Genomic DNA, 72,089 nt, shown 5'->3' with positions numbered 1-72,089 from the left:
CCCACTAGCAGGACATGAGCTGGTAAACATGCGAACTCATGCTGGGAAGTGTCCTTGAGCCCAATTCTGGCTCAGGAAGCCAAGCTGTGAGCAACACACACACAGCTGCAGGGGGCTGAGCCTGCCAGCCCCCTGGGGTGGACACCGCAGGTTGTTTTGACACAGGGCAACCTATCTGCACCTTACACTTAACTCTGAGCCAATTTGTACTGTCCACTTGTGCCAGCCTCAAACTGATTGTGCACACCTCTTCTAAAGGAGTATATAAGCACTTGCACTGGCTTAATAAAACATACTGCATTGCTAGATGCTTAGTCGACTGGTCAGTACCCCGATCTCACCTCTCACCAGCCTCCCGTGGACTGCATCATCTCCTGGCTTTCCCTACCCTGCACTGCTGCACTGGAATTACCTTGCTGGAGGTGGGCATCTGTTCCTGATCGCAGAAATATGCACCCATTCAGATGATGCAGAGATGACATCCTTTACCAGTTTGGAGGTGGAGGTTTTAAGATCCTCCCTCTATTATTTCATGCTATCTTTAATCTCTGTGGTCATAGTTTTTATAGCACAGACTGGGACAGAATGTGACAAGCTATCCTCTGTCTGCCTGAGCTGGTCACTGAATTCACCAACAGTGAGAGACCTTCCATTGTCATTCCTTGATAGAAACCTGCTAGCCAAGATGTTAGCATAGGATGAAGGAGCAAGCTTAATAAGCTTCTTCATGAGATCTGTTCCAAGAGGAATATCATCAGGCTCATGGGTGTCATCATCTCCATGGAGCACTTTCCTCACAGCAAACTCCTTCAAAAGCTTAATTCCTGCTCAGTGGTGTTCCACTTCTTGGCTGCCCATGGCAGATCATGTCAGGAAGAATATCTCATAGCCACAGCCAACAGGAGGTGTGTCCTTACCAAGAGGACTTGCTAGCTATTTGTCCACTCCACTCTCCTTGGTGAGTGGTCCTAGCTGCTTGGCAGACTTGTCTCCTACCTGCTGGGCATTGACACCAATAGTATGGCATCTCACCAGACAGTTTAGGATTGACTCTCCTGATTCCCTGGAATATTGCTTTCTAACTTCCCTGACATCTCTGAAGGGATCATTGGAGTCCTGGATGACATCCTTCTCCTCTTCCTCTTGTTGTTCTAGTTGCCTCAGGCCTAGAAACAGAGCTTTCCAAAGAGCACTCTTAAACTCCTCGGAACCATCCTTTTTCTTGGCAGCCAACCTCACAGCACTCCTTTTGTCAGTGTACTGTGATCGAAGCATGTTTGCCAAATCTCAAAGACTATACATCTCCTCTTCCTCCTGTTGTGCACCAGAGGTCCCCTCCCCTAAGTCCTCTCTGGCATCGCTATTTGTGAAATGTTTCGTCTTTGCCCAGGCTTTGGCTGGAGCCAGGAAAGATTTGGCTTATGTGTCTTCTAGCGGGTTTGAATTATTGGGGTCCGACCTGAGGCTTGTGAGTTTGAATCTGGCTTAGGGTTAGAGGTTTCTGCTGCCTGAGGAGTCAAATTAGCTGAAGGAACATCTGCAGCCTGAGCAGTTATCTCTGTTCCTTGGCTGTATGCCATGTTATTGATGTTTTTGTCAACAATTGAGACTTTGGCAGAATGCCCAGAATCTATGGGAGGAGGTGCAATGATGGCTCCCTGCCTTGCTCTCCCTCTGAGCTAGAATTGTTTACATTTTTTGAGCTGCTTATCTGGGACACTGTGTTGCAGAGGGGAAAAAAAATAATATATATGTATATTTATATACATATATATAAAATATATATAAGTTATTAATTTCAATACTCTGAACTCTCACCACCCCCAACCACTGAATTTTAATATTAATATTTGTTCTTACATGGTTATGGAAGACATTCTAGGAATAACATCAAACAGGAACTTGTCATTAACTAGCAAATATTCAAGCTACAAACAGAGAGAGGAATTTCCCCACGGCCAATTGCCACTTGGGGTCAATACGCTGGTTGTCCAGTACATGGGCCCAAGCTCTTTCTGCTCAATGGCAGAAGGCAGTAGAAAATTACAGAGGCATTAAAGCTTTTATTCACAAGTTCTTATTACTTATCAATCACTCTCCAGGGCTATGGCACAGTCTATATAAACGTCCAATCTTCAGGGGACTCTGCCTATGGACTTTGAGGCTATGAAACCCCCCGAGCTTCAGCAGGAAAGAACAGTCTCTGACCTTGTTCTCCTGGCTTCTTCTGGCAGGACCTTCAGGTGCAGAGGCAGCATGGCGTCATGCTGAACACACAGGCCAATCACATGCAGACAGTCCAGGGTCTGTTCCTGGTAACTCGTGGCAGTGGAGCTTACCATTACCAGGCAGGGATAAGGCAGTGCAATAGGGTGCATGGCTGCACAGGAGACTGAGCTCCGTAGAGGCAGGCAATACAGTATCTAGTCCTGGTAACTCACCGCAGTTATGTGCAGGTGTGCACAGCTGGCTAGGAGTCCATGGGAGATTCTGTCTCCATAGAGAAAAGTAGATAGCACAGGAAAATAGCAGTAAAGCAAGCAAGCAGGCAGGCAGGCAAGCAGGCATAAGCAAAAGCAAAAGTAAGTTGTTTACCTTTGTACTTCCATTTATCAAATGTGGGCTAAGATTTACGGCCCCTTGGCCACCAGAATGATCAATCAGCTTGGCAATTAACCGAAGCATACCATAATAGGCAAAATTCACAAACCTGGACCTCTCAAATATGGGGATAACATTTGCCTACCACCCTGTAAGCATGAGCTGGGTGTGTGGGGTTTATGAGGCCACGTTGCACAACTGTGTTATACAACCTTTCCCCTGAAGCTGGATCTCTTCTTTGTCTTCTAAAAAGCACCACATCCAAATTTCTCATATATAATGCCAAATTTTTTATAAAACTAAAAATTATAAGACCTAAGATTGCACACAACAGAAATGCTGCAGTCTCACGTGAATAAAATTCAGTGCAAGGATTAGGTAACCAGGTCTTAGGCAAAATCACTCTCATTAAAGCTGAAAAATGTAATATTAAATCTGACATATCCAAGAATGTAATCTCTAAAGTCCCATAACATTGCCTTAATCTTTTTTCCAAATTAGATTACACAAATGTAGCCAATTTAATCTGCCAGCCAATGGTAAAAGAAAAAGCAAAAAAGTGGCCACATAACAGCCACCATTAAGTGAAATAGTTTCATTGGCTTCATTTGCATTCCCGGAGTTAAATAACAACCAATGAAATTTAATTTGACCCACGTTGGACACCAAAGTAAAAGATTTGATGATTTGGGTGTTACCTGCCCCCCCCACTCTTTGGAAAATCACTCAAACTAGACTAAATGGCTCTGGAAAAGGAATTAAATTCTTTATTTACAGCTTAGCACAATATACGAACAGATATTTACAATATGTACAGTTATTACAAGAATATACAAGTTAAAAAAATACTACAGAAGCACAACACTCCTCCCATAAACCTGAGTCCCCAGGAGGGGCTCACAACCACCCTTCCACCTTCCTCCCACCCCTCTCTACCTTACCCCAGATGTTGTCTTGTGTCCAAGGAAGAATGGAGGTTCAGCCAGAGGGTTAGGAAGCAGGTGGATTTAGTCACAGAGATGGCTGGTTAGGTTAGAGAGCTGCAGCCCACAACCCAGACAGAGAGAATCTCTGTTATCTATGTTTGTGTTCTTGTTCTTATACACCTCAGCAAGCCAATGAGTGAAGTAGACCTTACCATTGTGTCTCTTTCACACCCTGTAATCTAATTCATCTCACCAAAACATTATAGCCAGCTTCAAACTAGCACACCTTCCTTCCTCTTTGTTGTTATACTTTGCTTCTGGACACAAAGAAGATGATCATTGAACAATGACCAATTGTTCTGGGCCCCTTTACTTTCTAGGGCTCTGACCCACAGTACTTTGGCCAGTAGATTCCTGAAGTGAGCAAAGTCAGTATGCCTAAATTCGAGGGTTTTAAGTTTGGAATAAATTCTCCTTGTTGCCCTGAGGAACTTAAGTTCTGTCATTTCATGGTCACTGCAGCCAAAGTTGTCTCTGAGCCTCAAACTCTTCACCAGCCCTTCCCTATTGGTGAGAACAAGATCCAGCATAGAATCTTTTTTTGTTGGTTCCTCTACCATTTGGAGGAGGAAGTGGTCATCTACATTTTTCAGGAACATCCTGGATTGTTAGTGCCTTGTTGCATTGTCCCTCATGCAGGGGACAGAGTGGTTGAAATCTACCTATTAGTCACAGGCCAGGATGAGATTATTAAGACCTTCTCCCTTCAGATCTGTGTTAGTTTGAAGCTATCTAGAAAGTTTTGGTGAGAAGAAGCAGATTATAGGCTGTGGAAAGAAAACAATGGTGATGTCTACTTTGCTCACAGTCTTGCTAAGGAGTATGGGAACAAGAAATGAAAACATTAGATAACACTCTTGTCATTTTTCTCTAACTCTCGCTTGGGCTGCTGGCTGAGCAACATCTTATCCTCTAACCTCACCCTTCATTTGGACTAATCCATCTTTGCTTTCTTAACCTGTGGCCGAACCTCAATTCTTCCTTGGGACTGAGATAAGGTTGAGAGGGGCAGGGGGAATGTGAAGGGGTGGTTGAGAAGCCCCTCCTGGGGACTCAGGTTTCTGGGAGGGGAGTTGTGTTTCTGTATTACCTTTTATCTTGTATATTTCTGTATATAACTGTATATACTGTAAATATCTGATAGTATTTTGTGCTAGCTGTAAATATAAGCTTCATTCATATTTCCAGAGCCAGCTGAGTCTAGTCTGAGTGATTTCTAAAGTGGAAGGGGGGAAGGCGGGGAACACCCAGACCGTCACAAGAATTATTTTAAATTCCTATTAATGAGCCCTGCCAACTCCTGCTCCAGAATCCTTTTCCCAATCTGGGACAGGTGCAACTCATTAGTTGCTCACAGATCTGGTGTCATGTAAACTCAGCTGTGGTCATAAAATGATCCTTGAGTCATGAATTAACCTGTTGATTACTTCTATATATTCCCTTGTACATCACTGAAGTCAGAGGGATGGAGGAGAACACAAGCGTTATGAGGAGAGGCTGAGGGAGCTGGGGTTGTTTAGGCAGGAGAAGAGGAGGCTCAGGGGTGATCTCATTGCTGTCTACAACTACCCGAAGGGAGGTTGTAGCCAGGTGGGGGTTGGTCTCTTCTGCCAGGCAATCAGCAATACAACAAAGAGACACAGTCTCAAGTTGTGCCAGGGGAGGTACAGTCTGGATGTTAGGAGGAAGTTCTTCCCAGAGGGAGTGATTTGCCATTGGAATGGGCTGCCCGGGGAGGTGGTGGAGGCACCGTCCCTGAGGGTCTTCAAGAAAAGCCTGGATGAGGCACTTAGTTCCATGGTCTAGCCGATTGGCTAGGGCTGGGGAATAGGTTGGACTGGATGATCTTGGAGGTCTCTTCCAACCTGGATGACACCTATTCTATTCTATTCTATTCTATTCTATTCTATTCTATTCTATTCTATTCTATTCTATTCTATTCTATTCTATGACTTGAGCTCCTGATCCCTTTGCCAGTTGCCCCAATGTCCTGAAATATTTTTTAATTGATTATGAGACTCTCTTTGATGCATCCTCACTGCTCATCTGAAAGAAGAGATGTCCTGGAGTCCTGTACACCCAAAAATCCCTCCCCCTCTGTGGTTTGAATGGGAGAGGAAAAGGTGCGAAAAGACCTGTTTTCCCTGTCCTGCAGGTGTGAATGGGGGGGGGAACAAGGGGCCCTTCCAGCACGAGAGGTGCCCCATGCAGATGCCTGCACTGGAATCGGGCTGGGGATTGGCTGTGGTCTTTGCACCTAGGATATGATAACTCAGCTCTTTGCCTAGCAAGAGTATAAATACTGGGGGACTTGCTGCCTTGGGGCTCCCACCTTAGAGTTCTCCCCCGCCCCGGCCTGGATAGATTCTGCAAGAAAGGGTCTCCTGGCGCTCCGAAGGACAAGCTCCTGAGGGACAGGGCCGTCTCTGCTCTGGATGGTTTTCACCATTAACATCCTTCATTCAGGCTCAATAGTCCTTAACGGTCCTCGGATGACTTCTGAAAGAGAGCGAAGGACAAGCAACTGGACCGCCCTACTTTTCAGCCAGCCCGACTCACCTTTGAGTAAACATTAATGTCTCAGCCTGATTAATAGTGGGAGATACTATATTTAATAGCTTAGCCTTTTCCAACTTCTGACTTCCAAAATAGTCAAATCTACCTATGGTATCCTTGTAGATCTCCTCAATCAACTGAATCTGCTAATTAAAACTAAATTAATTTCTGTATATGGCTTTGGGGGTGGGTTTTCAGGAAAATAAAATAACTCTATTTTTCTATAAAATTCCTGCCTCGGCCGTGTTGATTTCCTGCCTCCACAACACCCCTGTACTCAACACTGGTCAGGTCACAGCTTGGGTACTGTGTCCAGTTTTGGGCTCCTCAATGCAAGAGAGATGTTGAAATATTGGAAGGCATCCACAGATGGGGAACGAAGCTGATGAGGGGGCAGGAATTTGTCTCCTGGGCTGGAATTGCCTTGCAGGAGGTGGGTGTCTGTTCCTGATGTCAGAAACATACACCTACTCAGAAGATGAAGGGATGGTATCCTTTTACAAATTGGATATGGAGGTTTTAATTTCCTTCTTCAGTTCTTTCATGCTATCTTTTGTCTCTATACTCAGAGCTTTATGGTGGAGACTAGGGTAGAATGCAACAAGCTGTTCTTTATCTGCCTCCATTGATCATTGAATTCACCATCAGTGAGAGGCCTTCCATTATCACTCCTTTATAGAAACCTGATAGCCCAGATTTTAGCTTAAGATGAAGGAGCAAGCTTAATAATCTTCTTTGTGAGGCCTATTCCAAGAGAAACGTCATCAGGCTCATGTGTACCATGATCTCTATAAAGAACTTACAAAACAAGAAGTGCCGGGCTTTGAGCAGAATTGAGTATGAAATAAAGGAGAGTAGGCAGGAGTAGATAGGGAACCTGGCATCTGGTGACCAATGTCATGACTTCTCAGAACACGGATGGCCAAACACTGATCAATCAGAGAATGCAAGAGGACTTGCCCACCGGTGAAGGTAGCCGGGCCTACAGAGAGGTAGGGTACAGCGCATCTATATATCATTTAGGGGTGAGCATGGGGGTGGCTGCTTCTACAGTAGAAAGAGATGCCATAAAAGTATTAATGCAGCTTGTGGATAAGAGGAACATTCCCCTGAAGGAGGGGGACTTAGTTAAGTTGCTTCTATGGAGTCAAAAAAGGGGATATTTAAACGATTTAAGCCAATTATTTTCTGACTAGATCTGGAGGAAGATAGGTGATGATTTATGGGACACTGTGACTGTTGGAAGTAAAGAGGCTAAAGAGCTTGCCCTGATTTGGAAAACTGTTAAAACTACACTGGAGGATGAGAAGGGGGAGGAATGAACGGTGGTGAAAAGCTTCTCCAAAACTTTCCTCTCTGTGAGAGACGTACAGTGAAACTTAAAAAAAACTATTTTTGTTGTGCAAAAGCAACGATTGTTGCTGGGAATCCAGGGCTCCAACGGGGCCATAAATCTGCTTCTAAGAAGAAGACAGGGGAAAGAAATGGGAAGCCGGCTACAGAAGCTGGCAAAAGTATTTCAGGAATTTTGCCCTGACCAGAGGATCCTGCTAGCAGTTGCAGATAAACTGAAATACCATAGAAGTGCTAAGTGATTAATTACCATCTCCTAAAGCATCTGCAACTCAAATTCATCTGAGCAGAGAGCTAAACTTTTTGGTTGCAAAGACAGAGGGAAAAGTCTGTGGGACGGTCAAAAAGCCGAGGGAGGAACTGACTCAGTGGTGGAAGCCATGGGAGCCATCGGACCCATGGGAGAGGCATCTTCCACAGGATTCACTCACAGCACCTGCTGGAGTAGCGGGGGCCCCCCTCTCCCTTTCCCTCCCTTCATTTTTTTCCTTATAGTTTCTGTAGAGAAGAAGCGCTTTATTCTTAAAGAGACAGAGTGCATTTGTGATAGCTTTTTGCAAACTAAAATCTTGATAATGTTTTTAGCTTTTGATTGTAATAGATCATAGAGTTCAAGAGTTTACTGAACACTTCCAAAAAAATACTTCCCAGGAGACTGGAAAATGGCCAACGTGGTCCTCATCCACAAGAAGGGTTGGATGGAGGAACCTGGAAACTACAGACCCGTCAGCCTGACCTCAGTGCCAGGGAAACTGATGGAGCAGGTTATCTTGGGGGTGATAAGAGTGCACCTAAGGGATGGCAAAGGGCTCAGGTCCAGCCAGCATGGGTTTAGGAAGGGCAGATCCTGCCTTTCTAACCTGATCTCCTTCTATGATCAGGTGACCCGCTTGGTGGATGTGGGGAGGCCTGTGGATGTGGTCTATCTGGACTTCAGCAAGGCCTTTGACACTGTCCCCCACAGCAAACTGCTGGCTAAGCTGTCAGCCCATGGCTTGGATGGTAACACTCTGTGCTGGGTTAGGAACTGGCTGGAGGGCCGGACCCAGAGAGTGGTGGTGAATGGCGCCACATCCAGCTGGCGGCCAGTCACTAGTGGTGTCCCTCAGGGATCTGTGCTGGGCCCCATCCTCTTTAACATCTTCATAGATGATCTGGATGAGGGCATCGAGTCAGTCATCAGCAAGTTTGCAGATGACACAAAGCTGGGGGCAGATGTGACTGAGTTGGAAGGCAGAAGGGCTCTGCAGCGGGACCTTGACCACCTGGATAGATGGGCAGAGTCCAATGGGATGGGGTTCAATAGCTCCAAGTGCAGGGTGCTGCACTTTGGCTACAACAACCCCATGGAGAGATACAGGCTAAGGTCAGAGTGGCTGGAGAGCAGCCAGACAGAGAGGGATCTGGGGGGTACTGATTTATACCCACCTGAACATGAGCCAGCAGTGTGCCCAGGTGGCCAAGAGAGCCAGTGGCATCCTGGCCTGTATCAGGAATGGTGTGGTCAGCAGGAGCAGGGAGGTCATTCTGCCCCTGTACTCTGCACTGGTTAGACCACACCTTGAGTACTGTGTTCAGTTCTGGGCTCCCCAGTTTAAAAGGGACGTTGAGATGCTTGAGCATGTACAGAGAAGGGCAACGAGGGTGGTGAGAGGCCTTGAGCACAAGCCCTATGAGGAGTGGCTGAGGGAGCTGGGATTGTTTACTCTGGAGAAGAGGAGGCTCAGGGGTGACCTTATTGCTGTCTACAACTACCTGAGGGGTGGTTATGTCCAGGAGGAGGTTGCTCTCTTCTCTCAGGTGGCCAGCACCAGAACAAGAGGACACAGCCCCAGGCTGCGCCAGGGGAGATTTAGGCTTGAGGTGAGGAGAAAGTTCTTCACTGAGAGAGTCATTGGACACTGGAATGGGCTGCCCGGGGAGGTGGTGGAGTCGCCGTCCCTGGGGCACTTCAAGGTAAGGTTGGACGTAGCACTTGATGCCATGGTCTAGCCTTGAGCTCTGTGGTAAAGGGTTGGACTCGATGATCTGTGAGGTCTTTTCCAACCCTGATGATACTGTGATACTCTGAATAAGATGTTGAGTAGTTGCTAATTGTAACAGGATAAGTTTTGGAGTCATTTTAGCAGGGTAATCATAATAAGATTTAGGTAATTAAAATAGAGTATGTTAGGTAATTGATAGCTTACATAGTTACATGAACCTGTCTGATAATTCACAATTGATACACGCCAGTATCCAGCATGTGAAAGATGGTGTATCAAGGCTCAAAGAAGAAGATAGATGAGATTGACTTGACAAGATCTTTGGAGAATGGGGACTAACAGGATGGCTTAGAAGCCTGGTTGATATGATTGTATATGCACTGGTTGTTTTCTTGATGATCACTGTATTTTTACCATGTGTAGCTCAATGTGTACGAGGTATGATCAGTAGTGTAACACTTAAAAAGAAAGGAGGAGATGTTGGGGTTTGAGCAGAATTGAGGCTCAGAGGTGACCTCATTGCTGTCAACAACTACCTGAAGGGACATTGTAGCCAGATGCGGGGTGGCCTTTTCTCCCAGGCAACCAGCAACTGAACAAGGGGACACAGTCTCAAGTTGTGCCGGGGAAAGTATAGACTGGATGTTGGGAGGAAGTTCTTCACAGAGAGAATGATTTGTCATTGGAATGGGCTGCCCGGGGAGGTGGTGGAGGCACCGTCCCGGGAGGTGTTCAAGAAAAGCCTGGATGAGGCACTTGGTGCCGTGGTCTAGTTGACTGATAGGGCTGTGTGATAGGTTGGACTGGATGATCTTGGAGGTCTCTTCCAACCTGGTTGATTCTATGATTCTATGATTCTAATTGAGCAGTCTGAAGTAAAGGAGAGTAGGAAGGGTAACGTTAGGTCATTCTGATAAGGAGGCACAACTACAGGGAGAAATGGCCTTGAAGGGGGCCAGCAGAGAGAAGCTGGCTACATGAGGGGGACTAAGGGTGGTAGTTTGTCAGCTCTGCCTCTACGTGTGTGAACAGCCCATGTTTCTGTTGTATGACCTATCAGAATTATACATGTTGTATTAGGCCACTATATAAGCATCACTTTTTGCTTCAATAAATGTAATTGACCCTAAGTATCATGTTGATATGAGCTTGTGTCATTCCGGTCTCCTGCAGACTTTGTGTAACCAGGCAAAGAGGGAATTAGGAATAAAATGAGGAAAAAAAAAAAAAAGAGAGAGAGAGATAAGAAAGAAAGATATCACCATCCTTCAATCCAGTGGCATCTCACAGGATTAGTCCAAGTTAGTGGTGGGTGTACATCTAGTGAAGGCTTCTGTGGTAGATTGAACACATGGACCCAAAAGATTGTTGCCTTTTTATACCTTTTGGGTTTTATACCTTTTTATACCTTTTTATACCTTTTGTCCTCCCGCATTCACAAAGACCATGCTGATTTACAGGAGTTCCCTCCAATGTAATGCCTATTATAGGCCTTTCAATGGCACAGTTGCAGTGGTTTAGAGCAAGAAAGAGAGAATCCCACCAGTGCAGGACTTTCCATTGTTAAAACATCTGACAAAACAAGTCTGACCAAAAAGAGGTTGTGCCTCAGTGTTTCATATTTGGCATGCAAATATGTGGTCAGCTCAATTGATTTATTAATAGTAAATTCCAGAAGTTAACATTAAGCTATTATGTCTGGTTTAGCATTTCATTTACCCAGCAATATTGCGGATATTTCATAAATATATTCTGTCAAATCTTTGTCAGAAAATTGGCTGATATTTGATAAAAATTATACAGAACAGAGTGAAATCTGTGTTTGCAAAGCTTCATAATTACTGTCTTGATGAGCCGTAATTGTAATGTTTATAAGAATACTACTGTGTTTTGTATGATGTAATGGAATTGATTCTCCCTGTGAGTGTGGGAGATTTTTGGAACATCTGGACTACCATGTTTTAGAAAGTAGTATCCTTCTATGCCTTTTGTGTTTAAATCTGGTCTTTGTAATTGTAATGATAGGGCTGATCATAGTTTTGTACATGGAAAAATTACATAATGCCACTTTAAGGAGACATTCTTGAAGTTGGCACAGATGATGGAGAAGTAGAACTTCTGAGATATAAGATTACTCAGCAACCAAGGTCAGGAGCAGTAACAGGCAGTTTCTAAGAGCAGTTGCAGAACCCCTGCAGAGAGGGCAACAAGTCATGCACAGGAGGAAATCAGTTGTTAAAGAGGTACAGCTGTGTGAGTTAGCCATTACTAGTGAGGCATAGACACATCTGCCCATGGCTGCTGGAATGGAAGCAAGTCCAGCAGAAGCAGAGAAGTCTGCCAAGAGCTCATTTCCTCCTGATAAGGTGGCAGACTCCAAGTACTGTCTAGCTCTACTGATCCAGTTGTGGTTATGACTAAAGCTGATGCTACCCCAGTCACTGCTACTGCTAAAACTGCTCCTATTCCACCTCCCAGGAAAGCACAACAGAAAACAGGTAATCTTGTGTTAGATAATTCCCTAGAGAGTACTTCTAAAATCACAGCTTTCCTAGCTCCAGTAAAGGTAAAGGCAAACGGTAAGACTTAGAGAGACAGGGATTCTAAGGAGGAAGAGGATGCAGGAGAAGGTCCATCTGGCAGACAAGATGAGACAGAGTAGGAGGATGAGAAAGTTAGCCTTAAGGACATTGCTAAGATATTAAAGCCACAATACAGTGATGAGAACAAGGGGAAAGGTTATTGGAAAATACATATTACAAGAAAGATAGAGTTTCAGAGGTTCTGAGATGTTTAAGAATGTCCTTAAAAGACTTAATTTCAAACCAAAGACAATGGACACAGATGATGAGGATGCTATCCGGAGTTCTAAAGAGCCCAGGAAAGAGATCAGGCAGGTGAGAAAAGAATATGAGAAAATTACAGAACCAATTCTGAGCTGGTTAGGAATATGCTGTGATACAGGTAACAGTGTTTTGGAGGTAAGAGACAAGTCTGTGAAACAAATAGAGCCGCTCAAAAAACCAAAGTGGAATTGACAAATTCAGGTGGCCAAGAGACCCAGTGGCATCCTGGCCTGCATCAGGAACAGTGTGGCCAGTAGGACAAGGGAGGTTATTCTTTCCCTGTACTCAGCACTGGTCAGGACACACCTTGAGTACTGTGTCCAGTTCTGGGTCCCTCAATTCAAGAAGGATGTTGAGGTGCTGGAACATGTCCAGAGAAGGGCAACAAAGCTGGTGAGGGGTCTGGAGCACAGATCCTATGAGGAGAGGTTGAGGGAACTGGGCCTGTTTAGCCTGGAGAAGAGGAGGCTCAGGGGGGACCTGATTGATGTCTACAACTACCTGAAGGGGCATTGTAGCCAGGTGGGGGGTGGCCTCTTCTCCCAGGTAACCAGCAATAGAACAAGGGGACACAGTGTCAAGTTGTGCCAGGGTAGGTATAGGCTGGATATTAGGAGAAAGTTCTTCACAGAGAGAGTAATTTCCCATTGGAATGGGCTGCCCGGGGAGGTGGTGGAGGCACCGTCCCTGGGGGTCTTCAAGAAAAGCCTGGATGAGGCACTTAGTGCCATGGTCTAGTTGATTGGATAGGGCAGGGTGATGGGTTGGACTGGGTGATCTTGGAGGTCTCTTCCAACCTGGTTGATTCTATGATTCTATGATTCTATGATAGCAAGCCCTCTTGGTAAAGCTACCCTGTGGACCCACCTCTTGTTGGCTGTGCTACTGAGGTACTCTTCCAGAGAGAAGTTGCCATGGGCCTCTAGCAAGTAGGCCACAACTGAGCAGGGAATTAAGCTTCTGACAGAGTTTTATGGGAAGAAAATGCTTTATAGAGAGTATGGTACACAGAATCCTGATGAAATTTATGTTGGAAGAGGTCTTTCAAAGAAGATAATTAAACTGAACCTGACCCTAGGTGATCTTGACCCCTCCCCAGGGGTAGGTCTGAACACCACCAATGATAGTTAGCCCACTCCCCCTTCCTGTTCAAAGATCCATAAATCAGGGGGACTTGCTGTCTCTCTCTGCACCTCTCTGCATTCTCTGCTTCCTGCATACCAGCATTACCATCTGTTCCAGTTTTTTCTTTGTTTTGCCACGTGACCATCACCCATGAGGTGGACAAAGCTATCACCATCACAATTGGGTTGTATTTACACCTTCTGTATTTGCTTTCCCTTCCCTATACCATTTATAACTTCCCTACCTCAGATACCTTTTTTTGTTAAAGTTTTGGTTTTTTTTTTTTTTTTAAACTTCCAAATCGAATGAGATTCATTTATTTGGGTGTGCTTACCTTTCTTCTCTCCACATCTAATTCCTCTCTTTTGGCAAACAAAGGGGAAGAGGGAATGGCACTTTATAAAATTGTTATTGGTTCTGTCAAATTTATCTGAGTCTCTGGAAATTTAAATTAGAATCTTCCTATGATTGGTGAACTTACAGACCAAATGAGACAGCTAGAGCACAGTCTATCCCACACTTCTATAGTTTCTGCCATAAAAACTATAGCCATAAAGGTAAAAGACAGCATGAAAGACCTGAAGGATGAACTTAAAACCTTCATATCAACCTCAATATCCAATCCGGTGAAGGAAAAAGACACCATTTGCCGGGGTTGCCTAGATCATACAGGGACCAGAACAACGCTGAGATATAAATGTGATTATTGCAGCTAAAAGAAATGCTTATATAGAGAACCAATGCAACACACATAATTCTAATAGGTTACATAACAGAATATGGGCTGCCCACACACCCTACAAGCAAATTTGACTGGCCGCCCCCCTGTTCCTCTTGCTCAGCTAACTTTGCAGCTTCTCTGCCAATCTCTTCAAGGTTGTTTTCCCTGAAGCTGCACTCATCTCACATCCTTCTCCGTGCCCTAGTATTACTCCTGTTGCTCTCTTATTTCAAACCACTAAGCACTGCCCAAACCCCAACAACCATTCTTTCACCTTCTGAATGGATAAATATTTCTGCCATAAACAGACATTCTCTTCCCAGAAGGCCATTTCAGCCTAGGAAATAAATTCCACCTAGACATCAGCAATCACATGGGTCTGTTTGAATATTCCTGCATGGCCAATTTTGTGATAACATGAATAAGTGGGATGGTTAACCTACTTCGGTTCTTTTGAAAAGCGTGAGTGAACTGCAGAGTGGCAGAACCAGAAGTAACAATGACAGAAATGTAGCTGTCACTACCTCAGTTTCCCAGAACAACGGCAATTATTCCGACAACTGAGGCTATTCATACCATAACACTAAGCACTGTGCACCCTACATGCTATGCTTAGCATTAGAGAGGCCCTGCTTCCACACAGAAGCATGTAAAGCCATAGCAGTGGCAAAGAGGTAGCTAACAAAACAAAAGCAGCAGCAGGCAGCGAGCAAGCAGAGGTGAGCATCTTGTTTACCTGTGTTATCCTATTTATCAGATGTGGGCTGGGATTAATGGTCCTTTGGCCAGGATGTCATCCAATTGGCTTTTGGCAGTTGGCCAAAACATACCAAATTAGGAAGGGTACACAGGCCTGGCTCACCCAAATACGGGAAGAGCACAGGCCTTGCACCCAACAAGCCATAAGCAAGGTGTGTGGGCTTACACAACAGTGTTACACAACCTGGGTCCTGGGCAGGCCAGACTTTATGATGCCAGGTCTATTGTGTCTCTTTGTGTCCATTTGATAGATAAATATGTATAAGCCTATTTTGGGCCTATGGGCCCTCCATGACATGCTAAGAGATTTGATTCCATCCAATTGTTTGTGTCAACATGGAAGAGGATAAAATACATATTAAGGGTGGGGTTGGATTATGATAGTCTTCCTGGATAAGGTGATAAGAAAGCTGACTTTTCTTTGCAATTTTCAATTTATTGTTAATTACTATGGTGTTTTGCTCTAGTAAATTGTTTTCACACTCAGAATCTTCAAATAGATGTACAATTATCCTACAATAATTCATCAGAAAATACATAGAACTGCTGCATGGAGTGAAATGATCAAACTGTTCAGAAAATATTTATTGTACTTCTTTTGTTGTAGCATCTATAACTTAAGATCATTAGTAGTTTGCATTCCTGCTCCTACACCTGACCATACATGTGGGCAGATTTAGCAGTGGACATTTAATAAGGAAGGATTGCAGACCATAAAAATTTGTAAAAGGCATTTTGAATGAAAAAAAAATATATATAACAATGTCGTCAATAGCAATGAAGTGTTGGTGTTTGGTGTTCTTGCTTAGGATTCTGCCATGTTTTCCCCAGAAAACAAAAAATAACAAAAAAAACCCCAAAACTTAAAGTACAGAACTGGAAATTTTAGAAAGAAAGGGTGAAGTTGTGATAAAAATTTTAGGATTATATGAAGAAGAAATCGATGAATCTTCTGTAAAGAAAATTTACCACAGCTTTCTGAACTTTACAGGCAAAAATGTTACATGAGACAGACCCATATTGCTGTGGGATCTGAAAGCATGTTAAAATCCTGGTGACTATTCCTCACTTAATGTTTATTTCTGTGCCTGATCTTCATATGTTTGCTATTTTCTGTGCCCCAGAAATGAAATCTTTGCTTCTTACAAGCACTTATTTTAAACTCCTTTAAAGCTGTTTCACCCTAGCTGGAGTTCAGTTGTGTCCAGTCTCTGTCACTTCAAAGACAATTGACTATAACTGAGTCAAAACAGAGTTTTATAAAGAGCAGTTGTATGAAACTATTTTATACTGATATCAATAGCAAATCATATATTTAATTCAGTGGAAACAGAGTTAAACCACTTATCAAACCCTTATCCTAGAAGCATACATTATTTAGCCAACATCATCTACTACCAAGTACTTCGTTTAGCATGTTGGCTGAGCTGCAGAAAGTACACTAATGAAAGCATTGTCATTTGAGAAATGGCCCACTCTCTGGAATATTGCCCTGATGATTGTCATGGAGAGTAGCAAAAGCCCCTCTAAAGTCTCCATGTCATGCAGATTTTTAATGCCTCACATTAAAAGCCAAAAGCATCGAAAAACCAAAACAATCTTTCAGTCCCATGGGAAGATTTCTCCCTAGGGTAAGTGAAAGGTAAACACTGGCCCTGCTTCCCTTTCACTTGGCCTTGGTTCTCAGACAAACAGGCTATTGTTTTGGTTAGTAAAACCGGCTTTCTCAAGCCTACTCAGCACCTGCAGGTGGGCTGGCTTGAGGAGTGGTCTTAGTATTGTTTAGGCAATATTACCCAATTGTATAAGTTGCTTACTGTTTTGTGCCAATCTATGTGAATAACGTAAGAGTGGTCCGAACTGGTGGGCAAGTCCTATTTGAACATTATAAAAATGGTGGGCAGGCCAGGATAGGTGCCTTGCCTTTTCGCTCTTTTCGCCCTCTTTTCACCCTTTTGGGTTTTCTTGCTCCATCTTGGACCTTGCTCTTGCCTGCTCCAGCCTCGCCTCGGGCGGACACGCCGAGCCGCAGAGGCTGGAAGCCTGCACATGCCTGGACCCTCACTGGGAGAGAGAGACTCCCTACAAAGCTACAGACTGTGAGTAGCCGATGAACTGTTAAATCAAACCACAAAGACTCGAAAGAACTCTCTTAAACATCATAGACTCTTTAATTTGCCATTTTCGGAAATGTTACTTTGACCTCAATCAAAAGTATTCACACGGGTGGCGTAGTTTTGGGAAGAGGGAATTCTCATTTTTGCAATAAATCACTGATAAAATAGTCAACGCCTCGCGTATTTTCCCCATAAACTCTGCCTCGTAACTGCGTTTCTTGACAATGATCTGACCTGAATCCAACATAAATTGGATTTTTTTTTTAATTGAAACATATCATAATGCAAACATGTTAACTAATATTATCTTCATTAAAAACAAAACAAAACAAAAACAAAAACAAGTTATGCTAAGATATTCTAGGCTGTGCAAGAATTTAAGTCTGTTGAAAAAGCAACTATTTTTGGCCCTTTTACCTGACATTATAGTAGTAATGACAATCCCAGTTTCTCAGTTGAGAGTTGAAGTGTAGCCTTCGTGCCCAGCAAGATTTAAGCCTTTATATTATGTGGTTTTGCTTCACCATATGTTTAGAATATCACAAAAACCAGAATCACCTTGGCAACATGGTTTTACTGCTCTAGTGAGATAGTAGTTTTATATAGCTGTTATAAAAATAATATAAAAATTTAAGCTGTTTTTTCTATAATACATGTCTATTCCTGAGTGTCGTGGAACGCAGTTTCATGAGAAATTCATGGGGAAAACGCGTGAGGTTGGCTTGCAGAGACCAAGTGATTTATTGCTAAATGTGAAGATCCCCTTCCCGAGAACCGAGTTACCCACATGAATTATTTTTGATTAGGCTAGAGTAACATTTCAGAAAATGGTAAATAAAAGAGAGTCTATGATTCTTTAAAGAGTTCTTTGAGTCTTTGAAGTTGCTCAGTTTCGATTTAAGAGTTCATCAGTCTACTCACAGTCAGCAGCTTAGCAGGGTTTTGGTGCACCACTAGGGCGTTGTCCCCTTTTCCCCGGCCAGGATCGGGTCCATGCAGGCCCTCGGTCTCTGGGAGTCGGGTGTCAGCAGTCTTATGCTGGGCTGAAACCGAAGCAGGCAGGCAGACCAAAGCAGGCAAGCATGCTGGAGCAGGCTGATAAGTTGGAACGGGCCACAGGCAGGTTGGTAGCATATGAACCGAGCCAGCCTATCCGAACAGTCCGAACGATCCGAATGGTCCGAACAGTCCGTACAGTCTGAACAATCCGAGTTATCTGAACAATCCAAACGATCCAAACGATCTGAACATCGATCCAGACAGTCACACCATTTTTATAATGTTCAAAAGAGGTGTGTTCACCAGTTCTGACAATTTTTACGATATTACTACAGATTGGTACAAAGTTATAATTAACCTGTATAATTGGACAGTTCTTACCAAAAACAACCTGTAGGACCACCCAAGGCTCGGCCCATCAGCAGGTGGTCAGTGTGCATGAGAACCAAGGCCGAAAGTTGGAAAACGAGGCCAATGTTTACCTTTTATCTTCCCTAGGGAGGAAACTTCTCATGGGACTAGAAGATTGTTTTGGTTTTACGATGCTTCTGGCTTAAAATGTGAGACACTGTAACCTTCATGACATGGGGACCTTTCAGGGGCTTTGCCACCCTCCATAACACTGAGGTAAAATGAAAATAATTCAGGAAATCATATCAAATATAATCTTAACATTTGAACCCAAACCTCACATTGTAATTTAACGCCTCATATTCTGTAGCAATACTACAAATGTCATTAAGTAATTCAGAAATGTATTAATGTTGCTTTGAAAAAAGAAAAAGAAAAAATCACAAAGTTCCGAAAGCTATAGTTTTTCTCTTAGTACTTAACATGTTAATAACTTGCTCTCAGGGGGAACATCATGAAATAGAGAAGACCATGTCTAGTCTGTTGAGGAAGTGCACCTGTCTTTCTGGAAATGGTACAAGTTTCTGATAATTTTTTGCTATCCTTACTGTTGGAGCATATTCTACCCATCCTGTTGAAGGTTTTTCCAAATAACTAAAAGAAAGATTTTAGAAGAGAACAGGGGGCTCCCAAAGACAGGGAGACCAAGAGAGAAAGAAAGGAGGTGGATCTCACTGTCTCTCATGAGCCTGTCTGTGAGAGTGACAGGCTGGGAGCATCACCAGGGGAGTAGTGGGAGATTTAAACCCAGCAAAACTGGTAGAGGCTTCCATCTTGTGAACAGCGAGGCAGCAGGATCAGCATCCACTAGCTTGCTAGCTTGCTTGCTTGCTTGTTGGAATGCAGTGAGCAGGGTGTGTGAGGAAAGAGGAGTGGTCAGACAGCTGGGAACACATTGCCATTGGTACAGGCAGGCAGGATCCAATCTGTTAAATTTGTGTTGGGAGGTTGATATCATGGCTGTGATGGCTTGGGTGTTTGCCACCCCTCCACAATTTAGAAATCACCCAGGCTAGACTCAGCCGGCTCTGGAAATATGAATGAAGCTTATATTTACAGCAGCACAATATACAAGCAGATATTTACAGTATATACAGTTATATACAGAAATAGACAAGGTAAAAAGTAATACAGAAAAACAACTCCCCTCCCAGAGGCCTGAGTCCCCAGGAGGGGCTCTCAACCACTTCTTCACCTTCCCCCTGGCCCTCTCAACCTTACCACAGTCCCAAGGAAGAATTGAGGTTTGGCCAGAGGTTAAGAAGCAAAGTGTGTTAGCCCAAAATGGAGGGTGGTGCTCAGTCAGACGCCCAAGCGAGAGTGATGATGAGAGTGTTATCTAATGTTTTTTTTCTTGTTCCCATACATCTCAGCAAGACTGTGAGGGAAGTAGACATCACCATTGTTTTCTTTTTACAGCCTGTAACCCACTTCTTCTCACCAAAACATTCTAGCCTGCTTCAAACTAGCACAATGGCCAAAAAAATTGAAAAGGGACTTCTTCCAAATTGGCTCAGTAGTTTGCATGGGCATGTGGGTAGGACATGAGATGCTGCAGTTTACTGAAGAAGTGATAGTGGCTACTTGGAAGAGGAAGGTTGTACTCCCAGCACCTGCCAAAATAGATACTGGTATCCAGGCCACAGGCTGTGATAAATGCCACAGCCTTTCACCAGCAACAGGACAAAACTGACTATGGTTGCATGCATTATGAACAGGTATTTGACCTGTTCAATTGGGTGGCATAGCTCCAGTAGGAAGTAACGGAGCTCAGGGAAGAGGTGAGTAGGTTGAGAAGCATCAGGGATAGTAAGAGGAAAACTGATTATCTCCATCAATTGATTTCTTCAAAAACAGAATGGGAGTTAACTCCCAGTGAAGCAGAGGATTTGATATTCTTTCACCAGCAAGCCCCCCAGCCTTCATGTAGTATCTCACAGGAGCAGGATCAATGTGAACTGGTCTCCACCCAATGGAATAATCACTACAAATCAAGCAAGCATGCTCCTCTAAGAAGCACAGCATTGTCTTGGAAATAAATAATTGGTTATGAACAATGAATATTAATTCCTGTATAAATATTAGTTTTATTAATAATATTTAAAAATTTGGGTTTAAAATAGGGTTTTCAGCTCTTTGGTTTAATTGGGGCATTCATAGGACAAGCATAAAGTCCCTTGTCATGAATAGCTTGGATGCAAGTCAGCTGTCTGTCTGCTGTGGAAAGTTCATCAGAGTCTTTCACCCAAACTATGGTGGGTTCCCCTCTCTCAGCTGTTTCTCTCTGTCCATCCCAGTAAGCATCCCTTACATTTAGGGGCTCATCAGGCCCAGAATGTAAGAACACATCGGGCCCCCAGTACGCATCAGCTTCCTCAGCACTGAGGAAGACACAATCACCCCCAGAGGTCGATACTCTGGATATAGAGTCCATGGGGGATTTGCTGTGTCTGCGGGAAAAAGTTTCCTGGAAGTTGCTCAGCTGCTGGTCTGTGTATGGGTGAATCTTTTTCAGTGTAGTCCTTTAACCATGACTACTGGCAGTAGTCTCCTGTTGTATCACAGGACACAGGATGGACTGTCCTCTGAGGGAAGAAATCTCATCATCGCTGCTGTGCTAGTTCCAGCTGAATACACGTGGTGGCCTTGATTCCCAGTTAATGCATCGCAAATGAGGAAAGCCAGGAAGGCTGAATGCAGAAAGGCAGGAAAGCATAAAGGTTTCTGAATGGTTTCTAAATCACCAACCTTTGGTTTCTAAATCACCCTCCTTTAAATACTTCATTTTGAAAATCAAAATGGCCAATAGGCACTAACATCATTGTTCTGGTCAAAGAATTCAAAGCTTCATGCCTCATTTGCCCACACAGGAATGTTGAAGGACACTACAAGACACCTGACACATGTTGATAAGGCTCTAGCCCTCAGAGCTTTGCTCATCTGACTCAACTTTCTGGACCCACAACAGGAGGAGGAGAGCAAGGGCTGAATCAGCCTGGCAAGATTTATACCCTACCGGAACAACTGCCTACAATGACTTTGCAGAGCAAGTATGAGGCTCTGCAGGAGGAACTGGATGTGAGCAAGGATGAGGGCTCATGAAGGCCAGAAGTGCCACCAAGGCTGACGCATCTCAGGCTGACCATCAAAGCTGACCCTGAAAGGAAAAATTGAGGGGTCACTGTTGTAGGTGACTCCCTGATGAGGGTAACACAGGGACTGATATGCAGACCAAATCCACTTCATAGAGAGGTCTACTGTCTCTCTGTTTTCCATGTGAATGATACCATAGGTAAACTTCTCAACCTTATGAGTCTTTCAGATTATTCTCTTGTTGTGAAGGCAGGGAATTAATGTGTCCGAGTCAGGAATTTTATAGAAAAATAGAGTTATTTTATTTTCCTGAAAACCCACCCCCAAAGCCATATACAGAAATTAATTTAGTTTTCACTAGCAGATTCAGTTGATTGAGGAGAGTGCATGGAGGACAGCTTCATGTCCCAGCTGTTAAGTGAGCCTACTAGGGGTCAAGCTCAGCTTGACCTGCTGCTGTCTAACAGAGAAGGGCTGGTAAGAGATGTGGCAGTGGGAGGCTGCCTGGGGTGTAGTGATCACGAGTTAGTGGAATTTTCAATATACAGGGAGGTAGGGAGGCACTGCAACAAAACCTACACCTTGGACTTTCAGAGGGCAAACTTCAATTTGCTTAGGAAACTTATTTCCGAAGTCCCCTGGGCAGCAGTCCTCGAGAACAAAAGGGTCCAGGATGGTTGGACCTACTATAAACAGGAGCTCTTGAAGGCACAGGAGCTGGCAGTTCCCATGTTCCGAAAGATGAGCCGGTAGGGAAGGCGACCAGCCTGGATGAACAAACAGCTCCTGAAGGAATTGGGGGAAAAAAAGAGGGTGTATTACCTCTGGAAGGAGGGGAAGGCTTCTCCTGACATGTTTAAGGAGGTAGCCAGATTATGCAGGAGAAAAATTAGAGAGGCTAAGGCCCAGCTAGAACTTAGGCTGACCACTTCCGTGAAGGATAACAAAAAACACTTTTATAAATTTATCAATGCTAAAAGGAAGGGCAAGAGGAGCCTCCACTGCTTACTGGACCAGGAGGGGAATACTATAACTGATGATGTAGAAAAGGCTGAGGTCCTGAATGCCTTCTTCGCCTCAGTTTTCAACAGTAAGGAAGGAGGAGGAGAAGAATGGCCTCTTGAACTGGGGGATGGGGTCAGGGAGCAGTGTGTTCCCCTGGAAATTCATGAAGAATTAGTTCAGGACCTGCTGAGCCATCTAGACACCCACAAGTCCACGGGACCAGATGGGATCCATCCCAGGGTGCTGAGAGAGCTGGCAGATGAACTGGCCAAGCCACTCTCCATCATTTTCCAGCAGTCCTGGCTTACCGGAGAGGTCCCAGGAGACTGGAAAATGGCCAACGTGGTCCCAATCCACAAGAAGGGTCGGATGGAGGAACCTGGAAACTATAGACCCGTCAGCCTGACCTCAGTGCCAGGGAAACTGATGGAGCAGGTTATCTTGGGGGTGATAAGAGCGCACCTAAGGGATGGCAAAGGGCTCAGGTCCAGCCAGCATGGGTTTAGGAAGGGCAGATCCTGCCTTTCTAACCTGATCTCCTTCTATGATCAGGTGACCCGCTTGGTGGATGTGGGGAGGCCTGTGGATGTGGTCTATCTGGACTTCAGCAAGGCCTTTGACGCTGTCCCCCACAGCAAATTCCTGGCTAAGCTATCAGCCCATGGCTTGGATGGTAACACTCTGTGCTGGGTTAGGAACTGGCTGGAGGGCCGGACCCAGAGAGTAGTAGTGAATGGTGCCACATCCAGCTGGCGGCCAGTCACTAGTGGAGTCCCTCAGGGATCTGTGCTGGGCCCCATCCTCTTTAACATCTTCATAGATGATCTGGATGAGGGCATCGAGTCAGTCATCAGCAAGTTTGCAGATGACACAAAGCTGGGGGCAGATGTGACTGAGTTGGAAGGCAGAAGGGCTCTGCAGCGGGACCTTGACCGCCTTCACAGATGGGCAGAGTCCAATGGGATGGGGTTCAATAGCTCCAAGTGCAGGGTGCTGCACTTTGGCTACAACAACCCCATGGAGAGATACAGGCTAGGGTCGGAGTGGCTGGAGAGCAGCCAAACAGAGAGGGATCTGGGGGTACTGATTTATACCCACCTGAACATGAGCCAGCAGTGTGCCCAGGTGGCCAAGAGAGCAAGTGGCATCCTGGCCTGCATCAGGAATGGTGTGGTCAGCAGGAGCAGGGAGGTCATTCTGCCCCTGTACTCTGCACTGGTTAGACCACACCTTGAGTACTGTGTTCAGTTCTGGGCTCCCCAGTTTAAAAGGGACGTTGAGATGCTTGAGCGTGTCCAGAGAAGGGCAACGAGGGTGGTGAGAGGCCTTGAGCACAAGCCCTATGAGGAGAGGCTGAGGGAGCTGGGATTGTTTAGTCTGGAGAAGAGGAGGCTCAGGGGTGACCTTATTGTTGTCTTCAACTACCTGAGGGGTGGTTGTGGCCAGGGGGAGGTTGCTCTCTTCTCTCAGGTGGCCAGCACCAGAACAAGAGGACACAGCCTTAGGCTGCACCAGGGGAGGTTTAGGCTCGAGGTGAGGAGAAAGTTCTTCACTGAGAGAGTCATTGGACACTGGAATGGGCTGCCCGGGGAGGTGGTGGAGTCGCCGTCCCTGGGGCACTTTAAGGCAGGTTGGACGTGGCACTTGGTGCCATGGTCTAGCCTTGAGCTCTGTGGTAAAGGGTTGGACTCGATGATCTGTGAGGTCTCTTCCAACCCTGATGATACTATGATACTATGATACTATGAGATCTACAAGGATACCATAGGTAGATTTGACTATTTTGGAAGTCAGAAGTTGGAAAAGGCTAAGCTATTAAATATAGTATCTCCCACTATTAATCAGGCTGAGACATTAATGTTTACTCAAAGGTGAGTCGGGCTGGCTGAAAAGTAGGGTGGTCCAGTTGCTTGTACTTCACTCTCTTTCAGAAGCCATCCGAGGACCGTTAAGGACTATTGAGCCTGAATGAAGGATGTTAATGGTGAAAACCATCCAGAGCAGAGACGGCCCTGTCCCTCAGGAGCTTGTCCTTCGGAGCGCCAGGAGACCCTTTCTTGCAGAATCTATCCAGGCCGGGGCGGGGGAGAACTCTAAGGTGGGAGCCCCAAGGCAGCAAGTCCCCCAGTATTTATACTCTTGCTAGGCAAAGAGCTGAGTTATCATATCCTAGGTGCAAAGACCACAGCCAATCCCCAGCCCGATTCCAGTGCAGGCATCTGCATGGGGCACCTCTCGTGCTGGAAGGGCCCCTTGTTTCCGCCCCCCCATTCACACTTGCAGGGCAGGGTGGGGAAAACAGGTCTTTTCGCACCTTTTCCTCTCCCATTCAAACCACAGAGGGGGAGGGATTTTTGGGTATACAGGACTCCAGGACAAGGGGAAGAATAACCTCCATGGTCTGCCAGTGTTGCACCCTCAGAGTAACAATTGTAACACCAATGTGGTTAGATAATTGTTCTCCAGATCTCTTTATTTTCGTGATACAGTGACTTGTATGCCTACTTGGAAGAGGTGTGCATAGCTAGCTTAGTTAAGATTGGTACATGTGAAGGTACAGATTGGCTTGATGTTATGTGTGAGGTACAGACAGGTTAAACTTATATAAACAACTTGTGGGGTCAACCTCCTGCAGTCAGCAGATCCTGCCTCCTGCAGCTGCATGTGGGGGGCTGTTTTCACCGCCTTAGTTCTTGCCTCTGGGATGGACTCAAGGACACTTTGCAGCGTGGATTGCTCATGCTTATCAATTCATGTCCTCTGTTACTAAGAAATCCATCCACATTTGTCCTACTGGCCACATTGTTCCTGATAGAGGCCAGGATGCCATTGGCTCTCTTGGCCACTTGGGCACACTGCTGGCTCATCTTCAGCCTGCTATCCACCAGTACCTCCAGGTCCCTTTCCTCCTGGCTGCTCTCCAATCACTCTGTCCCCAGCCTGTAGTGCTGCTTGGGGTTGTTCTGGCCAAAGTGCAGAACCCTGCACTTGGCCTTGTTAAATCTCATCCCATTGGCCTCTGCCCACCCATCCAGCCTGTCCTACCTTCCAACAGATCAACACCTGCTCCTAGCTTGGTATCATCTGCAAACTTACTGAGGCTGGACTCAATCCCCTCATCCAGATCATGAATAAAGATATTGAACAGGACTGGGCCCAGCACTGATCCGTGAGCAACGTGACTAGTGACTGGCTGCCAACTGGATGTGGCACCATTTAACACTACTTTCTGGGCCTAGTCCTCCAGTCAATTCTTGACCCATATCAAAGTGAATCACCACCTGTTTTGGTTTTTAAGAGATAATCAACAGAAATTAAACTCTCAAATTAAATTGGAGGTAAAAAACCAGAATTATATTTGGAGACACATACAGAGAAGACATTACAAATTACTGCATCCCTGGAAAGCCCCCTTGAATTTTCCCCAACCCAAAAAATAAATCTATTCTCCCCAGTGCTCCAATGCTCCCCCCTTCAATGCCTCCACCATGCAAAAGGCCTACACAAGCCTTTGGAGGCCCCACAAGAGGCCTACTGCTTACATTTTTTCCCCAATAAATTGGCTCCCACCAACCATAGGGCAGGAGGAGGTGTTGCAGAAGGGGATTTCTCTATGCCTCCCTTATTAGGGGGAGGTGAGAGATTAATTTGAGGCGGTATTAATTTTTTATAAAATTATTTATTAAAATTAATATTTACAAATTCGTTCCACCCCCAACTACTGAATAGTTCTAGTGCATGGTTATGAAAACAGTTAGGATATGATATATTTATGTGCAGGGATTTGAATCAAATTATCAACTATAGACAGAGAGAGATATCCCTCAGGCTTAATGTCTCTTAACAACTATACTGTCTGCCCAGCAGGGGCTGAAAGCTGTCTGCTCTAAGGTAGAGATAACTTATATTACAAAGGAATCAAAGATTATTTAAATGTGTTGCCCTTAATTATTAATCACCCTCTCGGGATTGTGTCACAGCATGTGCCCTGTTCGGGTCTTGGTGAAGCTGGAATCTTCCCGGATTGTGAGGGGAGTGATAAGTGTTCCCAGTCTCTGGGGTGAACAGGGTTTCTCTAACCTTCTCTCCTGGTGTGAAGTGATCTCTGCCTCCGATGCTGCTGCTTCTTCTGGGTGCTGTGTGTCTAGGGATGATCAGCTGGCAGGATTCCAGGTGCAGGAGAAGGATTTGTCTGTGCAGCTTCTAGCACGGTCTTCTGTACAGCTAGCAGTCTGTGTTTGTGGGTTTGCAGACAATCTAGAAGGTCTACTGGTCTGATTCTCCAGACTAAAGCAGAGGGCATGCAGTGTGTGCCAGGCTGCAGGGAGACTGATCTCTGTGGATAATTTGAGATAAGTGGCCGGTATGCACGACTATCTCTAGGCAGGGAGCTATCGGCTCCCCATATGTATCAAGTGCAGGCGTGAATGTGCTCTGCTTCCAAAGATTCGCAGACAGGTTAACTGCGAGTTGAGATCAATGCAAGAGAGCTGAGTCTCAGTGAGTATGCAAGTAAGGGCCAAATCCTATGTCTAGGCCTTGCATGCAGGTCAGAGCTGTTATGTGGATCAGAGAGCTGAGTCTGAACAGCTAAGTCTGAACCTCTGCACATGTAGTGCTCCTTTGCACTCCTTTTTATAGACTGTGGGCTGAGATTCGTGGCCCCTTTTGGCCATCTAAAGTGGCCTATCAGGTTGACAGTAAGCCAAACCGTACCTTAATAGGCAGGAGCTGTTTGCCTGGACCCTCCCAAATATGGGGATCACCTGGGCGGACCCCAGGGATACACAGACTGGGGGTGTGTGTGTTACACAACCTGTTTACTACCATGGGTCCTGATAGAAAAACATGTCCAGGCATGCAGAGGCATAAGGGAGACCTCTGTTTTGGGACTGCAGCCCCTCCACCACAGAAGGAAACAAGAATGAGCTGGTCTTGTTGTGAGTTTATAAAGAGATAGCAGAATGATGGAATTAAATAACAATCTTCTAGTCCCCAGATGATTTTTTAACTCTATAGTCTCAGACTGAGACATCTCTCTTTCCCTGCTGACCACTGTTCTCTTGGTGCACCTAAGGACACAGTTTGCTATCTGGTCTGCACATGCACACTGTTGACTCATGTTGAGACTTTCATCAATGAAGACCCCCAGGTCCTTTTCCTCAAGACTGCTTTCCAGCCTTTTGCTACGCAGCCTGTATCTGTGCTCAAGATTGTGCGGGCCCTGGTGCAGGACCTTAGACTTGGCCTCATTGAATTTCATGAGGTTGCCCTGTACCCACCTCTCCAGCTAGTCCAGGTCCCTCTGGATGAGATCCCTCTCCTCTCACAAGTCTACTGTTGTCATGGAGGGGTTTCTCTTATTCCTCCTCTGTTAGGGGGAGGTGAGAAATTAATTTGAGGCTGTATTAATTTTTAAATAAAATTATTTATTAAAATTAATATTTACAAATTTGTACCACCCCCAACCACTATGAAATCTAGGCTCATTTGCAAAGTTGTGAAAACAGCTTGGGATATATTTACAGAGATTGATTATTAAATGGAAATATCAAATTATCAACAACTATAGACAGAGAGAAAGATTCCCTTAGGCTTAATGCCTCTTACACAACTATACTCTTTGCCTAGTAGGGGCTGAAACTGTGTGTACCCTAAAGGTAGAGGTAACTTATATTACAAAGGAATTAAAGCTTGCTTAGATGTGATGCTCTTAAGTATTAATTATTAATCACCCTCCCGGGATTGTGTCACAGCGTGTGCCCAGTATTCAGGTCTTGGTGATGCTGGAGTCTGTCCTGGCTTGCAGGGGAAATGATAAGGTGTTGCCAGCCTCTGGGGTTAACTGGATTTCTCTAACCTCTCCTGGAGTGAAGTGGTCTCTGCCTTGATGCTGCCTCTTCTTCTGGATGCCGGTGTCCAGGGATGATCAGCTGGCAGGATTTGCAGGTGCAGGAGAAGGATTCGTCCGTGCAGCTTTTAGCACAGTAAGTCTCACAGCTAGCAGGCTGTGTTTGTAGGTTAGCAGACAGTCTGAAGGTCTGCTGGGCCTAGATCTTTCCTGACTTACAGAACAGCTGATAAGCAGTATATGCCAGGCAAGCAGGGTCTGCCGGGCCGCAGGGAGACTTGAGCTCCATAGATAAATGCAGGATATCAAGCCAGTATGTATGGCTGCTCTTGAGCTTAAGCAGGGGGCTCTCGGCTCCCCATATATGTATAAAATGCAGGCGCACATGTACTCTGCCCCTCAAAGGGTTCGCAGACAGCTTAACTGCACCTTGAGATCAATGCAAGAGGTCTGAGCCTCATAAGTATGCAAGAGAGTAAGGGCCTGACTCTGTGTCTAGGCCATGCAAGCAGGTCTGTGCTGCTATTTGAATCAGAGAGCTGAGCTTGGTCCTCTGAGTCTGGATGCTCCCGATGCTCTGAATGCTCTGAACTGCTGAACAGTCTGAACAGTCTGCACACGCGGCGCTGCTATGCACCCCTCTTTATAGACTCTGAGCTGAGATTCGTGGCTCATTTGGACATCTAAAGTGACCAATGAGGTTGGCAGTAAGCCAAAACTTACTTTAATAGGCAGAAGCTGTTTGCCTGGACTTCCCAATAAGGAATCACCCGGGTGGACCCCAGGGATACACAGACTGGGGGGGTGTGTGTTACACAACCTTTTTACTGCCATAAGTCCTGGCAGAAAGACATGTCCAGGCATGTAGAGGCATAGAGAGGCCTCAGTTTTGGGGCTGCTGCCCCTTCACAACAACTGTGCCACACAGCTTTGTGTCATCTGCAACCTTGATCAGGATGCACTTGATTCCTCTGCCATATCACTGATAGAAATGTTAAACTGTACTGGTCCCAACACTGACTCCTGAGGGACACTGCTTGCCACTTTTCTCCAGATGGACATTATTCTATTGATCACCACTCTTTGTACACAATCATCCAGCCAATTCCTTATCCACCAAGTGTTCCAACCACCAAGCCTGTGTTTTTCCAGTTTGGTGTCCAGGATGTGGGACAGAGTTAAATGCCTTACTCAGGTCCAGGTAGACGATGTCAGTTGCCCTTCCCTTGTCCACTCCTGCTGTGGCTTCATCATAAAAATGCACTAAATTTGTCAGGCATGATTTTTCGTTGGTGAAACCATGCTGATTACCACCAATCACCTCTACTTTGTTTCCTTTTGCCTTAGCAGAGCCTTCAGGAGGATCTGCTTCATGATCTTGCCAGGAAGAGAGGTGAGACTTACTGGCCTGTAGCTCCTAGGGTCATCCTTTTTTCCCTGCTTAAAGATGGGCATTATGTTTGCCCTTTTCCAGTAGCAGGAACTTCACCAGTCTGCCATGACCTTTCAAACATGACAGACAGTGGCTTAGCAACTTCATCCACTAGTTCCCTCAGCACCTGTGAGTGGGTCTCGTCAGACCCTATGAACTTGTGCATATTCAGATTCCTTAGGTGCTCCCCAATATAATCTTCAATTATAGAGGGCAGATCTTCCTTCTCCCAGTCCTTACTTTTGCCCTCTGGGACTTGAGCATTGTGGTTGGGGCCCTTGCTGTCAAAGACTGAGAAAAAGAAGTCATTGAGCACCTCAGCCATATCCATATCCTTAGTCACCACTTCTCCAATTCCTTTCTGGAAGGGTCTCTCCATCTCCCTTGTTCTCCTTTTCTCACTAATATACCTGAAGAAGTTCTTCTTGTTCCCCTTAATGTCCCTAGCCAGATTTAATTCCAGCTGAGCTTTAGTTTTCCTAATCTGAGATCTGGTTTCACAAACAATTTATTTTTATTCATCCCAGGTTACCTGTCCTTGCTCCCACTCTGTAGGCTTTCTTCTTGCACCTAACTGTGTCCAGGAGTTCTCTATTCATCAATGAAGGCCTCCTGGTGTTCTTACCTGCCTTCGTCTCTTTTGGGATGCTTTGTTTCTGGGCCTGGAAGAGTTGATCCTTGAACATTGACCAGGTTTCCTGGGCCCCTTTTCCTTTCAGAATTTATTCCCATGGCAGTCTGCCAAGGAGGTCCCTGAGGAGGTTGAAATCTGCTCTTCCAAAGTCCAGTGAAGTGAGTTTGCTATGTGCCCTCCTCAATACCTTGATCGTAAACTCAACCATTTCATGGTCACGCAGCCAAGACTACTCTTCAGCTTCACTTCACTTACCAGACCTCCTTGTTGGTGAGGACTAGGTCCAGCATAGCACCTTTTCTTGTGGTTTCCTCTACCACTTGGAGGAGGAAGTTATCATCAATGTATTACAGGAACCTTTCTGATTGCTGGTCATATGCTGTGTTGTTCTTCCAACAGATGTGATGAACAAACACACCTTCATTTCTGGGATTAAATATGGCAGTCATGAGTAAAAAGATATTTGGAGACACCATGTGCAGGCCCCAGATGGGATATAATTAACCAAGATACTGACTAAATACTGAAACAACTTTATTCATCCTTCCCCAGCCTTCCCTCTCATTCAGCTTATTTCTTCTTGTGTGATAAAGAAACATGAACTTGGAATTTCCATTGTGTCTAAAAAGTTGCTATTTTGAATGCTTTTTATCTATTACCACAGCTAAGTAGCTTGGAAGAACTTGGTCAAGTCTCCTTTTAGGTGATACTACATAGACATGAGACTGACATTGAAAAAGTTATTTTTAGTAGGAACCAGCAAATCAATTAATAGATCTCTTTCAGTGAACAGATTTACTTATTTTAGTGAGGAAAATAACTAACTTACCCCTTAAAATGACCAGAAAATGTAAGAAATAGAAAGTAAATTTACTCTTTTAGTTTAGTCGTGTAGCAGAAATAGATAGGAGCTAGAATCATAATGTCTTGCTGAGTGTTTCTCAGCCTCATAAAGCTAAGAGCATTTTAGTTCCCCAAAATGGTAAAGCTTACTATCTCAGCAATACTGATAAACTTCTGTTTTTCATTTGTATCTAGATTAAAGCTTTGTGCACTTTTGTCTTATAATTTGGTTCTTTTATTTTATTTTTGTCTATGTAGATTATTTCCTTCCTACTTAAAAAAAAAAAAAAAAAAAAAAAAAGGTGTTAATGTCTTGGATCTACTTTAATTTAATTTTCCCAGAGACTCAAAATATAGCTAATAGAACTGTGATGGTTTGGGTGTTACCCCCCCCACCCCCCACCCCATGCTTTGGCAGGCATGGAAGCAGGGAAAGAGAGAAAGAAATAGGAAGTTCTTCCATGTCTTATAGAGGACTAGACAGGAAGTGGGCTAATCACTACACCTGAAGTAAGGTTCAGACATACCCCGGGGGAGCAGTCAGGATGACGTGGAGTGAGGGTCAAGACCACCTCCCAGAAGAGTTAATGCTTTACAACAAACAAACAAAATAAAATAAAAGGCTGTTACAAGTATTTCACAGACACATTTCTGTCTTGCATAAATAGCCTATAGACAGGGATAGACAAGTATTGCCCCAGTTAAACTCCATCAGAGATATACAGCTTTGAGAGGCCGATGAAAAACAATTTGTATGTACAACTGCAAGATAGAATCATGGAATCATAGAATCAACAAGGTTGGAAGAGATGACCAAGATCATCCAGTCCAACCTATCACCCAGCCCTAGCCAGTCAACTAGACCATGGCACTAAGTGCCTCATCCAGTCTTTTCTTGAACATCTTCAGGGATGGTGACTCCACTACCTCTCTGGACAGCCCAATCCAATGGTAAATCACTGTCTCTGTAAAGAACTTTCTTCCAATATCAAGTCTGTACCTCCACCAGCACAACTTGAGACTGTGTCCCCTTGTTGTGTTGCTGGTCACCTGGCATAAGAGGCCACCCCCCACATGGCTACAGCTTCCCTTCAGGTAGTTGTAGTCAGCAATGACGTCACCCCTGAGCCTCCAGCTCTCCAGGCTAAACAACCCTAGCTCCCTCAGCCTCTCCTCATAGGGTTTGTGTTCCAGGCCCCTCACCAGCTTTGTTGACCTTATCTACACACATTCCAGCACTTCAACATCTCTCTTGAATTGAGGACCCCAGAACTGGACACAGGACTCAAGGTGTGGCCTGACCAGTGTTGAGTACAGGGGAAGAATAACCTCCCTTGTTCTGCTGGCCACATTGTTTCTGATGCAGGCCAGGATGCCATTGGCTCTCTTGGCCACCTGGGCACACTGCTGGCTCATCTTCAGCCTACTATCTGTCAGTACCCCCAGGTCCCTTTCCTCTTGGCTGCTTTCCAGCCACTCAGTCCCCAGCCTATAGCACTGCTTGGGGTTGTTGTGGCCAAAGTGCAGAACCCTGCACTTGGCCTTGTTAAATCTCATCCCACTGGCCTCTGCCCACCCATCCAGCCTGTCCAGGTCCCTCTGCAGGGCTCTCCTACCTTCCAACAGATCAACACCTGCTCCTAGCTTGGTGTCATCTGCAAACTTACTGATGCTGGACTCAATCCCCTCATCCAGGTCATCAATAAATATATTGAACAGGTCTGGGCCCAGCACTGACCCCTGGTGAACACTATTAGTGACTGGCTGCCAACTGGATGTGGCACTATTCACCACCACTCTCTGAGCTCTGCCATCCAGCCACTTCTTGACCCAGTACAGAGTGAATCTGTTCAAACCATGATCTGTCAGCTTGGCTAGGAGATTCTTGTGGCAGACAGTGTCAAAGGCTTTGCTGAAGTCCAGGGAGACAACATCCACAGCTTTCCCCACATTCACCAGGTGGGTAACCTGATCATAAAAGGAGATTAGGTTGGTGAGGAAGGACCTGCTCTTCCTAAACCCATGGTGGCTAGGCCTGATACCTTGGCCATCCTGTAGATGCTTTGTGATGGCACCCAACATGACCTGTTCCATGGCCTTGCCTGACACTGAGGTCAGGCTCACAGGTCTGTAGTTTTCTGGCTCCTCCTCACGACCATTCTTGTGAATGGGCATCACATTGGCCAGCTTCCAGTCTTCAGGGACCTCTCCAGTGAGCCAGGAGTGTTGGTAAATGATGGAGAGTGGCTTGGCCAGCTCAGCTGCCAGATGTCTCAGCACCCTAGAGTGGATCCCATCTGGTCTTATGGAGGATCCAAGTGTCTCAACAGGTCCCTTACTTCTTCCTCATGGATTAGAGGGGGACTATACTGGACCCTGACTCCATCCACCACTTCAGGTGTCCAGCTGTCCTGGAAACAACCTGTCCCACTAGTGAAGATTGAGGCAAAGAAGGTGTTAAGCACCTCTGCCTTTTCCTCATCCTTTGTGACTATGTTCCCCTCTCTATCTAGTAAGGGCTGGAGGTTGTCCTTGGCCCTTCTCTTGCCATTCATATATTGAAAGAAACATTTTTTATTTTGCTTAACAGCTGTGGCCAGCCTAAGTTCTAAATGGTCTTTTGCCTCTCTGATTTTGTTTCTGCAAGACCTAGCAACATCCTTGAACATTTCCTGGGAAACCTCCCCTTTTTTCCAAAGGTGCTATACACTCTTTTATCTTCAATTCCTTTAGCAGCTCTTTGCCCATCCAGTCTGGCTGCCTCCCTCGTCAGCTCATCTTCTGGAACAATGGCACAGCCTGCTGCTGTGCCTTTAGGAGTTTTCTTGAAGTAGGTGAAACCTTCCAAGACCCCTTTGTTTTCAAGGGCTCTTTCCCAAGGAACTTTCTGAGTTCAAACAGGTCCCAAGCGCACTGCATGGACTACTTCTCACTTGATCTTAACAAAAGCTGCTTGTTGTTCAGGTCTCCACTCAAATTTTTTTCTCTTATGAGTCACATCATATAGAGGTTTGACAATTTGACTGAATCCAGGAATAGGTAGTCTCCAAAATTCCACCTCACCCAGGAAAGATAGAGTGTCCTTCTTATTTGTAGGAACGGCCATGGTGAAGAATTTGTTGATCACATCCTGAGGAATGTGACGGCTACCATCCTGCCACCGTACTCCCAGAAACTGAATTTCTCTGGCAGGGCCTTTGACCTTGTATCTCTTAATGGCAAAATCTGCTTGCAACAGAATGTCAATGATTTTGGTACTTTTCTCAAAGAATTCCTCCGCAGTTTGGCCCCACACAATGCTGTCATCAATGAATTGTATGTGTTCTGGACTTTACCCTTCTCCAATGTATTGTGGATTACTGAGTGACTGACTGTTGAAGTGCATTTCCACTCGTGAGAGAAATGTTTGAACTGCTACTGAATTCCTCTTCAGCTGAATGCAAACTGTGGAGTCATCTCGTTGAGGGCACAGAAGTCTACTGTTAGATGTCAGTCTCCATTAGGTTTGCACACAGGACAAATCAGACTGTTGAAAGGTGAATGAGTTTTCTTGATGACATCCTGGTACTCCAATTGACGAATCAGCTGATGAATGGGCAACAAAGAGTCATGGTTAGTTCTGTACTGCCTGCGATGCACAGTTTGAGCAGCTATTGGCACTTCCAGATCCTCTAGGTCATGATGTCTGTGATGCTTTATGTGTTACCCACTCCCCCACACTTTAGGAACACCCAACTAGTCTCAGAAAGTTCTGGGAATATAAATGAAGCTATTTATTTACAGCTAGCACAATATACAAGCAGATATTTACAGTATATACAATTATATTCAGAAATATACAAGGCAAAAAGTAACACAGAAGCACAACTCCCCTCCCAGAAACCTGAGTCCTCAAAAGGGGCTCTCAACCACCCCTCATCTTCCCTCTGCCCCTCTCAACCTTAGCCCAGTCCTAAGGAAGAATAGAGGTTCAGCCAAGAGGTTAAGAAGCAAAGGTGAGTGGCAGGAAAGGTTAGGGACATGCAGCTCAGCCAGAGACCAGCCAGAGACCAGCCAGAGAGTGCAGCGAAATGGTGAAAATGTTATCTACTGTTTACATTTATCCTTCAGCGAGACTCTGAGGGAAGGAGACATCACCGTTGTTTCATTTTTCACAGCCTATGGTCTAGTTTTTCTTACCAAAACATTCTACCCTGTTTCAAACTAGCACACCCTATTCTGGTAGGGGGAATTGAGTTAATCTCTTTTGGTCCCTTCCAACCCCTAATATCCTGTGATCCTTTAAATAAAACAAAGATTCTTTTCAAAACGAGCGTGGGGAAACACTGAAAAATGTTGACTAGAATGGTAGTAGAAGCCCCTCCTTGGAAACATTCCAGGTGAAGTTGAAGGAGGCTCTGTGCAACCTGATCTACTTTTGCATGTCTGCACCCAATATAGAAAGATCAAACTAGGTGATCTTCGGAGGTTTCTTCCAACCTAAAACATTCTATTATTCTATAGCACTTAAACAAGTTCCAGTTAAGAAATTTTTGGTTAGCCACAGACAAAGAAAACATATGCTCATATTAATTATTTACTTTTTATTGTTATTTGTTTATCCTCTGTGAAACTTCCAGTCATCACCATGCCCTTCTCTTACATATTAGACCAGATCGGCTGATGTGAGGAAAAAGTCTATGATCTCCATCAGGAGAGTTTGTGAAGCTCGGATTTCCAGATGCTGTTTGAGTTTGAATGCTTCAGAAGATGCCAGCTCTGCTTCATAACTTTAGACCATCTTGGATGGATGGTGACTAATTTCTGAAACTCTTTGTCTAATAATCCAATACTTAGTATTATACCATGATCATGAAAAAGATATGAGGGCAGAGTTGCAGTAAAATCTCACAAGAAAAAGAAGACAGCACCAAAAAGCTCTATCTTCAGAGAAAGAAGCAGAGAAGGGAGGCTTTCTGGCTGAAACAAACAAACAAAAGCAACAAAATAACCTCCCCCTCCCCCAACAAAGACCAAAAAACCTACAAACATGTATTTTGAAACTTTTGTTCAGACAATACAGAACAGCCAATCTCTAAAAACATTTATTATTTTTTCTTCTTCTAAGAAAAACAAATAAAAAAAGCATTGCCCATAATGATCTAGTTATTATCATCAACTTCTGATCCAAATCGAAAGCAGATAAATATTATGTTTCTAGTCCAATGTCATGGAAATGATTTCTTTCTTAGTACATGCTTTCTCAGAAAAAGATTGTAGAGATCTTCACTGTGATCAGATGAATACATCAGACAGACTTTGAAGCCTTTGTCCTTGTTTGTCTCTCTTTCTTGATATAAAACATGGGGTCAGTCTGGCATGTAATCTAATATCTTTGTAGCAGAAGAGCAAAGTATTCTGTGTAAATGAATTGAAAATTCTTCCTCTGCATTTTTTTCCCTTTCTTCTATCTCCTGGTAGGGAGAGAGAGAGGAGAGAGGAGATGGAGTGTGGGGGACTGTGACAGTTTAGTCCTTGCATTAAACCATACATATACATTACAGATGAAAGAATTCTCTACCTCTCTCAGGTGAAATATTCCCTGGAAAAAGTCAAGCACTAATGAGGGATGGAAATTTAACCCAGATCTCCATCTGAGATAAGGTTTGAAAACTATTCCAAGGCAATAGTTGGCATTTTATACCACAATTCCATTCTGGACTCAGAGTGTCAAACTGCAAAATACATTTCCCGAAAGTGTCTGGTAATTTGCAGACCATATTTCTGATCCTTTTTTCTGATCCAGTGTATGTCTGTGTGTGAGTTAATAAACCTTCCCAAAATGTATAATGACTCAGTCATGTTTTGTCCATTTGGATGTAGTTAAAATTACTCTTATTCTATTGACTAAGATTTCCCAAAGTGAAGTATTTTTCTGGAGATTCAGTTCCAGAATTATCTACCTCAACTATCCAAAGCTTACTCAAAAAGAAAATCATGGCAAAGAGAGGCAGGAACTTGGAGGATAGTTCTTCGAGAATCTATGTTTTTACAACCAAATGGAGTAATTTTACATGACTGCTTAAATTTTGTATGTGCATTTTCATATGCAGAGGTTAGAAAATATATTGTATGTAGAGAGGTTTTTATAAGGTCACATTTCCATCTGGAGCCATGAAAAGACACTTGCAGTCTAACATGGCAACTACAGCATGAAACAAATGGTGCTTTAGTGCAATTTTATTGAGAATAAACCTCTCCAGTTTATTCTGTATTTGTTTTGCTAGATGTAAAATCACTTGTGAAAAACATAGAATCTCCCAGCACAAAGAGGCTGATAGTCTTGAACTCCTTTTAAATTGACATAACTATTTAATATCCCCTCACTGACGCAAGCTAGTAAAAGTAGAAGCATAGAATCATAGAATGGTTTAGGTTGGAAGGGACCTCAAAGATCATCTAGCTCCAACCCTCCACCATATGCAAAGATGTCTCCCACTAGAACAGGTCACTCAAGGCCACATCTGACCCAGCTTTGAACACCTTCAGGGAGTGAGCATCCACAACCTCCCTAGGCAACCTGTTTCAATGTTTGACCACCCTCACTGTAAAGAAATTCTTCCTAACATCTAGTTTAAATCTGCCCTCTTCCAGTTTAAACCCATTACTACTCATCTTGTCATTACAAGACCTTGTAAATAGTTCCTCCCCAGCCTTCTTTCCAGCACCTTCTTTTGAAAGACTTTAAGAAAACACATGAATATCTTAATGTCCCTCAGTCAGTACTGAGGAGATAGTGCCATTAGGGGTGACATCAAATGCAGTAGCTGTATGTGCGTTGCAGAGCTATCCAAAATCCTTGAAGCAAAATCACCTGGAATGACTCTGCCCTCATAGCTCAGCCTCTATGGACAAGCACTAAAGGACTGAGTTTTCCTTGCCTTCTCTTTTAGCCTTTGTTTTTTTTTTTCCTCATCAGAGAAGGAAATAGATCATCATGGAGCAAATGATCCATGGCCATGTTTATTCTCCAAACTGGTAAAGCATGATTTCAACAGATGGACAACTCAGTGGTTTAAAAACTGGCTTGACAGCTGCACCCAAAGAGTAGCTGTTAATGGGTCCATGTCCAATTGAAGGCCAGTGACAAGAGAAGTCCCTCAAGAATCAGTACTGCGAAAAGACTTATTTAACATCTTCATCAGTGACCAAACTGTTTGGTGCAGCTGATCACTGCGGAGGAAAGAGATGATGTCCAGAGGCACCTGGACAGGAAGGAGAGGTGGGCACAAGTCAAATTCGTGAGGTTCAACAAGGCCAAGTGCCAGGTTCTGCACCTGTGTCAGTGTGACCCCAAGCACCAATATAGGTTAGGCAGTACCTAGCTTGAGAGCAACCCTAGGGAGAGGGACCTGGGGGTGCTGGTGGATGAGAAGCTCAACATAAGCCAGTAGTGTGCGCTTGCAGCCTGGAGGGCCAACTAGATCTTGGGCTGCATCAGGAGAAGTGTGGCCAGCAGGTCGAGGGAGGTGATTATTCCCCTCTACTCCACCCTGGTGAGACCCCATTCTAGTGTCCAGTTCTAGAATACGTATTACAATTAAGGTCTAGACATGCTGGAACGTATCCAGAGAAGGGCCATGAGGATGATCAGAGGGCTGGAGTACCTCTCTTACGAAGCCATACTGGGAGACTTGGGGCTGTTCAGTCTGGAGAAGAGAAGGCTCCAAAAAAATCTTATTGTGGCCTTCCAGTATCTGAAGGGGGTCTACAAAAAAGCTGGTGAGGCACTATTTAGGGTGTCAGGTAGTGATAGGACTAGGGGGAATGGAGCAAATCTAGATTCAGACTTGGTGGTAGGAAGAAGTTCTTCACCATGAGAGTGTTGAAACCCTGCAATGTGTTGCCCAGGGAGCTGGTGGAAAGCCCCATCCCTGGAGGTCTTTAAGGCCAGTCTGGGTGTGGCTCTGAGCAGCCTGATCAAGTGTAACATGTCCCTGTCCATGGCAGGAGGACTGGGACTAGGTGGTTCTTGGGGTGCCTTCCAACCCTGACAATTCTGTGATACTAAGATTATTTTTAATTGTAGACTCTGACTTCTGTTCAAAACCATGTAAATGGGCCCTTGTTAATTCATAAGAAGTATAAAAATTATTCAGACTTAAACATAATTATGTTCACTTGCCAGGGAATATGAAACCTAGCTATTTTTTTTTTAATCCTGTGCACATTAAGAAAAAATCTCCCTTCTTTTGCTTGTTCTCTGTATAAATTTGTCAAGTAAGAGCAGCTGATTTTTGTTATTCTTGTTGTCAATGCACACTGTGACGTACATGCTTTAAAATTTGCTTTTATTGTCTGTCACTTAAAACAAAACATGCAGAATAATCCACCATAAACACTTTGTTTAGAAGGATCAGTGTTAGCTGTAAGTAGTAAGTGTTCACATTATGTTCTATAACAAAATTCCTATCACTATTTTTTTTCTTTTTCCACTGAAAATATCTACAGTGAAAAAGTATAATTTTTCTAATCCAAGTTGCCTGATTTTAAATGAAAACCTACTAATGCTGTTTAAGAAAGGAGTTCAAGAAAAGCATAGATTTGGTACACCAAGATATAGTTTAGGAGTCATGGTAGTTTATTTACTATTGGACTGGATGATATTAAAGTTCTTTTTATCATTATATGATAATGTGACAGAAGACTGAAGGTGATAAATTTAATAAGATTTTTTCATTGCATTATTGGAAAATATAATCAGGAAATGGATGATAGTGAAGAGAAAGCCCCATTACCAAAGGAAGAGGCCACGCCTACTAGGCAATATTATGTCTGGAAAGAGGAAGAAGTGTTGATGAATTGCTTAAACAGATGATGAGATGGAGGTACAGATACTGTAGAAATAAACCTCTGGACAGTAAGGCATTGGGAGTTCTTTTTGAGAGATAATGGCATAGATAAGCACTTAGGACATATTGGCAGCAATTCTAACCTCTGGTCATCCGTTGTTGCAGGCCACGCTGCCTGCTATCACTGCCTTCTGTGGGTCGTGGTAAACAGGCCCATGGACCAATATGGTGTTGGCCAGCCGTGAAGGTCTCCAGACGATTCAATGTGAATTATGCAGAAGCCAATTTTAATTGATGATAACAGACCGAATATATGCACTCAGCTAGTAGAGCGCATGCCTACACATTAGCATAATTAGTCATGGACAACTCACCACATCTGCATACATACACACCGTGTTATTCTCATTAGCGAAGGTCCATTATCTATGCCTTCTGAGATAAGGTGGCTAGCTGCATGTGAGAACCAAGGTCTGTTATTACAAGGATCTGCCTGTTGTCATTTCTCTTCATTTCGTTCTGACAGCTCTCCTGCACCTGCACCCCACAACTCTTCTGCATTCTGCACTCCCACAATGCGTATTGACATTTGTGGTACTACAGTACCCTAACAGGGATGATTTGCCCTGGAGACCTTCATGCTAGAATACTGTTGAACAGAGGATTCAGTGCTTGAGAGAGATAGCCATAAGAGAGCTAATCTATAGAGATTATGCAACAGAGGACCCTGATAATGTATCTGTGAGCTGTGCTCTCCTAAATAAAGTTATTCAGCTTGCTTCCTCTAATTATGCCCACACTTGGCAAGTAAAATGGTGGGGAAAGATGATGAAACAACTCCTTTGACTGTGGGTGAGTTTTCTGATCAAATGAGGCAGATAGAGGACAGCCCCACTGTGGGAACACAGATTGTTAATGAAGAACAATGGTCAATCAGGGTCAGTGGCAATACAAGCCTTGGGCAAACTATTGGAGTCAGAGTGATCTGATGAGGAGAAGCAAGGAGATTGTCCTGCCATCTTATGAATATGCCTGTCCTTCTTATCTGATGAATATGCTAACTGTTGCTCTATGGGGAAGCAGATGTGGCAGACAAGAATTTAGATTGGAAGAAAAGATGGGTTTGCATGTGATAAAATGACTAATCAATATGTAAAAATGTTAAGCCTTCTGATGCCTTCTGACAAAGTATATAAATCCTGTATGTTGCCTAATAAAGTTGGAACTTACCTTGCATCAAGCTGTATCCCCATCTCTTCGATGCAGCACCTCACGTTTAATGCCATGTCTTTGGCCAAATAGATAAAAGATGGCATGAAACAACTCAGGGAGGAATTTAAAACCTCCATATCCCAGTTGGCAAAGGATAATGACCTTTCCTCTTCACCATGGTTCCAGTTGCCTTGTTGGAAACAAGTGAAAATTGAGAGCTGCAGTTTGGAGCCCTGTGTGAGTAGTGGCTGAAGCAAAAGCTGGAGAAGGCAAATCGAGCCAGTTTGCAGAGGTAAAAGCTATCCAACTTGCTTTTGATGTGGCTGAGTGTGAGAATTTGTTGTGGAGGGCCTGTAGGCCTGAAAAGAGGCTTATTTACGCCTTGCCTTGCCTGGACATGTTTTTCTGCCTGAACCCCTGATTGTAAACAGGTTGTGTAAGCCCCCACGCACCCAGCTTGTGTCTCCCTGGAGTAAGCCCATGTGATCTCCATATTTTGGAAAGTCCAGGCAAGCAGCTTCTGCCTATTATGGTAAGGTTTGGCTGACTGCCAACGTGATTGGTCATTCTACTGACCAAAGAGGCCATTAATCTCGGCCCATAGTCAATAAATAGGGGTGCACAGGTAAACAACGTGCTCTGACCCTCACTTGCAGCGCTGTGGTGGAGGGGCAGCAGCCCCAAAACTGAGGCTTCACCGTGTCTCTACATGCCCGGACATGTTCTTCTGCCAGGACCCACGAGGCAGAAGACAAATTGTGTAACACACACACACAGAGCCCGTGTGCCCCTGAGGTCCGGGCAGGTAATCTCCTATTGGGAGGTCCAGGCATGTCTCCACTGCTTATTGGGGTAAGGTTTGGCTTACTGCCAACCTGATTGGTCATTTTAGATGTCCAACGAGCCACGAATCTCAGCCCAGAGTCCATAAAGAGGGGTGCAAAGGAGCACCATGTGATCAGATCATCCAGCGGTTCAAACCGTTCAGAAGCTTGGAGCATGCAGACTCAGCTCTGATCCACAGCAGCATCCTGCTGCACTGACCTGCTTGCATAGGCTAGACACAGGATCAAGCCTCACTCACTTGCAAGCATTACAGAGGCTCAGACCTTATGCATTGATCTCAAGGCACAGTCAAGCTCTCTGCAGACCCTTTGAGAAGCAGAGCACATTCATGCCTGCACCATACATATATGGGGAGCCTAAAGCCCGCTGCCTAAGCCTAGAGCTATCTTGATTTATCTGAGGAGCTCGTCTCCCTGCAGCATGGCATAGACCCTGCTTGCCTGGCATAAATACTGCTTGCCATCTATTCTGTAACTCTGGAAAGGTCCAGAGCCAGCAGACCCTCAGACAGTCTGCTAACCTGCAAACGCAGCCTGCTAGATGTGAGATCGTGTCAGAAGCTACATGGACAAATCCTTCTCCTGCACCTGGAATTCCTGCCAGATGATCATCCCTGGACATGCACAGCATCCAGAAGAAATGGTAGCTCCAAGGCAGAGACTACTTCACGCCAGGAGAGAAGGTTAGAGAAACTCTATTTAACCCAGAGACTGGGAACCCTTATCATTCCTTGCAAGCCGGGACAGATCTCCAGCTTCAAGACCCCAAACACTGGGCACATGTGGAGACAGATTCCCGGGAGGGTGACTAATGATTAATACTCAAGAGCATCACACCTAAGTAAGCTTCAATTCCTTTGTAATATAAATTATCTCTATCTGAAGAGCATACATGGTTTCAGCCCTTGGTGGGCAAACATTATAGTTGTTAAGAGGCATTAAGCCTAAGAAATCTTTCTCTATGTCTATAATTGTTAATAATTTGATATTTCCATTTAATAATCAATCCCTGTAAATATATCCCAAGCTATTTTCATAAACTTTCAATACGGACCTTGATTTCATAGTGGTTGGGGGTGGTACAAATTTGTAAATATTAATTTTAATAAAAAATTTTATAAAAAATCAAACCCACCTCAAATTAATTTCTCACCTCCCCCTAACAGGGGAGTAATAGAGAAATCCCCTCCATGACAAGCGCTAAGCCACTCAGATGCAACTTTGATAGCTCAACTGCTCTGACCCTCACTCGCAGCTCACCTGCCTATGTATCATTCTTGCAGAGCTCATTTAAGCCTGCAAGTGGTCCAGTTGATTGGATAGGGCTGGGGGATGGGTTGGACTGGATGATCTTGGAGGTCACTTCCAACCTTGTTGATTCTATGATTCTACTATCATTTTTAGTTTAAACTATAAGAGGTACGACTTCTTTTTTCCTGACTTTACAGAAATCTGTGTTGTAGTGAGTTTGCTCTACTGGGGGAGAGATCACTAACACAGGATAAGTATATGTGAAAGTGCATCCTCAAGGAAATGCCATGCCTTATCTATTGGTATTTTCATCCTCTTAAAATGTCCAATAATGAAGATTAAGGGCCTGGACAATAAATATGATGCAAGCATAAGAAATTAAAGTACATTAGGTTGTATAGAATTGTACAGGGTTAACATTTCTGGGGAAGTGACTTTGAACCTGACTCCAGGTGGTTTTGACCCCTCCCCAGGGGTGGTCTGAACACCACCAGGTAGTTCATGGATAGCCCACTCCCTCTTCCTGTCTAAAGATCTGCAAAAACCAGAGGGGAGTTCCTGTGGGCTCTCTCTCTGCCATCCTTGCCTGCCCACTTGCATCATCATTTCTGTTTCCTGCTGCTCTTTGTTTCACCACGTGGCCATCATCACCACAAGGTGGACAAAACCCATTGCCATCACAAATCTGGTTGTATATTCACGTATTTTGTCCCTTGTTTCACCTTCCCAACACCTTTGAAACTTCCCTACCTCATATACCTTTTCATTTATTGTTGAAAAGTTCTTCTTTTAACTTCCAAATTGCACTGAGACTATTTATTTGGGTCTGCATACCATTTATTCTCTCTGCATCTAATTCCTTTTCTTTTGGGAAGGAAGGGGGAAGAAGGAAGGGCATTCTACAAATTGTTATTGGGTTTATCAATGATATTTGAGTCTCTAGGAATTTAAATTAGAACCAAGATAAGAATGCTGAAAACAATTTAGTGAGTTCAAATATCTGCTTAACTCTATTATTTGTTTTAAAATCAGTCTTTAACCTATTTGAAGACGAATTGACATTACTGTGAGTTTCCTTATATTTTCATTAAAATATTAAGAGGATTTTAAACTGTAAATCCAAATGTTAATTAAAAACTATTGTAAAAAATTGGTATTTTTTTTTCTCCAATCTTTTCTTTCAATTTTATTTAATCCTCATAGAGGACAGGATCAAAGTGATTTTTTTTTTTTCCTCAAGAAAATACCAGTGACTGAAGGTTGCAAAAAGGCTGCTGTAAAAATTAATAAGATGAGGTGCCATATAAGGACATTGCTGTTAAAGCACTCATCTAGCATTGTCTCCCATGTCCTGGGAGATGCTGCTGATTTAAAAAGACACTGCCACTACTAGAAGAGCTGTGGTGTAACTTCAATGTCATTAAATCCTGTGCATTTAGGTTTGCATAAACCACTTGGCTAGTGCCATTCTGAATTAAATACTGAACTACAAATGAAATAGGAATAAATATTGTAGGAATAAATATTTTAAAAATAAATATTGTAAGAATAAAAATGTCAGCAAACGACACTACTGTTTCCATCGCATTCAAAGACCCTTCACTATCATCAGCTCTGACAGAAGGCTACTGTACCATATTTTAGTTATCAGTGACCTTAAACATGAGTATTATTAACCTTTTTTTTTATACTGCCACTCCCTTGACCTCAAATTGCTGTGCTTCTTAGAAGATTTTGAAAGAGTTTAGTGTTGTAGTTAGCATAATTCAAGTTGTTTTAATCAGTGCTCTGACCCTTCTAAATTATTCTGTATTCTGAAATGCATGCTATAATAGTTACACATAAATTTTGTTAATACTGAAATAATTTTGACTATAATAATTTTAATTACTATTGAAAACAAGTAGCAAGGAAATAAGAAAGTAATAAGTCATACTGAGATACCCACCAATGCCAAACCTAAAGCTGTTGTTTTTTCTGTTTAAGCCAAATATTTAACTAATTAAATGATGTTTTAGAGGCAGTAAAACTGCCTTAACTTGAGAGAGAAACTTAGCTATAATCTCTAAACCTTTCTAATCTCAAAAGAAATCTAAAACATTTGTTTTTTTTCTTGACTCCACTGAAAGTATTCAAAGTTTGCAGCTTGCAAACACTGTCCAAAACATAGCAAAAAATATCACCTCAGCCACAGGATGGATTTGTGGAAATTAATTTCCAGCAAGGGCTGAAGCACGTTAAATACTATAAGAAACCTCTCATAGTGTAAATCAGGTAACTAAAGTTTTGAATAAATAAGCCTCTTGTAATATATTTTAGATTTTAGCAATTGAAAGACACAGAATCATTAAAACTAATGAGAGGGAAGGAAGGATTTCCATAAACTTAGTTTTCCAACAACCAGACCATGTAAGAATTTTTGCTGTCTAAGACCCTCTTATAAGGAATGTATTTCTGTTCTTGATATACTAAATGGAAAATTGTTTCCTCAACTAGCAGTTTTTATTGTTAGAAACATTTTAATTATCTGTCTAAATATAAGTTCATTAATATTAATTTTCACTTTAGGATAGCATTTTTTTACACCATCTGCCACAACAAGCTCCTAGCCAAGCTGGCAGCTCATGGTTTGGACAGATTCACTCTGTGCTGTGTCAGGAACCGGCTGGAAGGCTGGGTCCAAAGAGTAGTGGTGACTGTTGCCACATCCAGTTGGCAGCCAGTCACTAGTGGTGTTCCCCAAGGATCAGTGCTGGGCCAGTCCTGTTCAATATCTTTATTGATGATCTGGACAAGGGCATTGAGTCCAGCATCAGTAAGTTTGCAGATGACACCATGCTAGGAGCAGGTGTTGATCTGTTGGAGGGCAGGAGAGCCCTGCAGAGGGACCTGGACAGGCTGGATGGGTGGGCAGAGGCCAATGGGATGAGATTTAACAAGGCCAAGTGCAGGATTCTGCACTTTGGCCACAACAACAGAGTGTCTGGAGAGCAGCCAGGAGGAAAGGGACCTGGGGGTACTGATAGATAGTAAGCTGAAGATGAGCCAGCAGTGTGCCCAGGTGGCCAAGAGAGCCAATGGCATCCTGGCCTGCATCAGGAACAGTGTGGCCAGTAGGACAAGGGAGGTTATTCTTCCCCTGTACTCAGCACTGGTCAGGCCGCACCTTGAGTACTGTGTCCAGTTCTGGGCCCCTGTTGCAGAGGCAGGGAATTAATATGGCCAAGTCAGGAATTTTTATACAAAAATAGCGTTATTTTATTTTCCCAAAAACCCGCCCCCAAAACTATATACAAGAATTAATTTAGTTTTAATTACCAGATTCAGTTGCTTGAGAATATCTACAGGATGCCATCGATAATCTGACTATTTTGGAAGTCAGAAGTTAGAAAAGGCTTTAACTATTAATTAATAGTGGTTTTCTGTTGGAAAACATTTGGTGGAGCACTATGGGAAAATGCCTCTTTGTTCACCAATATGGTTAGATGGTCAAATCCACTTTATTTCCGTGATACAGTGACTTATATGCACTTCTAGCAATAGACATGCTCCACCAAGATTGGTTACAGTCAGAGGGTCCAGAGTTACTTGTAAGGTGTGCATAGGTTAGCTTATCACAACATTCTAAGGGTCAGCCTCCATCACCACCCACTCCAGCCCCTTTGGTTATCTAGTCTCTGCCCACTGCAGCTGTGTCTGGGGTGCTCAGCTGTTTACAGTTCGATTTCCTGAACTAACTGGGAACCAAGGACATTCCCAGCATGGGTTGCTCATGTTTATCAATTCTTGTGTGCTGTGCTAACAAGAATTTCTCCAACATATCCCTCTTTTTCTTTTGAGCAAGCCGGGCTGGTCTTTCAACTTACATAGGCTATTTAACACAGGGGTGAATGGTGCAGCTACAAATCAACAGTGCTACAATCAAAGGAATAAACCTGTTAGAGCTTTCATCAGTAGCATTAGTCTGGCAAGCTAACAACTCAAGCTTAGCTAACAATCCCAAAAGCTATTTCTGCAAGCGACAGTAAGTCATTCTTTCAAGACCCAAAAGTCCAGATGAACACCACAGTCACAGGAGAGTGCAGGTGTGCCACGTCTTTGCTGGCTCTGTGTGGCAGTCGATGTTGCAGATTCACAGATCACTCAGCTGTCAAGTATTCTTCTCAGACTCCCATAGTTCTGGATTCACTCAATGTTCTCATTACACTCCTTAGATATGAGCTGTGTCTGACTATTGTGCTTAAGAACTACTAACCTCTAAATACAATATAAGATATGCCCTAGATGTTGCTTTCAGGCTGTTCTACTTAGGCCTTTCCCCACAGTTCTTCATCTGCTTTTAGAATTTAGGGCAATGTTTTTTATCTCTTGCAGGGCCCTTGCAAGAGACAAAAGTTACATTGCTATCTTATGCCAATTTGAGTGGGCTTTGGCCTTTACAAAGCTGTTGAACTGAACCTATTCCGTTAAACCACAATCACTGAAACCTCGTGAGAATACCCAAATTCATTAACCATGGTCCAAACCTTTAAGATCCATACAAATACAATCATCATGTCAGTGCTCCTTTCAAGTTCTTTCACAGTTCTTCCATCTGAGTAAGACTTCTGCTCACTTTAGGAAAAAAAATGTTGGTCATAATCAGGTTGGTCTTCATCAAGGCTTGTGAAAATAAATGATCAAACACAAGCAGATACAAGAACAAATGAAAACATATCCATTGCCTAGGTTAGCAGATCCACTGGCCTAGTCTGTATGCTGTGATTAGAAAAATCTCAAAAAAGGAAAAGATTTCTTCTGCTCTCCTACTGTCCTCCAACCCATTTTCCCCTTTTCAATAATGCCTCAATATACCCAAGAAAAACATCCCATAACATCCTTATGTCCTAAGTTCCCAAAACTACAAACCCTTAGTCTTAACTTATCTTCCTCTAAAAATCTATCAGCCATAGGAAATTCAAGAAAAGGCAAAGAAAATTCAAGAAGATAACAATATCATGGTATTCTCAGAAAAAGGAAAAGTCAGAATTGTCACATTTCATGCAATTAGCAGCTGTTCCAGTAAACTTCTATACTAGTCCTGTCATTATCTGTTATTGGGGGAAGGAGCTGACTGGCATTAGCCTACAAGCTCTATCATTCCCTGCTCCTAGTCCAGAATCTGGTTAGTGCCTATACTCTCACTGAGCGAGGCAATGCATCTGAGTTCTACTAATAAGTGTGCTAGTCTGTCCTGCTTGGTGCCTTCCGTGTCTGTATGAGTTTCCACCCATTGTCAGTGGCACTGGCATCTCTGCTATTTCCTAGCAATCTCCCTCTTTTTCTTTTGACACTGACAATGGAGGCAAAAGTCTTTGCTGCGTAGTCTGTAGAAGGAATTAACCAGTAAGGCGATGGTAAATACCCCAGCCAGGAGCTATTAGCTATCATTCCGAATGCAAACTGTCATCAGCAGATGGCTAAAAAAAATACACCTGCGTGTGTCCATGCCTGTAACAGGGGCAAAAATGGTTCTAAGCCGTCCTCATGATTCTTGCTATCATGTCCGTAAACTTTCTGACATCTATCTTCAGTAGCATAGTATCACAGTACCATCAGGGTCATAAGAAACCTCAGAGATCATCAAGTCCAACCCTTCACCACGGGGCTCAAGGCTAGACCATGGCACTAAGTGCCATGTCCAAGCCTGCCTTGAACAGCTCCAGGGCACCAGGGACGGTGACTCCACTACCTTGCCGGGCAGCCCATTCCAGTATCCAATCATACTCTCAGTGAGGCGCTGTCTCCTCACATCTGGCATTGTCAAAACAGTTTCAAGGCTCCGCTGCCTCCTAGCAGGGAAAAAAAAAATCCGTAAGAGGAGATAACTCCAGCAGAAAAAAAGGTGTGCATAGGTTAGCTTATCACAACATTCTAAGGGTCAGCCTCCATCACCACCCACTCCAGCCCCTTTGGTTATCTAGTCTCTGCCCACTGCAGCTGTGTCTGGGGTGCTCAGCTGTTTACAGTTCGATTTCCTGAACTAACTGGGAACCAAGGACATTCCCAGCACGGGTTGCTCATGTTTATCAATTCTTGTGTGCTGTGCTAACAAGAATTTCTCCAACAGTTTTCTTACTAATAAATCTGAGCCAAAATAACTCACGATCAGGCTGACTTGGTCCTGCAGCCTGTCCCTCTCATTCCCTTTCAGCAGCTGCAGGAGGGTCGTTAAAACTCGTAAGGCTTTTCACAAAGGTGTGAATGGGTGAAGCAGTACTTGGAAGCTCTTTCTGTATCCAGGCCAGGCGAGGGGGGTGGGAGAACTCTCAGGCAGGCACGAAGGTTCAGGCAGGAACGAACTCCAAGGTGGGAACCCCAAAGACAGGAAGCACCCAATATTTATACCCTCTCTAGACAAAGAACAGAGTTTTCACTTCCTTATGTGCAAAGGATACAGCCAATCCCAGTGCAGGCACTGCACAGTGCCGGAAGGGTCCCTGTTCATCCCCTTCACGCCTGCAGGGCAAGGCGGGGTGGGGGAATCAGGTGGCTTTTCCTCTCCCATTCAAGCCACAGAGGGAGAGGAATTTAGGGATATACAGGACTCCAGGACAGCCCCTCAATTCAAGAGAGATGTTGAGGTACTGGAATGTGTTCAGAGAAGGGTGACGAAGCTGGTGAAAGGCCTGGAACACAAACCCTATGAAGAAAGGCTGAGGGAGCTGGGGTTGTTTAGCCTGAAGAAGAGGAGGCTCAGGGGTGACCTCATTACTGTCTACAACTAGCTGAAGGGAGGTTATAGCCAGATGGGGATTGGTCTCCTCTCCCAGACAACCAGCAACAGAACAAGGGAACACAGTCTCAAGTTGTACTGGGGGAAGTATAGGCTGGATGTTAGGAGGAAGTTCTTCACAGAGAGAATGATTTCCCATTGGAATGGACTGCCCAGGGAGGTGGTGGAGGTACCATCCCTGGAGGTGTTCATGAAAAGCCTGGATGAGGCGTTTAGTTCCATGGTATGTTTGACTGGATAGGTCTGGGTGCTCAGTTGGACTGGATGATCTTGAAGGTCTCTTCCAACCTGGTTGATTCTATGATTTTCCATCCCTGATATGCTGCAGGGCATATACTTCATGATCATCCATTGGCAGTAAAGGTTGATTTCCAGATTAAAAGAAATTTTAGAAATTTTATTAATTTATTTCCTTGGAGAATTAGTTGTTATTAAGTAATTTATTAGTGTTTATTTAAAAGTTAGTTTTCCTCTTAAAATGGATTTACAATCCAGATGTTGCACTTCCATGTTGCTAAAAATTGATTGTAAAGTGTATCTGCCTCTTTTTTATAAATTTAATTGCATATTGCTAAAATATTTTATATCAAAGTAAATTATAAACATCTATTAAAAAAAAAAAAAAACCCAACAAAAACGCCCCCATTTGTGCTAGTTTGAAGTTAGTTAAAATGTTTTAATGAGAAGAACTATATTACAGGCTGTGAAAGGGAAACAATGGTGATGTCTACTTCTCTCATAGGCTTGCTAAGAGGCATAAGAACAAGAATCCAAACATACATAAGGGAGACATTCTGTTCAGGCTGTGGGATGCGTTTCTCTCTGTAATCTAACATGCCACATCTCTGATTAATCCACCTGCTTTGTAACACCCCTGGCTGACCCTCCAGTCTTCCTTGGCCATAACACAACATCTGCTGTAAGGTAGAGAGGGGAGGGGGAAGGTGGAAGGGTGTTTGGAAGTCCCTCCTGGGGAATCAGATTTCTGGGAGGGGTGTTGTGTTTCTGTATTATCTTTTACTGTGTGTATTTCTGTATATAATTGTATATATTGTAAATATCTGCTTTAATATGTATTATGCTAAGCTGTAAATATAAATCTTCATTCAATTTCCAGAACTGGCTGAGTCTAGTCTGGGTGACTTCCAAAGTGTGGGGGGGGAGGGGGTGTTGGGTAAAATCCAAACCATCACATAGTTTATTTTGGCACTCCCACGTGGGGCAAATTAGATTTAATAGTTAATTAACTCTGGGAATTGGAATGAAGCTAATGAATCTATTTTACTTAGTGGGGGCTGTTGTGTGGCCAATTTTCTGTTTTTTTTGTCTACCATTGAGTGACAGTTCAAATCAATTTCCTTTTGTTTAATCTAATTTGGTAAAAGATTCAGGCAATGTTCTTCATATTGGGGACTACATTCTTGGATTTGTCAGATTGAACATTACATGGCTTTTTACCAGCAACAATTCAGGAAATGGTACATCTACTGCTTTGTCAACAGTCTTAATGAGAACAATTTTGCCTAAGACCCAGTTACCTAACGCATGCTCTGAATTTTATTAGCATGAGACTGTGGCATTTCTGTTGTGTGTTATCTTAGGTCTTATAATTTTGGATTTTATAATGATTTTGACACTATGTATGAGAAATTCACGTGCCATGCCTTTAAGGAACCAGAGAAAGAGTTGGGTATTCTTGGCTAAAGAGAATATAAACAATTCCAGCTCATCGGGAGAGCAAGGTGGGGTCACCACTGCACCTCTTCTCATAGATTCTAGGCATGCTGTCAAAATCTCAGTTGCTGACAAAAATATTGGCAACATGGCATATAGCCCAGAAACTAACTGCTCAGGCTCCAGGAGTTCTCTCATCTGATTTGACAGTGCAGGCAGCAGAAACACCTAACCCAAAGACAGATTCAAACTCACAGGCCTCAGGTCATACCTCCAGTGATTCAGACCTTCTAGAAGAGTCATCAAAGTCCATTTCAGCTCAAATTATCTTGGCCCCAGCCAAAGCCTGAGCGAAGACAAAATATTTGACAAAGAGTGATTCCAAAGAGAACTTAAGGGAGGGGACCTCTTGTGCAGAATGAGAGGAAGAGGAGATGTATAGTCTTTGAGATTTGGCCAACATACTTAGATCTCAGTACTCTGATGAGAGGAGCACTGTGAGGTTGGCTGCCAAGAAAGAGGATGGTTTTGAGGAGTTTAAGAGTGCTCTTCAGAAAGTTCTGTTCCTAGGCCATGGACAACCACAACAACAAGAAGAACAGGAGAAGGATGACATCCAGAAATCCAAAGATCCCCTCAGAGAGGTCAGGGAAGTTAGAAAGGAATACTCAAGGCAATCAAGAGAGCCAATCCTAAGCTGGCTGGTGAGATGCCATACTATTGGTCCCAATGCCCTACAGGTAGGAGACAGTCTGCCAAGCAACTAGGGCCACTCACCAAGTGGAGTGGAGTGGACAAATACCTAGCAAGTCCTCTTGGTAAGGTTAGCTTGTGGACATGCCTCCTGTTGGCTGTGGCTATGAGGGATCCTTCCCAAGATGATCTGCCTTGGGCAGCCAAGAATTGGAACACAATTGAGCAGGGAACTGAGATTCTGAGGCAGTTTGCTGTGAAGGAAGTGCTCCATGGAGATCATGGCACATATGCACCTGACAATATTCCTTTTGGAATAGATCTGTCCTGGAGTCCTGTACCCCTAAATTCCTCTCCTGCCCGGACTTCGGGGGGAAAGGGGAAAAGCCGCCTGTTCCCCCCCCCACCTGCCTTGCAGCCGTGAAAGGGGCGGGGACTGCCCCGTGAAGGGGGCGACTGCCCCGTGAGTTCCCACGCTGGAGCCAGGCTGGGATTGGCCGTGCGCTTTCGCGCCTAAGGTGTGGTAACTCTGCCCTTTGTCTAGCAAAGGTTATAAATATTGGGCGTCTTCCTGCCTTGGGCGTTCCCGCTTTGGATTTTGCCCATGCCTGGACGTATGTGTCTGCCTGAGCTCACACACTCCCCTGTGCCTGGACTGCAGACAGACCAAGCATTCGCTTTCCTGTTAAGCACACCTTTGTGTGCCTAACGACCCTTAACGACTCTTAACGACTCCTGCAGCCGCTGGAAAGAAAGAGAAGGACAGACCGCACGAGCCAGCCTGAGTGAGTTATTTGGCATAGCTTAATTTCGTAAGAAACCGCTATTAATTAATAGCTGAGTCCTTTTCCAAATTCTGACTTCAAATATATAGTCAGATTATTGATGGTATCCGTGTAGGTTAATTCTCATGCAACTCAACCTGTTTATCAAATGAAATTAATCTTTGTATATATAGTTGTGGGGGCGTGTTTTTGGGAAAATAAAAAATATCTATTTTTGATAAATTCTCGACTCGGCCACGTATTTCTGCCCTCCGCAACAAGATCTCATGAGGAAGCTTGTTAAGCTTGTTCCTTCATCCTATGCTACCAAGGAGTGATAATGAAAGGTCTTTCAGTGTTGATGTGTAGGAACACAGGTCGTTAGTGAAGAACAATGGTCAGTTATGAACCAGCTGCAACATAAGCCTTGGGCACAAACTGTCTGAGTCAACATGAGTCTGAACATTGTGCGAGAGAAAAGAATGAGAACTTGCAGATTAGAAGAAGCAAGGAAGCAGGACCTTGTTATCTCATGAATATGCTAAGACTGTTGCTCCCCGGGAACCAGATGTGACAGGCATATTATAGATTAGAAGAAAAGATGATCTTTTGTGTGATAAAATAACCAATCAATAGGTAAAAGCGTTAAGCCTAGCTAGTGTATATATCCCTTTATGTTGCCTAATAAAATTGAAACTTTGCTTGTATCAAGCTGTCTCGCTGTCCCTCAGTCGCAGCAAATGGTGATGGCCGACGTGATATTGGCACTGATCGTCCGGGACAGGACGACTGGCTACGAGTCTCTGGGAACTTTGGAATTCTCCTGAAATAAGCAGCTAGCAGGCCCACAACTATTCACCTCCTCGAGATTGGCAGGTGAGCCCAGAGAAATTGAAAATGGGAAACCAGAGCTCCCATGGGGAAAGAGACGTTTATAAACTTATGAAGGAACTTTTTTCAGAAGCATAACAAAGACATTTCGGGTCATGATTTAAAATTGCTGATGAGATGGGTCCACAATAAACTCCTGGACACCACAAAAGTTAACATCTTTACATCAGAACTATGGGAGAAGATTTATGACAGGGATAAACATTGAGAAATCTGTATCGGCTGAAAGTCATAAATCTGAGACTGAGGTCCAAGAAGAAAGAGACAAAAAAAAAAAAAAAAAAAAAAAAAGCTCTGAACTTTTCCTCTCTATGCGAGACATTTAAGCTTTAAGAGCTATTTTTGCAATGCAAAAAGTCAACTTTTTAATTCACCTGAGATGCGGTGACAAAAGGTCTGAAGAAAAAGGTCCAAAAGACTCATAAATCTGTTGATAAGAAAATATGTGGAAAGAAAACAGAGAGAAGTAACAGTTAGCAGCTACAAAGGCATTTGAAGACTTTCTGGTGAGATGAATGCTGAAAAAGTCTTACAGGATTAATTTCCAACTCCTGTAAGCATCTGCGGCTCCAAATTTGTCTACAGAGAAATTTAACTTTTGGCTGCAAGATGGAAGACTGCAAGCAACTGTCCTGGAGTCCTGTATACTGCTAAATTCCTCTCTCTCCGTGGCTTGAATGGGAGGGGGAAAGCCGCCTGGTTCCCCCCCACTCCTCGCCGGCCCTGCAGGCGTGAAGGGGGTGAGCAAAGGGGTTCTGCCCGCACAAGGAGTGCCCCGTGCAGTGCCCGTGCTGGAATTGGGCTGGGATTGGCTATGCCTTTTTGCACCTAAGGAAGTGGTCACTTTGCTCTTTGTCTAGAGAGGGTATAAATATTGGGGGCTTCCCACCTTTGGGGGTTCCTCCCACTGCCTTGGAGTTCATCCCACTTGGATTTAGTTACTGCCTAAACCTTCATGCTTGCCTGAGAGTTCCCCCCCTCACCCCCGCCTCTCGCTCCGCCTGGATACAGAAAGTTCTTCAAAGACTGCTTCACCTATTGACACCCTTTGTAAGTCTAACGACCCTTAATGGTCCACTTGCAGCTGCTGAAAGGGAACGACAGAGACAGACCGCATGAGGAAGTCAGCCTGATCGTGAGTTATTTTGGCTCAGCTTTATTAGTAAGAAAACCACTATGAATTAATAGCTAAAGTCTTTTCCAACTTCTGACTTCCAAAATAGTCAGATTATCGATGGCATCCTGTAGATATTCTCAAGCAACTGAATCTGGTAATTAAACTAAATCAATCTTTGTATATATAGTTTTGGGGGCAGGTTTTTGGGAAAATAAAACAACTCTATATTTGTATAAAAATTCCTGACTCAGCCACACATTAATTCCCTGTCTCTGCAACAGAGGCAAGAAAAAAAGCAGCGAATCTGCTGAGTTGTAGCACCTCTACTTGGGATGCTGTGGCAGGCCACTGGACCCCTGGAAGTGGTGTCCCCCTGAAGGATTCGCTCACCACCTCAGCATGCAGTACCCCCCACACCTCGGGCCACGAGAGGCTCACAACATGGCGGGAAGACGAGCCCGGCAAGTACGGAGGGAGAGGGACAACAAGAGCTCAGAAATCTCCCCTCATCTTTGTCATGGAGGGGATTTCTCTATTCCCCCCCTGTTAGGGGGAGGTGAGAAATTAATTTGAGGTGGTTTTGATTTTTTATAAAATTATTTATTAAAATTAATATTTACAAATTTACATCACCCCCTACCATTATGAAATCAGGTTTGTTTGCAAGTTTATGAAAATAGCTTTGGAATATATTTACAGGGATTAATTATTAAATGGAAATATCAAATTATTAGCAATTATTGTCAGGGAGAAAGATTTCTTAGGCTTAATGCCTCTTAACAACTCTAATGTTTGCCCAGCAAGGGCTGAAACTGTGTGTACTCTTTAGATAGAGACAATTTATATTACAAAGGAGTTGAAGCTTACTTATGTGTGCTGTTCTTAAGTATTAATCATTAAACACCCTCCTGGGAATCTGTCTCCGCGTGTGACCAGTATTAGGGTCTTTGCAGCTGGAGTCTGTCCCGGCTTGTAAGGTTGATAAAGGTTTTCCCAGTGTCATGGAGAGTAGCAGAAGCCCTTAGCAGGCCTCCCTGTTGTGAAAGTTATAGTGTCTCACATTAATGCCAAGAGCATCGCAAAACCAAAACAGTCCTTCAGTCCCATGAGAAAGTCTCTCCCTAGTCGAGATAAAAGGTAAACAATGGCCACTGTTTTGGCTAGGGGGAGTGGCAGTTCTCATGCCCGCTCAACACCTGGTGTGGGCCGAGCTTGGGGTGGTCTTAGAAATTGTTTTGGTAAAGGTTCTCCAATTGTATGGATTGATTATAACTCTGTGCCAATCTGTAAGAATAACATAAAATAGCCTGGACTGGTGGGTTACACCTCTTTTGAGCATTATAAAAATGGTGTGCCTTCCTGGATCGGGAGCTTGCTGGTACCTGCTCCTACCTGCTCGCTCGCTAGCCTGCCTGCTTGCCTCACTCCTGCCCCGGTAACCTCTCGTTCCTGATCAGCCCTGCCCGATGAGGGGCCCGCAGAGGCCTGAAACTTGCTTGGGCCCGATCCTGACGAACAAAGGGACACCACCCAAACTTTGAATCCTGCTAATCTGAACCACTGAATTGTGAGTAAACCAAAGAAAGACTCTTCTACCCAAAGACTGAATAACTTTAAAGACTCAAAGAACTTTAAGAAAATCACAGACTCTCCTTTATCTGCTATTTTCTGAAATGTTATTCTACAATTTCATACCTAAAGGAATTCACGTGGGGAATTTAGTTTGGGAGGGGGATCTCCGTGTTTGAGCAATAAATCACTTGAACTATACAAGTGAGCCTTCGCGTATTTTCCCCTAATCCTCCCAAACTACCAGTCTCTGGGGTAACAGTATTTCTCTAACCTTCTCTCCTGGGGTGAAGTGGGCTCTGCCTCGGTGCTGCGGCTTCTGGATGCTGTGAGTGCCCAGGGATGATCAGCTGGCAGGAATTTCCCGATGCAGGAGAAGGATTTGTCCATGCAGCTTCTGACATGGTCTCACAGCTAGTGGGCTGCATTTGCAGGTTAGCAGACCATCTAGAAAGCGGTCTTCTGGCTCTGGGTCTTTCCAGGGTTACAGAATAGCTGGCAAGCAATATCTGTGCCAGGCAAGCAGGGCCTATGCCGTGCTGCAGGGAGATGAGCTCCGCAGATAAATCAAGATAGCTCTAGGCTTAGGCAGGGGGTTCTTGGCTCCTCATATATGTATGGTGCAGGCATGAATGTGCTCTGCTTCTCAAAGGGTCTGCAGAGAGCTTGACTGCGCCTTGAGATCAATGCATAAGGTCTGAGCCTCTGTAATGCTTGCAAGTGAGTGAGGCCTGATCCTGTGTCTAGGCCGTGCAAGCGGGTCAGTGCAGCAGGATGCTGCTGTGGATCAGAGCTGAGTCTAAACGCTCTAAGCTTCTGAACAATTTGAACTGCTGCACCGTCTGACCACATGGCGCTCCTATGCACCCCTCTTTATGGACTCTGGGCTGAGATTCGTGGCTCGTTGGACATCTAAAATAACCAATCAGGTTGGCCGTAAGCCAAACCTTACCCCAATAGGCAGTAGACACATATCTGGACGTCCCAATAGAAGATCACCTGGGTAGACCCCAGGGGCACACGGGCTGGGAGTGTGTGTGTGAGAGAGTCCAAATTCTCTCTTCCGTTAATCAACAAAGATAAAGATTGCATCGACCCTCCTTAATCAACAAAGATAAAGAAGATTACATCATCTCTCCTTAATCTTGTTACTTCTGGGACTCAGACTCGGTGCTTAGCCCAAAGCTCTGGGATGCAAATCAACAGACAACATCTTTGAAACTCCTGGATCTCACCCTGGGCTGCCCAGGAAGCCTACATCTTATCTCAGCTACCCCCAAGAGTTGTGTATGCAGGGTGTGGATAGGTGTAGCCAAGAGAGGGTGGAGGCCCTCCCTCTGGTGATGCCGGACCCCTGCGAATGCATGAGAATGCACAGGAAGATGCCCTGAGGGGCTGCAGCTGGACACTGAGCAGAAAACTGTATAAAAAGGCAGGAGAAATGCCTGCCAAAGTGTGGTATTCCCATCGGACCACCTGTGGCATTCCCAGCGGACCACCATTCCCACCGGACCACCGAGGGCAGACCATCACCAGACCACCACAGCTGCACACCGCTGGAAGACCCTCTGACAAACTCCACAGAAGATCATCCCTGGGCCATCTCTCTCTCTCTCCCCTTCATCTGCGACTGAGGGTAATATGATCACAGCCTTTTTCCCTTCCCTGCTCCTTCTTCTCTCCTTCATCAATCTCTTTATCTTTCTCTCTCCCCCTTCTCCCCTCTCTCACTCTGTTCTGATCTTTCTCTCTCCTCCTTCTCCCCTCTCTCCCTCCATTTTGCCCAACCTTATCCTTTAATAAATAGTTTCATGGTGATATATGGTATCGTTTGCACCTTAATTTCACAACACGGAATCCATAAGAACTGGTCTCGCTCCGGTGGACGGAGATACTGTTAATCTCTGCTCCTCTGGACCTTGACAGTGTGTTACACAATTTGTCTTCTGCTTCGTGGGTCCTGGCAGAAGAACATGTCCAGGCATGTAGAGGCATGGTGAAGCCTCAGTTTTGGGGCTGCTGCCCCTCCACCACAACCTGCCTTCCATCCAGACTCACAGAGGCTCACCCCACCTTTCCTAATTTTTTTCTTTACAGCCACTTGGAAAAAGAATCGCCTTTTCTTAAAGGGGCCAGACTGAATTTCTAATAGCTGCCTTGCAAATTAAAATCCTGACAATGTTTCTAATTTTGATTGTAATACATCTTAGAGTTTTAAGAGTTTACTGGATGATTTGTTAATTGCAATAGGATAAGTTTAGGAATAGTTTTAGTAGAATAATTGTAATAAGGCTTATGTAATTAAAATAAAGTAATTAAAATAGAGTATATTAAGTGGTAGAATATAATGTAATATTATGGTAAGAGTTGCTTCGTAAGTGTACCTTTTTTTGAGATTTAAGGTTCTGTTCCTTTTCTGAATACCATGGTATTTTCAAGGAGCTCCATGAATGTATCATCTTCTTAGATTATTTTTGCTTTTTTTCCTCAGTAATGATTTACTGGTTTAGACTTTTAAGTTGATAATATAGTTCAGGTTAAGAGTTTATAATAGAATAATTAAAAAAAAATTCTTACATCTTTTCTGTATATTAATATAGCATTATAGGATAAGGATTATATAAAAATAATTTTAAAAATAATTAAGAGGGGTATGAGGGCTGCCACCCTGAAAGCCGGACTGAAAAAAGAAAACCTTATAAATTTTCAATTTTTACACTGCTTTCTTATGGATAACAACACCTGATTATCATAAATTTTAATGCCAATGATTCTTTTGAGAAAAGAGAAGAAAAAATTGGAAAAGTCTCTGGTCACATCATACAGAGCGATTCACCTTAGGGATTCTTTTTCTGGTTTATGCGATTGTTCAGGCATGTTTTCAGGCTTCTGATGGATATCAGCTCAGACGACAGATACTGTGGCAAGAATTTGAATTCTGAGATAATGGTTGTGTTTGTATGTGTGTTTGCATAGGTATAGGTTCTGAGCATGCTTAATCTAGGTATTTTCATGAGTTTCCAACAATTCCTACTCATATGTAAAGATGGGAAACAACTGTTTTGTTGGCAATGTTTAAAGTGCTGTACTTGTTATCTTTTCGTAAAAGGTGCCTTGCAGAAAGATAAGAAGCACTGCCTTTATTTTTAATAAAACAGAAAAAGGAGAAAAAAGTACGTTCCCCATCATTTAAAAAGATCAGTCCATGCTTTTCAAGAAGATTGTAAAGATAATGTAGAATTCTGGAATGAACAAGAAAGGATTGCTGCTTCCTTCTTTGCACCACAAGTAGCATCAGCCCAAGGTTTAGCAACATTAAATAAATTAGGATGCTGGTTAGCAAAACAAACAAATGCTACAAGCCTGGCACTTTCAGGTCTCCTACTAGGTGTAGATAGTGTTAGACATGCCACATTGCAAAATCAGGCTGCAATTGATTTTTTGCTTTTAGCCCAGGGACATGGTCGTGAAGATTTTGAAGGACTGTGCTGTATGAATTCATCTGATCATTCTGAATCAATACATGCAAGCATTCAACGACTGAAAGAGGGAGTCAATAAACTGCTTTTGGATGATGGTGGAGACTGGTATGACAAACTTTTTGCAGAATGGGGATTGTCAGGATGGATTTGTAGTATTGTAAAAATGTTTTGTTATATATATATATATGTTATATATGAGCCAGCAGTGTGGCCCAGGTGGCCAAGAGAGCCAATGGCATCCTGGCCTGCATCAGGAACAGTGTGGCCAGTAGGACAAGGGAGGTTCTTCTTCCCCTGTACTCAGCACTGGTCAGGCCACACCTTGAGTACTGTGTCCAGTTCTGGGCCCCTCAATTCAAGAAAGATGTTGAGGTGCTGGAATGTGTCCAGAGAAGGGCAACAAAGCTGGTGAGGGGCCTGGAGCACAAATCCTATGAGGAGAGGTTGAGGGTGTTGGGCCTGTTTAGCCTGGAGAAGAGGAGGCTCAGGGGTGATCTTATTACTGTCTACAACTACCTGAAGGGGCATTGTAGCCAGGTAGGGAGTGGCCTCTTCTCCCAGGCAACCAGCAATAGAACAAGGGGACACAGTCTCAAGTTGTGCCAGGGTAGGTATAGGCTGGATGTTAGGGGGAAGTTCTTCCCAGAGAGAGTGATTTGCCATTGGAATGGGCTGCCCAGGGAGGTGGTGGAGGCACCGTCCCTGGGGGTCTTCAAGAAAAGCCTGGATGAGGCACTTAGTGCCATGGTCTAGTTGATTGGTTAGGGCTGGGTGATAGGTTGGACTGGATGATCTTGGAGGTTTCTTCCAACCTGGTTGATTCTATGATTCTATGATTCTATGATAATTGTAATACTCTTATTGTTTATATTGTTACCATGTTTTTTGCAATGTATTTAGAGAATGATGGAATGTGCCACAGCCAGATTTTTTTTGTGCAACAGAAAGGGGGAAATGTAGGAACACAGGTCATTAGTGAAGAGCAATGGTCAATCATGGACCAGCTGCAACATAAACCTTGGGCACAAACTGTCTGAGTCAGCATGACTCTGGACATTGTGCAAGAGAAAGGAATGAGAACTTGCAGATTAGAAGAAACAAGGAAATAGGACCTTGTTATCTGATGAATATGCTAAGACTGTTACTCCCTGGGAACCAGACATGGCAGACAGATTATAGATTAGAAGAAAAGACAATTTTTCACGTGATAAAATGATCAATAAATAAGTAAAGCTTTAAACCTAGATAACATATATATCCCTGTGTGTTGCCTAATAAATTGGAACATTGCTTGCATCAAGCTGTCTCCCCATCCCTTCGTCACAGCATTGCTGAATTCCCTGACCAGCTCAGGCAGAATCAGGACAGCTTGTCACATTCTGGCATAGCCTCTGACATACAAACTATGACTACAGAGATAAAGGGGATGAAAGATGGCACTGAGAATGGCATTAAGAACAGCATGAGGGAACTGAAGGAGGATTTTTAAACCTCCATTTCCAATCTGGTAAATGATATCATTCCTGCATCATATGAATGGGTGCAAGTTCCTGCAATCAGGAACAGATGCACGCATCCCGCAAGGCAATTCCAGCCCAGGAGGAGAAAAAGTTCACCTAGATATCAGCAATCATGTGCGTCACTGTGGATAATTCCATGTGACAAATATGATGAGAACATGAACAACTGGGATGCCAGAAAAGTAGCTGTCACTTCTTCAGCTCCTGAGAGCAACTGCAATTATTCCAACAATTGCAGTTTGTCTCACAACACCAATCATTATGTACACCTCACATGTCATGTTCAGCATTAGGGGTGCCCTGCCTCCAGCCAGGAGGAGGAAAGGGATAGTGGAGAGAACTCAATCTATTGGAATGTATTCACAGTATCACCACCACCAAGGTTGGAAGAGACCTCACAGATCATCAAGTCCAACCCTTTAGAATCATAGAATCATAGAATCAACCAGGTTGGAAGAGACCTCCAAGATCATCCAGTCCAACCTATCACCCAGCCCTAGCCAGTCAACTAGACCATGGCACTGAGTGCCTCATCCAGGCTTTTCTTGAAGACCCCCAGGGACGGTGCCTCCACCACCTCCCTGGGCAGCCCATTCCAATGGCAAATCACTCTCTCTGGGAAGAACTTCTTCCTAACATCCAGCCTATACCTACCCTGGCACAACTTGAGACTGTGTCCTCTTGTTCTATTGCTGGTTACCTGGGAGAAGAGGCCAACCCCCACATGGCTACAATGCCCCTTCAGGTAGTTGTAGACAGTAATAAGATCACCCCTGAGCCTCCTCTTCTCCAGGCTAAACAGGCCCAGCTCCCTCAACCTCTCCTCATACGATTTGTGTTCCAGGCCCCTCACCAGCTTCGTTGCCCTTCTCTGGACACATTCCAGCACCTCAACATCTTTCTTGAATTGAGGGGCCCAGAACTGGACACAGTACTCAAGGTGTGGCCTGACCAGTGCTGAGTACAGGGGAAGAATAACCTCCCTTGTCCTACTGGCCACACTGTTCCTGATGCAGGCCAGGATGCCATTGGCTCTCTTGGCCACCTGGGCACACTGCTGGCTCATCTTCAGCTTACTATCTATCAGTACCCCCAGGGTCCCTTTCCTCCTGGCTGCTCTCCAGCCACTCAGTCCCCAGCCTGTAGTGCTGCTTGGGGTTATTGTGGCTGAAGTGCAGAACCCTGCACTTGGCCTTCTTCAATCTCATCCCATTGGCCTCTGCCCACCCATCCAGCCTGTCCAGGTCCCTCTGCAGGGCTCTCCTACCCTCCAACAGATCAACACCTGCTCCTAGCTTGGTGTCATCTGCAAACTTACTGAGGCTGGACTCAATCCCCTCATCCAGATCATCAATAAAGATATTGAACAGGACTGGGATCAGCACTGATCCTTGGGGAACACCACTAGTGACTGGCTGCCAACTGGATGTGGCACCATTCACCAACACTCTCTGAGCTCTGCCATCCAGCCAGTTCTTGATCCAGCACAGAGTGAATCTGTCCAAACCATGAGCTGCCAGCTTGGCTAGGAGCTTCTTGTGGCAGACAGTGTCAAAGGCTTTGCTGAAGTCCAAGTAGACTACATCCACAGCCTTCCCCACATTCACCAGGCGGGTAACCTGATCATAAAAGGAGATCAGGTTGGTGAGGCAGGACCTGCCCTTCCTAAAGCCGTGCTGGCGGGGCCTGATCCCTTGTCTATCCTGTAGGTGCTTTGTGATGGCACCCAAGGTGACCTGTTCCATGGCCTTGCCTGGCACTGAGGTCAGGCTCACAGGTCTGTAGTTTTCTGGCTCCTCCTTATGACCCTTCTTGTGTATGGGAATCACATTGGCCAGCTTCCAGTCTTCAGGGACCTCTCCAGTGAGCCAGGACTGCTGATAAATGATGGAGAGTGGCTTGGCCAGCTCAGCTGCCAGCTCTCTCAGCACCCTAGGGTGGATCCCATCCGGTCCCATGGACTTGTGAGGATCCAAGTGACTTAGCAGATCCCTTACTGCTTCCTCATGGATTAGAGGGGGACTGTACTGGTCCCTGACTCCATCCACCACTTCAGGAGTCCAGCTGTCCTGGAGACAACCTGTCCCACTAGTGAAGATTGAGGCAAAGAAGGTGTTAAGCACCTCTGCCTTTTCCTCATCCTTTGTCACTATTCATGAGGTGGCCGGCAGTTCAAAAGTTTGTAAATATAGGGCTTTATTTCACACAGGTGCTCAGTGTACTTTATTGACATACAATTGCAAAGGGACAGAGTCCATATCTGTTTTTAGAATCACTAGTGGATCTCAAGAGTTAACTAAGTTGCAGGCTGAATTTAGTTTAACTGGTAAAGAGTGGAAGAAACATCCTATTTTAACTGGTCCTGATGCGCCTTGCATTTTGGGAATTGACTTTTTGAGACAAGGTTGTTTCAAAGATCCTAAGGGTCACAAATGGGCTTTTGGAATTGCGTCTATAGAGATTGAGGGTGGTAACTTGATATTGTCCACTAGACCTGAACAGTTGTGGGACATCATGACATAGAGGATCTGTGGCGTGATGAAGAGACGGGGAGACAGCTTGATGCAAGCTAAATTCCGATTTTATTAGGCAACATACAGGTATATATATACTTTGTCAGAAGGCATCAGAAGGCTTAAAAATTTTATCTATTGATTAGTGTGCTGGAGTCCTGTACCCCTAAATGCCTCTCCTGCCCAGACTTTGGGGGGAAAGGGGAAAAGCCACCTGGTTCCCTCCCCTCTCACCTGCCCTGCAGCCGTGAAGGGGGGAGGACTGCCCCGTGAGTTCCCACGCTGGAGCCAGGCTGGGATTGGCCGTGCGCTTTCGCGCCTAAGGTGTGGTAACTCTGCCCTTTGTCTAGCGAAGGTTATAAATATTGGGGATCTTCCCACCTTTGGGGTTCCCGCTTTGGAGTTTGCCTGTGCGTGGACGTACGTTTCTGCCTGAGCTCACACACTCCCCTGTGCCTGGACTGCAGACAGACCAAGCATTCGCTTTCCTATTGACACCTTTGTGTGCCTAATGACCCTTAACGACTCTTAACGATTCACCTGCAGTCGCTGAAAGGAAGAGGAAGACATACCGCAGGAGTAAGCCTGAGTGAGTTATTTGGCTTAATTTAATAAGAAACCGCTATTAATTAATAGCTGAGGCCTTTTCCAACTTCTGACTTCCAATATAGTCAGATTATTGATAGTATCCTTGTAGTTTAATTCTCATGCAACTGAATCTGCTTATTAAACTAAATTAATCTTTGTATATATAGTTGTGGGGGCGGGTTTTTGGGAAAATAAAAAAATAACTATTTTTGATAAATTCCCGACTCGGCCACATATTAATTCCTGCTCTCCGCAACAATTAGTCATTTTGTCACCATCTTTTCTTCTAATCTAAATTCTGTCTGCAACATCTGGTTCCCGGGGAACAACAGTCTTAGCATATTCATCAGACAGTCTCCTTGCTTCTTCTGATCTGCAAGTTCTCATTCTTCTTCTCTTGCATGGTGTTTAGATCACTCTGACTCAGAGAGTTTGGCCAAGGCTTGTGTTGACACTGTTGATTTGCCATTGTTATATTAATGGCCTGTGATCCCACAGATCTGGAAGTGCCAATTGCTACTCAAACTGTGCACCACAGGCAGTACAGAACTAACCATCACTCTTTGTTGCCCATTCATCAGCTGATTCCTCAACTGGAAAGTCAGGCTGTCATTGAGAAAGCTTAATCAACTTTCAACAGTCCCATCTGACCTGTACACTGGCAACTGAAAGTGGACTTCCAGGCCCTCAACTGGTGACTCCAGCCATGAGCACAACTGGAACAATATGCTGGAACTCCAGTACGAGCTGGAATCGAAGGAGGCTAAATGGTATGGAACCATAGACATTGCTAATGCTTTCTTCTCTATTCCCATAGCGAAGGAGTGCAGGCCTCAGTTTGCATTCACCTGGAGAGGAATCCAGTACCAGTTCAACCGTTTGCCTCAGGGGCGGAAACACAGCTCAACCATCTGTCACTCAGTCATCCACAATGCACTGGAGAAAGGTAAAGCTCCCGAGCACATCCAGTACATCGACAACATCATTGTGTGGGGCCAAACTGCTGAGGAAGTCTTTGAGAAAGGTAACAAAATCATTCACATTCTTTTGCAAGCAGGTTTTGCCATTAAGAGAGACAAGGTCAAAGGACCTGCCAGAGGAATTAATTTTCAGGGAGTGTGGTGGCAGGATAGTTGCCAGCACGTACCTCAAGATGTGATCAACAAAGTCTCCATCAGGGCAGTTCCCACCAATAAAAAGGACACTCTATCTTTCCTGGGTGCACTGGGATTTTGGAGACTGCACATTCCTGGTTTCAGTCAAATTGTCAAACCTCTGCATGATGTGACTCATAAGAAATCCAATTTCGAATGGGGACCTGAACAACAAGCAGCCTTTGATCAGATGAAGTGAGAAGTAGTCCATTCAGTGGGCTTGGGACCTGTGCGATCTGGTCTGGACATTAAGAACATTCTGTGCACAGCTGCCAGTGACAATGGTCCAAGTTGGAGTCTTTGGCAGAGAGCTCCAAATGAGACACGTGGTTGTCCACTTGGTTTCTGGGGTTGTGGCTACAGAGGTTCAGAGACAAATTACACTGCAACTGAGAAAGAGATTCCAGCAGCCTATGAAGGAGTGAAAGCAGCTTCTGAAGTGATTGGAACTGAGTCACAATTGCTTTTAGCTCCTAGACTGCCAGTTCTAAACTGGATGTTCAAAGGCAAAGGTCCATCACCACATCATGCCATAGATGCCAGCTGGTCCAAATGGATGGCTTTGATAACCCAACGAGCACAAATGGGTAATCTTGATCACCAACTGGCCGTAAGGCACAGACTGTACCAAACCTCCAGAGGAGAGAATAACTCGTGCTGAGGAAGCTCCTCCCTACGGTGATCTCTCTGATCAAGAAAAGGACTAGGCTTTGTTCACAGATGCTGCCTGTCATCTTGAATAAAGTTAGCAGTCTGGAGTCCAACCAGGAGAGTTACCGAAATGAAAGATGGAGAAGGAGAATCCAGTCACTTTGCTGAGGTAAAAGCTGTCCAGCTTGCTCTTGATGTGGCTGAACGTGAAAAGTGGCCTATCCTTTACCTCTACACTGACTCATGGATAGTAGTCAATGCTCTATGGGTTAGCTAAAGGACTGGAAGAAGCATGGTTGGCTTAGGAAAGGAAAGCCTATTTGGTGTGCTGATCTATGGCAGGACATTGATGCACGGCTGGAGAGAACTCCAGCGAAGGTGCGGCACCTAGAAGCACACATGCCTAAGAACAGAGCCACTGAGGAACACCAACACAACCATCAGACAGACCAAGCTGCTAAGATTGCTCAAGCTGATACCAACTCTGAACTTGACTTTGATTGGAAACACTGAGGTGAACTGTTCCTAGCTCGGTGGGCCCATGACTTATCTGGACATCAAGGCAGGGATGCAATATACCGATGGGCACACAATAGATCAATTGACTTGTCCATGGATGCTATCACCCAAGTCATCCATGACTGTGACATTTGTGCTGCTATTAAGCAGGCTAAGCAAATCAAGCTCTTATGGTATGGTGAAGCCTGGCAGATTGACTACATCCCTTTACCCGGATCTCGTTCTGGCAAGCAGTATGTGCTGATGATGGTAGAGGCCAGCACTTGATGGCTGGAAACCTATCCAGTTCCACGTGCTACTGCTTGTAACACCATTCCTGTCTTGGAAAGACAAATCATTTGGAGATACAGAACTCCAGAGAGAATCAAGTCAGACAAAGGCACTCATTTAGAGAAGAATCTTGTGAAAGACTGGGCTAGAGGAGCACGATATTGAGTGGACCTATCACATACCCTACTTTGCACCAGCTTCAGGGAAGATTGAGCACTAGAACAATTTGCTGAAAACCACACTAAAAGCCATGAGGGATGGAACTCTGAAAAACTGGGACAAACATCTAGCATAAGCTACCTGGTTGGTAAATAGTAGAGGTTCAGTAAACAGAGCAGGACCTGCACAATCAGATTTGGTCCAAACAGTAGGTGGTGATAAAGTTCCTGTTGTTCGTGAAAAGAATCTGTTAGGGAAAACTGTTTGGGTATTTTCTCCTTTGGGAGAAGGGAAACCTGTCCGAGGGGTGGTGTCTGCTGAAGGTCCTGGTCACACCTATTGGGTAATGCAGGAGAATGGTGAAATCCAGTGTATTCCACAGAGAATTCTAACCTTATCTGAGAGAGTTTAAATTCAGAGTGTATAATACAAGCTGTTAGGAGTTTTCTGTCTAGGTACCATCGGAGTCCAACAATGAAGGAATCTACAAGAGAATCTACAGTACGTGAGCACTAACCCAACGTCACCTGGGAGTCCCTGTTCTCATCTCATCTGTGAGGAGACAAACTGTTCTGAGCTTTTGAGTCACCTACATCTGAGATAGCTGGAATGAAGTGTGAACTGAACATGTAAATATTGTTTTAGTGTAGATATTGGTTTAGATAAGATCAGTTCTCAGCAATACTCTGAGTGAAGTAGACAGGAGTGGCTTGTGGTAGTTTGAAGCAGGCTAGAATGTTTTGGTGAGAAGAAGTAGATCATAGGCTGTGAAAGGAAAGAACGGTGATGTCTGCTTCCCTCAGAGTCTTGCTGAACAAGAAGAAAGTAAACATTAGATAACACTCCTACCATTTTTCCTTCACTCTCAGGCTGGGCTTTGACTGAGCTGCATCTCCCTAACCTCTCCTGACACTCACCTTTGCTTCTTAACCTCTTGGCTGATCCTCTATGCTTCCTTAGGACTGGGGTAAGGTTGAGAGGGGCAGGGGGAAGGTGCAGGGGTGGTTGAGAGCCCCTCCTGGCGACTCAGGTTTCTGGGAGGGGAGTTGTGTTTCTGTATTAGTTTTACCTTGTCTATTTCTGTCTATAACTGTATATACTGTAAATATCTGCTTGTATATTGTGCTAGCTGTAAATAAATAGCTTCATTTAGATTCCCAGAGCCTGGCTGAGTCTAGTTGGGTACTTCTACAGTGTGGGGGGGCGGGATACACCCAAACCACCATAAGGGGTAAGGTGGAAGGGCGGTTGCAAGGCCCTCCTGGGGACTGAGGTTTCTGGGAGGGTTGTTGTGGTTTTGTATTACCTTTTACCTTGTATATTTATGTATATAACTGTATGTATAGTAAATATCTGGTTGTATATTGTGATAATTTGTAAATATAAAAGCTTCATTCAATTTCCAGAGCTGGCTGAGTCTAGTCTGGATAATTTCCCAAGTGTGGAGGGGCAGGTAACACCCAAACCATCACAACACCAAAAATCACCAATCTCTGACTGCTCTTGAAGAAACACTATTAATAACTTTTCTCTAGTAATGAAATTCCACCTTCAAAAGCCTATGGGTGTCTAAGTAGCCAGCTTCTTATTCATCATGCAGTTACGTCTCAAATATCACTGGAGTTTCCTATGTATACCATATAAAAAATTTTACAGAAGACCAAACAAATGAGAGCTAACATATTCGCTGGAGCAAATCAATCATATTCTCAATGAAATATACACAGCTAGCTTAGCCTTATTCGAGATGGTTGATAAATATTACAAGACTTCTTTCTGCGTCCTTGTCGTGGATGGGGTTTTCTGCAACCTACACCGATTAGGCAGAAGGGAGAAGTTAATTAATGTGAGAAAATATTTTAAATATATATATATTTATTACCTTCCAATATTTTTAACTTTCACCATTCCTAACCACTAAACTTAAATAATAAAAGGATTCTTTTACACAGTTATGAAGACAATATGGGAATATATATATACAGAAACTTATTAATAACTAGCACATATTTCATACTATATACAGAGAGAGAGTTTTCCCCACGGCTTAATGCTGCCTGGGGTCTTATACTATTATCTGCTTTCTGCTTTATGGCAGAGATAATAGAAATTACAGAGGCATCTACTTACAATTCAGATTAATAAGAAATCACCCTCCAGGTTACAACACAGCCTATTGCAACTGTCCAATTCTTCAGGGTCTCTGCCTGTGGACTTTGAGGCTGAAATCTTCCAGTTTCGGGGAAATAAGATTCTCTGACCTTGCTGCTGGATCCTGCTGGCTGCTCTCTCCAGGGTGTCATGGAGGGTAGCAAGGTCCTTTGGCAGGCCCCTGTCGTGCATGCTACAGTGTCTGACATTGAAGGCCAAAGCAATGGCAAAACTAAAACAATGTTTCCAGCAGCCGCAGGCCCCCTGAGAATGGTCCTCCCTAGGAAGGATAAAAGGTAAACATTGGCCTTGTTTTGAATTGTGTGGACCTTGGTTCCCATGCCCACTGGACATCTGTTGGGGGCTGACCCCTGGGTGGTCCTGAAGGTTGTTTTGCCTTAGCAATTGTCCAATTGTATAGACTGATTATAATTTTGTACCAATCTGTAGAAATAACGTAAAATTGCCTGAACTGGTTGAGGACACCCCTCTTAAACATTATAAAATGGTGCATCTGCCTTAATCGGGAGGTCTCTAGCTCACTCGCTCTCTTGCTCTTGACGCTGCTGAATAACACACCATCTGCTCGGCCAGCTTGGCACAAGACCAGCGAATGCCCGATCCTCGGCCTAAACCTGCAGGAGGCTTGGACAATGCCCTGAACTCAATAGTACTTCAAGGCCCGTTGAACTGCTTTGAACAGTGAGTAACCAACAAACTTTTACTTAAAGACTGAGCAACTGATCAAGCATCAAAAGAACTCTCTTAAAACCACAGACTCTCTTTATTTTTATTATTTCTGCATTTTAATTTGCGACCGTGGACCAAAGAACTTATGTGGGATAGTTATAGATAAGTTTGGGGAAGGGCATTTTCCATATCTTAGCAATAAATCATTTAATCTTTTATAAAATGGCCTTCTCATGATTTTTCCCCATAAAATCCCCTAAACTACATTTTGTAACACAGGGGTACGCAGGCAGGATCTCCAGGTGCAGGGGCAGGATTCTGTGCAGTCTGAACACGGGTCTAACGCTGACTGAAGGCAGGCATAAAGCTGCAAGGAAGTATGCAGGCAGGCAAGCAAGCAATATGGTGGAGCAGCAAGTAATGTGGGGAAGGCTGCACGTGAGCCTGTGCACCCCTCTTTATTAAATGTGGACGGACAGTTAATGGTCTCATTGGCCACTCGAATGACCAATCAGGTTGGCAGTCAGCCAAACCTCACCATACTAGGTAAAACCCACAGAGCTGGACTAGCCCAAATATGGGGATCATGTGGGCCCAGCACCAGGCAGGCCTGAGCTGGGTGTGTGGGGACTTACACAATCAGGTGTCCTGGGCAACTGACTTTATGGCCCTGGTCTGTTTTGCCCCTTTGTGCTTGTTTACCCCTGGTGCAGGCAGAGAGACATTTCTGGGCAGCGCAGGCATACAGGCCCTTCACAACAGTCCTCATTTTTTAAATCTCTGAGGGGAAGATACCAGGCCTACATTCCATTGTGAAGAATGGATTTTTTTCATTTTTCTCAGATACAGCATTGTATATTCTGTGCAAGGCTCCCTATACTATGTCTATATTAGTAAGACATTTCATTTTTCTTTCTTATTTATTCTGACAAACAAATGCAAATGATTGGCCTCTTCCAGTATTGGCCTCTGTTACATGCTGATTTAGTTACTTGGATTGTATTATCAGCAGCTTCAATGGAGACTGGATGTGGCTTTCTTGTTTCGTTTTTTGTCCTAAAAATTAAATTAAAATTCAATGGAGTCACTTCAGTGAAAGCCTATATTCTGTGTTATTCATAGAATCTAAAATGATTTGAGTTTGAAAGGACGTCAAAGATCGTCTACTTCCAAACCACCTGCCATGGACAAGGACATCTTCTACTGGACAAGATTGTTCAAGGCCCCATCCAGCCTAGCTTTGACCACTTCCAGGATTGAAGCCTCCATAGCTTCTCTTGGCAACCTGTCTCAGTGATTCACCACCCTAATAGAGAATTCTTCCTTTTGACTTTTTCCAGTTTGAAGTTGTTATCTGTGCTAGTTTGAAGCAAGCTGGAATGTTTTGGTAACAGAACTAGATAATGGGCAGTGAAATGAAAAACAATTGATGTCAACTTCTCTCACAGTCACG

The sequence above is a fragment of the Pogoniulus pusillus genome, chromosome Z (assembly GCF_015220805.1).
Source record: "Pogoniulus pusillus isolate bPogPus1 chromosome Z, bPogPus1.pri, whole genome shotgun sequence".
Taxonomy (NCBI): Eukaryota; Metazoa; Chordata; class Aves; order Piciformes; family Lybiidae; genus Pogoniulus; species Pogoniulus pusillus.
This window is presented reverse-complemented; position numbering follows the sequence as displayed.